Source organism: Elaeis guineensis, chromosome 7 (assembly GCF_000442705.2).
Source record: "Elaeis guineensis isolate ETL-2024a chromosome 7, EG11, whole genome shotgun sequence".
In the NCBI taxonomy this organism is placed as follows: domain Eukaryota; kingdom Viridiplantae; phylum Streptophyta; class Magnoliopsida; order Arecales; family Arecaceae; genus Elaeis; species Elaeis guineensis.
This window is the reverse complement of record NC_025999.2, coordinates 36,287,389-36,359,477: the sequence shown is the minus strand read 5'-3', so window position 1 is coordinate 36,359,477 and position 72,089 is coordinate 36,287,389.

Here is a 72,089-nt window from a genome sequence, read left to right as displayed (position 1 = left end):
GGGTGACAGAGGGCTGAGGGAGTTGAGCAGGAGAGGACTCATCTCTGATCTGGAGGATGATGCTATAGGGGAGATCTGTGAGCCTTGCCAGATGGGAAAGCAGAGAAGAGTTCAGTTCACCATCAGTACAGCCCGGAGTGCAGCCCCTTTGGAGTTAGTACATACGGATGTGTGGGGACCAGCCCCAGTTTTAGCTAGGAATGGGGCCAGATACTTCATGACCCTAATTGATGATTTCTCAAGGAAGCTCTGGATTTACTTCATGAGAGAGAAGTCAGAGGTCTTCACCAAGTTCAAGATCTGGAGAGTTGAGGTGGAGAAGGAGCAGGAGAGGAGCGTGAAGTGTCTGAGGTCAGATAATGATGGGGAGTACACCAGCAGAGAGTTCCAGGACTACTATGAGGAGTGTGGGATCAGGAGACACCTCTCAGTTAGGGGGACTCCACAGCAGAATGGGGTGGCCGAGAGGATGAACAAAACACTTTTGGAAAAGGCACGATGCATGATGCTGCAGGCAGGGCTTCCAAAGGAGTTCTGGGTTGACACAGTTGACGCAGCGGGTTACTTGGTCAATCGATCACCTCACATCAGGTTGGATGGCAGGCTTCCAGAGGAGGTGTGGTCTGGGAGGATAGTTGGGCTGGGCCATCTACGGGTATTTGGGTGCACGGCCTATGTGCACATTGGAGCTGGTGAGCGGAGCAAGCTAGACGTCAGATCATGCATGACGGTGTTTCTAGGCTATCCGCGAGGAGTCAAGGGATACAGGCTGTGAGATCCCTTGGAAAAGAAGGTCATCATTAGTCAGGATGTGACTTTTGATGAGGAGTCAGTCCTATGGAGGTGAGCAGGCATGGAGGAGCAGCAGGAGCAGGAGGAGGTCCAACAGGGTGCTGCTGGACAGCTTACCTCTTTGATTTTGCCTCTTGCAGGTACTACTGGAGGATATGACATTCAGGTGGAGCACCTACCTAAGGTGTCTCCACAGGTGGAGAGGACTCGGATGGATGATCGAGGTGGAGAGGTCCAGCAGGAGCGAGCTGGATCGAGGACTGATATCGGTGTTGCCCTACACAAGCCCAAGAGGACCATCAGGCAACCGGACCGATATGGCTTCGAGGAGATGCTGTCATATGCCCTGGTGACAGTGAATGGAGACCCATATACATATCAGGAGGCTATTGAGAGCTAGGATAGAGAGCGGTGGGTCCAGGTGATATCCGAGGAGATGCAGTCTCTCCACCAGAACCAGACGTGGCGATTGGTGCAGTTGCCACAGGGGAAGAGGTCCACTGGCTGCAAATGGGTCTACAGTCGCAAGGACAAAGTGGAGCTGGTTGAGGCCTTGGGACACCAAGGTGGAGATTGTTATGATCCAAGTGGTGTGCCCAAGGCCCAGAGAACCAAGGCTAAGGCCAAGGTCCATCATTAATGAGGGCTTCATGGAGGCTCTAGGGCTAGTTGGGCCCTAGGTTGAAAGGCTGTGGGCCTTTCGGATTCTTGAGGTCTAGGTTATGTGGGCCTCAAGGGACCAACTCTTTATGGGCCAGGTCTGGGCCCAGGATAGGTGAGATTAGATCGAGTCATGGGTGTACATGGGCTTGGGTTAACCTAATCTCCCATAGAGTTGGTCAAGGGAGTTTTGGGTTTGGGTCATTTGACCCGGTGTTTATATATACATGTACTTGTATAGGTTTGATTAAGCCAAGAAAATAGACAACTCTTTCTCCCAAGTCTCTCTCTCTCACTTCTTCCTCTCTCTCCAGCCATTCTCCATGCCCCAGGAGCAAGAAACCCTAGGGTTTTTTGCCGCCAGGTCCATAAAAGGAAAGAAAAGCAAGGAGGCGCTAGCCCCTTCCCCCTTGCAGCCGCCAACCAGATTGCTCCCCTCCTCTCTTGCAGCCACCCAAACATCAGGTCCAGGACCTGAATCTCTTGAGAAGAGATTGATATAAGTTCTCTCAGATCTAGAGTTGATCTGAGGTCGTTTGAGATGCGGGTGAGATCTCCATCAACAGATCTACAAAAAGGTTGTAGCAGGACAGATCTGCGAGGTCTATCGCCATCTATCTTCTTCCCCATCTAGAATATCCTGATTCAAGATCTACAAATTGGAGACCTCAGTCTAGGTCTGATCTGGTTGGGTACCAGATCTTGGATTTTTTAGAGGTGGTTTCAAAGGCGTTCTTCATCTAGAATGAAAGGCTGATGAAGAAGACAGCAACCAGGCTGATTTCGTCAAGGGCCTTGGATCGTGTCCAGAAGTCTCCAGATCTATTCATTGCTGGTTTCGCTGCACCAAAGGTCCATGGGAGGAGTCAGGATCGTGCTCCAACACTTACTTACTCTTCTTTTAAATTTTTGTATCCTCTTGCATTCTTGCATCCAACTTCTACACCTTGCATAAATTATACTCTCCATACTTATCTTGCTCATTGTTAAATAATCTTCATAGTTGTAAGTTAAGTTTAAATTTTTAAAAACCTAATTCACCCCCCCTCTTGGGTTGCATAGCTGGGCAACATAGAGCTTTTTAAAAAATTAATAACTTTGAATAGATCATTAAAAGCAAAGCATAAGATGCATTTAGTTCTTCAAGAAATCATTTCTTCCTTTTCTTAAGTAGTATCAATTAATTTGAAGCATAAAGGTATCAATCTTATAATTTATCTTGAGGTATAATGTCAAAGATATATTCAGGCAAAATAGATTATTCATAAAGATATTTCTTTCAAATAAATTATCTTTTCCTTTTCTTCAAAAGTATCACACATTTAAATTTTGAAAAGCTATGAAATTTTTTGAATTTATTTCAAATAATATCATCACAAGAATATATCTATGCAAAATAGATTTGAGATAATATATATATTTTTTTACTAAAAATAAAGCAATAGAGTGTATGGCAAGATTTAAAAGAATATCATCAAACTCTCCCCTTTTCAAATTTGACTTGGATCTAACTTTCAAATTTAAATTTTATATTTTCTTCCCCTTTAAAAAGTATGCAGCAAATTCAAATTGAATTTTGAAATAATATAGATTTAAAAATATATCTTCTTCTTTTTGGAATGATATAGATGAAATAAATGAGTTCTTAAATTCAGTTAGGGAATAGCTTTGAGCTTCAAAAAATATTAGAATTTCATGATTTCATGCATATAAAATTTTTTTAAAACAAGTATACAGTGAAAATTTAAAAATTCAGATTAAATCTAATTTAGTCTAAGCATGCATAAGATCAAATCTTAAAATCATAAACAGGATCAACATATGTAAGATAGGATTCAGATACAGAAATTAAATAAAGAAAAATAAATAAACTTTATACCTTGACACGAGTCGATCTTCACCACGAACTGATGATCATGGATGTCTTTCGAAGGTCTTTTGAAGCTGCACAAGTATTCGACCTCTATGGATATCCACACGAGACTTCGATCTAATTAGAAGCTTCTTGATCTCATTAGGGTATAGCTCCCTTGTAGTGATTGTATCTTGATGGTTGAAATTTTTTTTTCTCTCAAGACACTCTTAGAGAAGAAGAAAAAAGAGGATGATGATCTCTACACTAGAGATCATGAGAAGAATCCTTTCTTCTCTTTTCTTCCTAAAATTCATGCACCAAATTTTCATGCTACAGATGTAGAAATTTTGTCCAACTCTTGGACAAAAAGAAGAAAAAAAATCTATGTCCAAACATAGACAAAAGAGAGAGAAGATGGTCCAAACAACCAACCTTTGATTGTTGGTAAGAAAGAAGGGATTGAAGCAAACATACCTCATGCCTTCACCCATCATGCTGTGCCTCTCTCTTTTTGGTTTTTCACGCACACCTCTCATCTGATTTTTGGCATCTAAACCTGATCTCTTCTCAGCTGTCTAATGTCCCAAAAGATGCATGGTTTAAATAGGAAGAGAGGATAAGGAGATAAGAGTCCAAACCTCTTAGGACTCTAACATATAATGCTGCCCACCTCCTTAATTTTGTGGGCCCTCATATCTCATAGGAGAAAGGAGTTTTAGGAGCTTCTTACACACTAAAAACCTCATGCAAAAAGGAGTGGGATGAGGCATCCAAAAATCTGGTTAGCGTATGACTTGGTTGGAACATGAAAGGAGGAGTTTTAAGATTTTAGGACTCTTCTTTAGGTGGCTGATTTAAATTAATTTAAACTCTAACCAATTCTAATCATATTAGAAATTGATTAGATCCAAATAGATTGAATCCAAATCTAATTAGGAGCTCAAACTATTTAGATTAGATGTCACCTAATTAGAGAAGGAGTCTTAGTCCTTTTAGACTCTCTCTTGGTGTTTGAGTTAAACTTAATTTAATCCTAATATAATTAAGATTTAGTGCACCCATGAAGAGAAAAATTTCTAATCCAAATAGGAACCCAAACACTCTTAATTAGATTCTAGTCTAATTCAAAATTAAGTCAACCTCAAATCCTAATCAAACAAGAAATTATTCTCCCATGCAATTTGGTTATCTCATAACCTAATTAGGCTTGATCAAATCAAACCCATATCAAGATAAATTAAATCTAATTTAATTAGACTTGATGCAAGCCTCATAGCTCAATTAAATTGAAGCAATTAGCAATTCAATTACCAATTAATCTTCTTATAACTCACTAACTCTTTAGCGAGTTACTTTATTCCAACTTTTGCATTGGATTAATCATCAATCAAATTGATAATCAAATTCTATTATGATTCATAATCGTAATTCAACTATCTGATGAGTCAAAAGCCTCTTTGTGTGTGATCCCATAGATTCTATTCTATTAGATAGTGAGATATATTATGATCTGTATCATAATATCATCAAAACTCCTTTCAATGGTTGGAACCATTCCAACTCTGTCCATCAAAGATCATCGATCATCAAGATGATTCTTGTGGGTCTCACAATCCACCAGTGACACCTAGCAATATGTAGTGACAATCCAGCAGAATAAAATGTGATGAACCTCTAAGTGTAGTTAACGTATGATACAGTCTCTCTATCGTGAGTTTCGATTAGATGGCAGGTCATGGATGAATCGTCAAATCTCATCATTGATCATTTGATAGATTCAATCAGCTCGAGTCCATGCATGATTTTTATAAATATTTTTTTCATTAATCACACTGCTATGACTATAGACTTAAAGACTCAGCTTCTTAAATCTCATAGGACTACTCCTTTCTGCTAGGATTGATAGATCTCATTTAGGTGCACACCCTACTCCTACAATGGACCAACTGTCGTCAACATCCATTACAAGGACTCATTAAGTCAATGTTTATATGTAGTCTATTGGGTATAAAATACCCCCAGCCAAAGTTGTAAAAGGCCGACCCTTTCAGGGCTCTTCCGCTTCTGACCTTGTGTGGCGTCTTTCTGAACTTTCTCGATCGTCCGAGCTTCCATAATATCATCTGGACTTCTCCGATAATGAGCTCTTCCATTCATCTACCGGACTGACTCCAAACACTCTCTGAGCTCCACCATCAGTCGATTTTTTACAGTGATCGACTATTCTCCGAATCTCTTTCAAACTTCAACCGGCCACGAACGACCTTACTCCGAACTTCTTTCGAACTTCATCAATGTCCGAGCTTCTCCAACAGCAGGACTTCTACAGTAACCAGACTCCATCCAAGTTTCTACGACGGTCGATTGCCTTCCGGATTTCATCCGAGCTACTACGAGAGTCGGATCCCAGCTGAACTTCTACAGCGGATGGATTCCAGATGAATTCCTACAACGGACGGGCTCCACCAGCTGGATCTCTACTCCGAACTTCTATTGCAAGTGGACTTCATCCGAGCTCCTACAAGAGCCGGGCTCCGTCTGAACTTCTACAGTGGATGGATCACAGACGAGCTTCTACAACAAACAGGCTCCACCAGCAGGATTTCTATTCCGAACTTCTTTCGGACTTCATTAATGATCGAGCTTCTCCAGCAGTGGGACTTCTATAATAAGAAGTCTCCATCCGTTCTTTCACGACAACTGATCTTCATCCAAGCTTCTACAATAAGCGGCCTCCTTTCAAACTCCTACAAAAGCTGGACTCCATCCGAACTTCTACAGCAGAATTGAATCTCGGACTCCTCTAATGTTCGACCTTCCACAGTGTCCTCAAGACTCCTCCAGTGGACAAACCTCCACAATGCCATCTGAACTCTACTGTCGGATGATCCCCTATCAGATTCCTCATGAAACTGGACCTCTTCGATGGATAATCTTCAGATGAGCTTCCACATCAGGCAAATCCCAGACGGACTTCTCGGACAATCAGACTTCTACTAGACTTCACCAATAGAAAGTCCCCATCCGAGCTTTTATAGCAGATGACTCCCGCCTGTAGCATCAGCACCCAAGGCATTCGACAACAGTAGACTCATCAGCAACCTCGAAAACATCCGAGTTTCTCTTGGATTGCTGAGCCAGAGAGCCATTCCGCTCTGTCAGACATCCCAACCGAGCTTCAGCCGTCAGGCCCGAACTCTCTGGCAAGTCATGACAATGGCCATTACCCTACTCCACTCTTTGTAACAAATTTCACATGGCCCCACAACTCTCTGGCAAGTTGCGACAATGGACACCACTCCACTCTCCATAACAAACTCCACGTGGCCCTGAACGGCCCCCTGATGCCATTACTCTCCGTAACAAACTCCATGTGGCCCCGAACGGCCCACTACTAGGCAGTTACAAACATCGCTGTCAATCAGTTACGCCCTCCATCTATAAAAAGGGACCCCCAGATACATTCTTCTCTAAGCTCTAAACTCTATCTCAAAACTCTGCTAAAATCTCATTCGAGTGCTCTATTTCTGTTGAGGCAGAGTACTGACTTGAGTGTCGGAGGGTCTTATCGGAGCACCCCCAACTCCGGTTTAGACTTTCCTTGTAGGTCCCGATGGCGGACGTGATTCCCTCGACTCCAGCTTCTCCAACATCGGCAAAATTTTGCACCAACAGAATTAGCGCTAGAGGAAGGATCTGTGTCTTCGCAGTATCCTTGTTCTTAAAGGAGTACTCAATGGGACTGTCTTTGGTCATGTTCTTCGACACTTTCTCCTTCTTCTCCTGCCAGATCTCCACCCGATGCCTCCCTGAAAGGCATCCACCAGGCGATCCATGACCTCTGCGGCCAGATCTCAGCGAGCCCTGCAAGCTCCGGCCTCGTCTCTAATTTTTCAGGCTCCTCCTCCGACAACGGCAGTCGGCATGGAGTAGTTTGACTTGCTGGTTCAGCAGGTCAGGGGCCTTACCGAAGCAGTTCAGGCCATGCAGCAGTAGCCGCAGCAGCCACAAGCATTAGTGCGGCTGGAAAGAGCATCATCAGAGTTTCAAAATCTGACGATCGGGCGGGCCACTTGGGCCAGTCACCCTGTCTTCCCCGGAAAGGGGAAATAGAAGGCGGAGAGCCCTCCATCCAATCATAATTCCACCCCCAGAGGGTCTCTACCACCGTTCCACCAGAAGACCCTCAAGACTAGCAGTCGAGAGGACCTCCTAGATCAAAGATTTCAGGAGATGAACCGACGGATCGAAGAGCTCCGCCATGCTCCCACTGCTTATGGTGAGGACATCTGCACTGACCCTCCTTTCTCTTAAATGATTATGCAGGAACCAATCCGCCGAACTTCAAGCTCTCCCAATTCGAGAGCTACGATGGGACCTTGGATCCAGTTGACCACCTGGAGGCCTTCCAGATAATGATGCTGCTCCATGGCGCACCAGACGCCATCCTGTGCCGAGCTTTCTCATCTACCTTGAAGAGAGTAGTAAGAAATTGGTACTCGACACTGAAGTCGGGTACTATCTTCTCCTTTAATCAGATGAGCCACTAGTTCGTTGCTCATTTCATCAGCAGTCGGCATCCCCAGAGAGGTTCGGAGTCCCTCATCAATATCAAGCAAAAGGAGGAAGAATCCATCCAAACTTATGTCAACCATTTTAATGCCGCCGCATTAGAGGTCCGAAACTTGGACCAATCGATTGCAATGGCCGCCCTGAAGAGCGGTCTTCAAAAGAATGATCTTTTGTTCTCCCTGGAAAAGAAGTATCCCAGGGACTTCGCTGATCTGCTGGCTTGGGCCGAAGGATATGCCCGAGCAGAGGAAGCCTTCAAGCTGAAGGACAAGGAGGCCGCAAAGGAGCGGCAGGCGGTGACTCCAGCAAGCTCGCAGTTGAAAAAGGATCGAGTGAAGCTCGACCACATTCTCGAACTCTCTCCGGACACAAGCGTGTCCGCACTCCTCTCCGAGCTCGTAGGCAGAAAAGCCCAGACCGCAGGATTTGACAGAGCTCTCCCCCAGGAAGATTCCACAGCTACACCCCCCTCAATGCTCCAAAAGCTCAAGTGCTGATGGAGGTCAGGGAGTAGCTGCCAAGGCCGAAAAGGATGCGCACACATCCCGAGAAGTGCAACCCTAACAAGTTCTGCCTCTATCATCATGACCACGGCCACGACACGGAGGAGTGCATTCAGCTCCGAGATGAGATCGAGGAGCTCATTAGACGAGGTCAGCTCGACAGATTCATTTGACGCTGGCCTGAACGTAGGGAAGATCGACCGAGGGCCCTGCCACAATCGGAGCCGCCAAAGAGGGAGGAGCAGCCTGAAGATCAGCCTCCAATCAAGATCATCAACTCTATCTCTGGAGGACCCCGACGGGGAGCAGACCTTCCGCGACTATGGGATTCAAAAAATCTATGAATGTATTACCAATAACTTTGCCTTAAATAAAAGTTTCTTTCATATTTGCATATCTTTTCTTTTGGCATGAGCTTGTAACGACAGGGAGTAGCTCCTTCAGATAATCGAAACACAGCCATGTTAGGAATAGAAGGAGAACCTTGTCCTAACATGAGCAAAGTCGAAGGCCCGATTATTTAAGATCGGATGGAGGGAGAGGCTCTTGCAATAGCCCTTATGTGCCCCCACAGCCATGTTAGGAACAGGAGGAGAACCTCATCCTAACATGAGCAAAGTCGAAGGCCGATTATTTAGAGACCGGATGGGGGGAGAGGCTCTTGCAACGGCCCTTATGTGCCCCCACAGCCATGTTAGGAACAGGAGGAGAACCTCATCCTAACATGAGCAAAGTTGAAGGTCCGATTATTTAGAGATCGGATGTGAGGAGAGGCCCTTACAACGGCCCTTATATGTCCCCCCAGTCATGTTAGGAATAGGAAGAGAACCTCGTCCTGACATGAGCAAAGTCAAAGGTCCGGTTATTTAGAGATCGGATGGAAAGAAAGGCCCTTGCAACAGCCCTTATGTGCCCCCACAGCCATGTTAGGAACAGGAGGAGAACCTCATCCTAACATGAGCAAAGTCGAAGGTCCGATTATTTAGAGACCGGATGGAGGGAGAGGCTCTTGCAACGGCCCTTATGTGCCCCCACAGCCATGTTAGGAACAGGAGGAGAACCTCATTCTAACATGAGCAAGGTCGAAGGCCCAGATGGGGGGAGAGGCTCTTGCAACGGTCCTTATGTGCCCCCACAGTCCTGTTAAGAACAAAAGGAGAACCTCATCCTAACATGAGCTGAAATTGACTGTGTCAGGAACAGGAGGAGAACCTCATCCTGACACAAATGAAGCCCCAGTTGTTCAAGATCGGATGAGGAGGAAAACCTCCTCAATGGCTCCTCTACACTTCTACAACCCCGTTAAGAGCAAAGAGAAAATTCTCACTCAACTCGAACACAAAAAAAAAGGGGAGAGAAAAAGGGAAAGCGACGAGCCACACCAGTGATAAGGGAAAAATAAACTACATCAAAGACACAAGGAACCTCGTCTCAATGAGGAAGGAGACTCTTGTCAAAAACCCTCAGTCTCTAAGAGGGAACCCAACACTGGCAGGAGAAAATCGACTTCCTCAAGGTAACGAGAAGTTCAGGCCCCCAAGTTCAAGCATCGGGAGGAAGCATCAAACTCGAATGGCCCTGAAAAGACCTTCGATCATAAACAAAAAGGACAAATCAACATGGTGACGATCAGGAACCTTCAAACAATATCGACATCGAACAAGACAAAAGACAAAAGAAGTTCGATAAATGATAACTTAATGCAAGAATGGACAAGGTAATGAAAAATTTTCTTTTCATTTCATTAGTAAAGTGTGCATTACAAAGCCTTTGAAGGCCAAAAAAGAAAAATGACAAGAAAAGGAAAGAATACATAGAATAAAAGGTAAATAAGCTTTAAGGAAGCTCAGCTTCTTCAGACTTCGAACTCTTGGTTCTGGCCATCATCGAGGATTGCTTTAAGTTTTTGACTTCTTCTTTCAATTCCTTTTTCCTTAAAAGCATCTCCCGGTATATTTGGTGGAACCACCGGCTTTCGCCCTCCAACTCCCGAAGCCTCTTCCTCAGAACCTCAGACTCTGCCTCGACATCCTTGACCGCCTGCTGCTCGTAGGCCAGCTGAATCTTCAGTCATTGTAATTCGGCCTTCTCCTACCCAAGGACCATGGACAGTTCTTCCATGGTCCCCCTCAAGGAGCGGAGCTCATCAGAGCCTTATGTAGAGATGGTCTGGACTCTCTCAGACAACTGCCTTTGAAGGTGGGCAACCTCGTCGGTCACCGTCTTGAGCTTCCTACGGTAGTCGTCTACTTGCCCGCACCAGCCGACTCGGTAGGCATTGTAGTTTGCCTCAGCATTCTCCAGTTGCTTTTGAAGGTCGGAGAATTTTTTTGACCAGTCTCGGTCGTGGTTGGCCTGAGTTGTGAGCCAGGACGAGCTCCCTTCCAACTGGCCGATCTTCTCCCATGCAGCCGTCAGCTCGACCTCAAGGGAGTTGATCTTAGAAGCCTGAGTCTGAGATCGGTCGCTAGCACATTTTTGGAGTTCCTCAAGCTTTTCACAAAGTCAGCCTTCTTTCGGATGTAGTCCATGAAGCCTTTTTTATGGAGGTTTCGAAAGCAAGTAGCCTCCGTAGTGACTTTCGAATGGCTCTTCCTCAGTCGTTGAAGTTCGTCATCCAGCTTCTTTGATTTTTTTGTCAGGTGACAAACTTCCCTTCTGAGGTCCTAGACCATCGACTTCAAAGGAATCCCCTGTGGTAGGGGGAGAGCTTCGATGGGGCACTGTCGTTGGAAGACAAAAGAACCACAACACAAATCAGTGCTAGAAAACAAAAGAGAAGAAAAAGAATGCAGAGTAAAAAAGAGGAGCCCTCTGTAAAGAAAAATCTGATTTCATTGATTAAATAGTTCTTAAGTACAAGAGAACGAGAAAAAGTTACAACAAAGAAAAAAAAATAATATACTGACAGGGTTGAGAGGGCTTAGGCCGACGTTAAACAAGAGTTGTTCCTTCAGGAGGTTGGAGAGAAGAGGAGCTGGATAAGCCTCGAGTTTATTAGAGGCTTCAAGGTCATCCTGTCCCAGGTTAGTAGCCCAACGGACGGAATCCCTCGAGGAGCCCCATGGGGGCAACCCCAGCTCCAAGGTTGGGCATCGGACGTAGAAGTATCTCTCTTTCTAGTTGTGGATAGAAGAGGGGGCACCTTTCAGCAACCTCTTTCTACCAAACTGAGGAGAGAAGTACCATCAGTCCTTTACCGAGGGATGATGCTTGAAGGTATAAAAATTCCTAAACAAAGAAAAGGTCAGCCGAACTTCAGCTAAACTACAAAGGGAAAGAAATCTTATTAGAAACCTAAAGGAGTTCGGTGCTACAGAAACTAAAGAAATGTTTAAGAAGCGGATGAGAGCAATAACAAAAGGTGAAAGCGAAAGTCGAAGCCTAGCACGGAAAGCTTCTTGGCATAAACAGAAGCAGCCGGGGGGAGGAGTGCTAGCCCAGCCAGTCGGCCCGAGAAGCTCCAGCTCGTACTCCGGAGGAACCCCGTACTGAATCCTAATCAGTGAGAGTTCCTTCGGAGTTAGAGAGCTGGAGATGGTGTCTGGTATAAAGATCGGATGAGGTTCATCTACAGAACTAAGATTTTGAGGGGCTGGAAGGGATGAACTCCTAGAACTACTAGAGGAGAAAGTGCTGGAGGACATTTTGAATCGAGTGAAAACCCTAAAAATCCTGAAAAAATTAAGAAAAATAAGGAATGGGATGTTCGTGGAAAATCGAACAGGTGGAATGTAAAGGAAGAAAAATGGAAGAAGAACAACAAGAGAAAAAAAAGAGAGGAGTTTTGGAACTAACCTAGGCTGGTCTGAAGGATGCAGAGATGTAGAGATGGGACGACTCGAAGAACGTCTAAGGCCGAAAAGGATACTGGGGAAGAACAGAACTCTCAGGAAGAAGGGACCGAATAAACTTCCAGGCAAAGTGAAACCCCTAAAGGAGGGAGGCGGATTTAAATAGGCACGAGGTCTGACAGAATAATGATCACAGATCTCCTCTGGCCGATCTACAACCGCCACGTGTCCCACTCATCATGGCAGGCCGCTAAAAGCGGTCGATGACTGACAGAACTATTATTGCACCATACCTAGAGTAACGCTCCAGCGAGAATTTCAAAAATTTTTTTCGGATCGCCTCGATTTGAAAAGGCTCCAGCATCAGTGCGCCAAATACCAAAATATATGGAAACAACCGAGCACAAAAATTGAGGGAGGCAACTTCGGCTGTAAAATTTCTCTGTACTTCCTTCATTCGGAACCTGAACTCAAAAGTAGGGGGACTGGTGTGGGGTATAAAATACCCCCAGCTGAGGTTTGTAAAAGGCCAACTCTTCCAGGGCACTTCCGGCTTCCGACCTTGTGTGGCATCTTTCTGAACTTCTCCGATCATCCGAGCTTCCATAATACCATCCGAACTTCTCTGATAATGAGCTCCTCCATTCATCTACCGGACTGACTCCAAATACTCTCCGAGCTCCACTATCAGTCGATTTTCTACAGTGATCAACTATTCTCCGAATCTCTTTCGGACTTCTACCGGCCACGAACGACCTTACTCCGAACTTCTTCCAGACTTTGTCAATATCCAAGCTTCTCCAATAGCAGGATTTCTACAGTAACCAGACTCCATCCAAGTTTCTACGACGGTCGACCACCTTCCGGATTTCATTCAAGCTCCTACGAGAGCCGGATCCCAGTCGAACTTCTACAGTGGATGGATTCTAGACGAATTCCTACAACGGACGGGCTGCACCAGTCGGACCTCTACTCCAAACTTCTATTGCAAGTGGACTTCATCCGAGCTCCTATAAGAGTCGGGCTCCATCCAAACTTCTACAGTGGATGGATCACAGACGAGCTTCTACAACGAACAGGCTCCACCAGTAGAATTTCTATTCCAACTTCTTCCGGACTTCGTCAATGACCGAGCTTCTCCAGCAGCGAGACTTCTATAATAAGAAGTCTCCATCCGAGCTTCCATGATAACTGGTCTTCATCCGAGCTTCTACAATAAGCGGTCTCTTTTCAGACTCCTACAAAAGTCGGACTCCGTCCGAACTTCTACAGCAGAATTGAATCTCAAACTCCTCCAACGTTCGACCTTCCACAGTGTTCTCAAGACTCCTCCAGTGGACAAACCTCCACAATTCCATCTGAACTCCACTGTCGGATGACCCCCTGTCGGATTCCTCATGAAACTGGACCTCTCCGACGGACAATCTTCAGACGAGCTTCCACATCAGGCAAATCCCAGATGGACTTCTCGGGCAATCGGACTTCTACTGGATTTCACCAACAGAAAGTCTCCATCCGAGCTTCTACAGCAGATGACTCCCGCCTGTAGCATCAACACCCAAGGCATCCGACAACAGTAGACTCGTCAGCAACCTCGAAAATATTCGAGTTTCTCTTGGATTGTTGAGCCAGAGAGCCATTCCGCTCCATCAGACATCCCAGTCGAGCTTCAGCCATCAGGCCCGAACTCTCTGGCAAGTCACGACAATGGCCATTACCCTACTCCACTCTTGTTGCTCCTTAAATTGATTTTGATGATTACAAAGCATTTGAGGGGATTACTAATGATTTTAGCTTGAAAAAAGACTTATTGCATTTCAGGGGTAAAATCATAATTTCATCAATACTTGATTCAGAAGCCTCAAGAGCAAGAACAAAAGATGTGCAGTCTATTGGAGAAAATTTCAATATTTTTGAAAGTATATTTTGTAAGAAAACCAAGTTTTTACCTTTGAGTCGACCCCATGAGTCGACTCATGGCTTAAAGAGCTGAACGGCATGCTGAAATTTTGGCTGACATTCTTTGTGAGTCGATCCTATGAGTCGACCCCTTGGCATGAGTCGACCCTATGAGTCGACCTCTGCTACTTTGTAGGCCAAAATTACAGAACAGTCATTTTCTGTTATGTTCCACAGAGGTCGACCCTATGAGTCGACCCATGAGCATGAGTCGACCCTATGAGTCAACTCCTGTGACGGAAAAGTTTCACAACGACTAGTTTTTAACCTATTTCAATTGCATTTAATGCTCATTTAATGTACTCTAACGGCTCTATCTCAGTCTAGATTACTCTCCACCATTATTTGAAGATATATAAAGGGACTTAAAGGAGGGAATCAAGATATAGAAAATAGAGAGAGATTTTTGAAAGAGGTTCTTCAAGCATTCTTTTCAATCCTAAGCAAGAGCCCACTTAAAGTATTCAAGAAGCTTTTAATTCAAGTCCACCAACTCCTCAAGCACTCATTCAAGTCTCCAATCACCTTGAGAAAATTAGAAAGAGCTTTCTTCTATTTGAGTAAAGTATATTTAAAGCTTCATTCGCTCATTAAAGGAGCTTCCTCTGTATTTCTTTTGTGCAATTAATTGTAATACTTTCCTGAGTTGTTGTTTTTGTTTTGGAAGGGTTCCAAAATATGGGAAGATTGATCCGAACCATGAATCAAATTGTATTGGGTTGGTTTGTACCCGAGAAATAAGTGGACTAGCTTGGGATAGCTAGAGTCGGAGTTTTCGACGAGTGTATTCAAGTTGAATATAGTTTAGTGGATTGGAATTCCCAAGTAAGAGCTTGAGAGTGGATGTAGGTGCAAGGTTGGCACCAACCACTATAAATCCTCTTGTTTGTGTTGTGCTTAATTGCTCTCCTTTAGAACTTCTTTATTCTCTTGCATTCTTGCATTCAACCATTATCCTTGAATCAATTACACTCTCCTTACTTATCTTGCTATTGTTAAATAACCTTCATAAGTTGAAAGTTAAGTTTAAAATTTTTAGAAACCCAATTCACCCCCCCCTCTTGGGTTGCATAGCTGGGCAACAAGTGGTATCAGAGCCCGGTGCTCTAGCCCTACTTTGATTTAACCAATCAAAGAGCTAAAGATCTATGGCAACTCAAGTTGGCACTTCTCTAGCTAAGGGGCAGTCCACTAACCGACCTCCACTTTTCAATGGGTCCAACTATACCTATTAAAAAGCTCGGATGAAAATCTTCATTCAAGCACTTGACTATGATATGTGGAGTATCATAGTAAACGGCCCTCACACACCCACTAAAATTATTGATGGTGTGGAATCAACCAAATTTGAAAAAGAATGGGATGAGGTTGATAAGAAAATGGCCCAACTAAATGCTAAAGCTATGAATGTTTTGTATTGTGCATTAGATGCTAATGAATTCAATCATATTTTAACATGTATGACTGCTAAGAAAATATGGGATAGATTAGAAGTAACTCATGAAGGAACTAATCAAGTGAAAAATCCAAAATTAACATGCTCGTGCATAAATATAAACTTTTTAAAATGAAGCATGATGAATCTATAACTGAAATATTTATCCATTTTACTGATATTATAAATGATTTGAAAAGTCTTGGTAAGTCTTATTCTAACAGTGACCTCGTGAGGAAGATTCTTCGATTTTTACCAAGAACTTGGAAAGCCAAAGTGACCGCCATCCAAGAAGCCAAGGATCTGAATATTCTACCCTTGGAAGAGCTTCTAGGATCACTGATGACACATGAGTTGAGCATGAAACAACACCAAAAAGAAGAAGTTAAAAAGAAGAGGACAATCGCCCTTAAATCCATGGCTCAACTTGATGAAGAAACTGATGATACGAAAAATGAAGAGCAAGATGAAGAAATGACTCTCATTACTAGAAGATTTAAAAATTTTTGAAGAAAAGAAAACAAAGAATGAGGAAGAGACCACCCACAAAAGGAGAATATAGCAAAGAAAAGAATAAAGACCAACCCCTTATCTTCTATGAATGCAAAAAATGAGATATTTCAAGTCTGAATGCCCATAACTAAAGAAGGGTCCCAATAAGTACAAGAAGAAGGCCATGATGGCTACTTGGAGTGAAAGTGATGAGTCAAGCTCCGATGAAGAAGACTCAACTGAACAAGCCAACTTGTGCCTTATGACATATGAGAATGAGGTAAATTCTTCAACTCCTGTTGACTTTACCTTTGAAGAACTTCATGAAGCTTTTTATGATTTAATTGATGAACTAAAGAAGCTAGGGGTAAAGAATTAAGAGTTAAAATCAAAGAATCAATCTCTACTAAAGCAAAATGAGAGCATTTCAAATGAAAAATCTACCTTGCTTCAAGAAAATCTGAACTTAAAGAATGAAATTGCCAAGCTAAAACCAATAGTTGAAAAATTTACTTTAAGTTCTAATAAACTTAATATAATTCTTGAAAATCAAAAGGCTATTTATGATAAGGCTGGTCTTGGTTACAACCCCTTAAAGAAATAAAAGTTTCTAAAAAATATCTATGTAAACTCTTCAAACAATAAGTTTTTAAACATTACTTGCTTCAAATGCGATAAAGTAGGTCACAAGTCATACACTTGTCTTTTAACAATTTCTTAAATTCTAATACAAAGAAAATATGGGTTCCAAAAGAAACCATTGTGACTAACCAAAAAAGATCCAAGAAAGCTTGCGTACCTAAAGTAAAAACTTGACTTTTGCTTGCAGGTGTGTCTAGCATCCCAAGGAGCAAACCAAAAATAGTATCTTGATAGCGGATGCTCGAGACACATGACTGGTGATGAATCTCAATTCATCACATTTGATGCTAAGAATGGAGGGATGGTTACCTTTGGAGACAATGGTAAAGGAAAGATCATCGGTATAGGTAACATTGGTATCACTCCTTCCAAGTTTATTAAAAATATTCTATTAGTAGATGGTTTAAAACATAATTTATTAAGCATCAGTCAATTTTGTGATAAAAGATATAAAGTTATTTTTGAATCCTCTGTTTGTATTGTAACTAGTCCTATTAATGAAGGCATTAAATTTATTGGACATAGACATGGCAATGTTTATATGGTAGATTTGAATGATCTATCCAAAATAAACATGCAATGCCTAGTATCCTTGAATGCTAAGATTAATGAAACTAGTTGGCTTTGGCATCGTAGGCTTGCACATATTAGCATGCACTCACTTTCAAAACTTATTAAGAAGGAATTGGTTATTGGTTTACCCAAATTAAATTTTGAAAAGGATAGAATTTGTGATGCATGCCAACTGGGTAAACAAACAAGAGTTTCATTCAAATCTAAAAATATTGTTTCAACTTCTAGGCCATTAGAACTATTGCATATGGATTTATTTGGACCTACCAGAACTACTAGTCTAGGAGAAAATGATATGGTTTTGTAATTATTGATGATTTCTCTCGTTTTACATGGATTTTCTTTTTGGCACATAAGGATGAAACTTTTCAAGTTTTCTCTAAATTTTATCGAAAAGTCAGAAATGAGAAAGGATTTTCAATTCAAAATATTCGAAGTGATCATGGAACCGAATTTGAAAATCAAGATTTTGAGAAATTTTGTGATGAAAAAAGAATTGACCATAATTTTTCAGCACCTAAGACACCCCAACAAAATGGGGTAGTAGAAAGAAAAAATAGAACCCTTGAAGAAATGGCCCGTACCATACTATGTGAAAGCAACCTTTCAAGATACTTTTGGGCGGAAGCTATTAACACAGCATGTTACATATTAAATCATGCTTTAATTAGATAAATTTTAAAGAAAACTCCCTATGAGCTTTGGAAAGGAAGAAAACCAAATATTGTATATTTTCATATTTTTGGTTGTCGATGTTTTGTGTTAAATAATGGTAAAGAAAGATTAGAAAAATTTGATGCAAAATTTGATGAAGCAATTTTTCTTGGTTACTCCTCTTCTAGTAAAGCCTTTAGAGTTTTTAACAAAAGAACCTTAGTAGTAGAGGAGTCAATACATGTTGTCTTTGATGAAACTAACGATCTTCCTTCAAGGAAGAATGAAGATTTTGATGATGCAGATCCTCTTATAGAAGGGATGAAGGAGATCACTCTAAAAGATTCAACAATTCAAGATGATGAAAAACATGAAGACAAACAAGATGTGGAAGGTGAAGAACGACAAGAACAACCTCAAGGTATAAACAATCTATCCAAAGAATGGAGGTATGATCACAATCACCCCAAGGAACTAATCATTGGTGATCCTACACATAGGGTAAGAACTCGTTCTTCTCTTAAAGATGCATTCAATCATTGTGCTTTTGTCTCTCATCTTGAACCTAAAACTATAGACGAAGCTGAAAAAGATTATAATTGGATTAATGCAATGCAAGAAGAACTTAATCAATTTGAAAGAAATAAGTATGGACCTTAGTATCAAGACCTAAAAACTACTCAATAATTGACACAAAATGGGTATATAAGAATAAATTGGATAAACATGGAAATGTGATAAGAAATAAGGAAAGATTAGTTGCAAAAGATTATAATCAAGAAGAAGGAATTGATTTTGATGAGACCTTTGTACCTGTTGCTAGATTAGAGGCAATTAGACTTCTACTTGCATATGCTTGCTTTATGAAATTTAAATTATTTCAAATGGATGTCAAAAGTGCCTTTTTAAATGGATATATTACTGAAGAAGTTTATGTAGAAGAACCTCCAGGTTTTAAAAATCACGCTTTTCCTAATCATATTTTTAGATTAAATAAAGCTTTATATGATTTGAAACAAGCACCCAGGGCTTGGTATGAAAGGTTAAGCAAATTTTTACTTAATAATAGTTTTTCAAGAAGAAATGTAGACACAATCCTTTTTATTAAAAGAAATCAAGATGATATATTAGTTATACAAATATATGTTGATAATATTATTTTTGGATCTACTAATGAAACTCTTTGTCAAGATTTTGCAAAGCTCATGTAGGGGGAGTTCGAGATGAGCATGATGGGAGAACTTACATTCTTCCTCGGACTCCAAATCAAACAAACAAAGGAAGAAATCTCTATCACCCAAAGCAAGTACACAAGAGAATTACTTAAGAGATTTGGAATGGAGAACTCCAAACCAATTGGCACACCCATGAGCCCAACATGTAAGCTTGACAAGGACGAAAAAGGTAAGAGTGTAGACTTAAAATTTTATAGAGGCATGATTGGTTCTTTATTATATTTAACTACTAGTAGACCTGATATCATGTTTAGTGTTTGCCTATGTGCTCGATTTCAATCAAATCCAAAAGAATCACACTTGAATGCTATTAAAAGAATCTTAGATATTTAAATGGTACACAAACTCTAAGATTATAGTATTCTAAGGACTCATTAATTGACCTAATAGGATATTCAGATGCCGATTTTGCTGGATGTAAATTAGATAGAAAAAGTACTAATGGAACTTGCCAATTTCTTGGAGTAAACCTAATCTCTTGGTTTAGCAAGAAATAAAATTCGGTAGCACTGTCTACAGTCGAGGCCGAATACATTGTAGCTGGAAGTTGTTGTGCTCAAATCTTGTGGATTAAGCAACAACTCGAAGACTTTGGTATCAAACTTAATGAAACTCCCATAAGATGTGATAACACTAGTACTATAAATCTCACTAAAAATCCAATTCAATATTCTAGGTCAAAACATATTGAAATCAGGCATCATTTCATAAGAAAATATGTCCAAAATAAAGATATAATTCTTGACTATGTTTGTACTGAAAAATAATTAGCTGACATCTTTACCAAGGCCTTAAGTGAAGATAGATTTTATGAAATTAGGAGAGAACTAGGAATCCTTGATCCATCTGCTTAGGTGTCTCTCTGATTCGAAGATATCAATACCAAAAATTCTTTTAGCTTAATTCTCATCCTTTGAGCTCAATCGTCCAAAATAATCATTCTCATAATCAATTTTTGGGTATACATCCTTCTCATAATATTTTAATTTTTTTTGAAATTGTTTCACCATTTTTCTGAATTTCTCTGTGCCATGAGTCGACCCCCAAGGTCGACCCGTAAACTTGTAATTTTTGACCAAATCTTTCGGGTGCTTCCTTTTGTTGGAAAATCTCTCTTAAGCGACCCAACTTTTCGTCTTCCTCCTTCCACCAAGCTAAAAGACTCCTTCTCTTCTTCCTCAAGCCCAAGTTCTTCCCCAAAAAAACTCTTCTCCCACCGTCTCTCACCCTAAAATCACCCTCTTGGAACCCAGCTCCTCCCTTTTCTCCTTCTTCATTTGGAGCGAGTCGATCTTGCCCTAGACTCTACCCGTCTTCTTTAAATCGGCTCTCCTTTTTCTCCAAAATCCTTACCCTTCTCCTAAAAACCTTTTATCTCTCCCCACATTCGCTCTCCTAAGTTCCTTGCTAGCTCTGGTTGTGCAAATGGCTCTGAAAATGAAGCTTCCACAAAAGAGAAAATCAGTCTGCGAGTTGGAAGAGGGTGTGCGTCGGAAGAGACAGGCAACCGAGACCACGTCAGCTTCAATCCCTGCTCCTGCATCTGCTCCAGCTACATCTCGGTCTCCAATTAGTCCCAGTAAGATACCCCTCTCCGATAGGAAGGTAGAGCCCGACAAAAATATTGATTTCTGATTTTTTGAAAAGGAAAGGTTCTCTATCGGATCAAAAATCAAGGACCAAGGTTGGAAATTCTACTGCTCACTTAAAGAAAATACCTATGTGGATCTTGTTAGAGAATTTTATTTGAACTTGAGCTATAGCAATGAAACAGTAAAATCCACAGTAAAGGGTATAGAAATTAGCCTTGATCCTATGCTTTTGGGGGAAATTCTTCATTTACCCTGTGAGGGATACACAAACATGGAACTCCCAGTTAAGGAGGGAATAAATGTAATTCTAGGAAGAACCTTCATGGGAAGCCTAAACAAATTAGAAGCCAAGATCCTTTCCATTGAGATGAGGCTTCTACACCAGATGGTAACTAAGTTATTCTTCCCTAGAAGTGGTAGACATGATCTCCTCTCTGGCCGGGACATCTGCATTATGTATCATGTCATTACTCAAACCCCCCTGAACCTCCCGACATTGATGATTGAAGCTATGAGAGAAATCTTGAATAGGTCCAAGGCACATTTGCCTTTCGATATGGCTCTCACTTTAGTATTCAGGAGGTTTGGAGTTAGCTTTGAGGGGGAGGCAGTAGCTCAACTTTCTCACTCCGACACTATCAACCGCTATACTCTGCACCACATGGGATTTTCCAAGACTGATGGTGGTTGGACAAAAAATGTGGAAGAGAGAGTTGAGGACAGAGCAGAGGAGGAAAGACCATCATCATCTCTCCATGATCACAGGGCTGTATCTCCAGACATTCAGTTTGTTTCTGACCATGAGGCTGGGCCGTCAGAGTCTATGAGGAGGCACACTTCAGTCCAGCAGCCAGACAGCAGAGCACCTCCCTCAGAGATCAGATTGGCTGATGATCAGATAGAGATGATATCTCAGCACGTAGCTTCCATACTATCTCGTCAGATGGGTACTTCAGCTTTTGTTCAGGGATCGACATCTCACGATGTATCTGATCAGACACTAATCCCCCACATCTCCATGGTGTTCTAGATGATTTCTGATCAGTCAGTTCGCATTGAGCAGTTTGAGGGTTGTGTAGTGAGACTGACTGGCAGAGTATTCGACTTGCAGAGGCAAGTACTGGCTTTAGCCCATCCACAGCCACATGAGGACATCACTGAGGTCTCAGACCTATCTGCGGAGGCAGCCAGACTGCGAGGAGTCTTGAAGAGTGGGTTTGATTTTCTGAGGAGAGAGATCAGAGGCTCTAGTGAGCATGTTTCCACTCAGTTCACTGCACTGCTACAATCTGTTTCGAGAGCTTTAAACCTTCTGGACACCATCAGACTATCACTTGTAGCACAGTCCTTTGCTTCACAGTCTTCAGGATCCTCTCACCCCTCCACTCGTGCTGGCACCTCTACCCGTGGCAGAGGCAGACGCAGTCGAGGTCGAGCCCTTGGTCGTGATCCTTCATCTCCTCACCCCATTTCTGACTCATCAAACTCCGATCCATCCAGTCATGATCTCTACTAGATCCAGTGTAGTCAGTCTTTTCTTTAGTTTTTTTATCTAGGATCTATCTAGTAGGGCATGTAATGCAATGTTGACTGTTTGACTCTTGGATAGTTTCTATCTATGTCTTTTGTACTCTAAGTCAACACTTATGTATTAAAACATCTTTGTACTCAAAGATCTTTTGAATATATATATACACTTTGACTTTCAATGAATATCTCTGAATGTGATCAACTTGAATTACTTTTAAATTATGAAATACTTGAAAAGCAATATCTTTTCAATAACCAAATTGATATATCTTTTACGATTGCTATATTGAGGGGGAGTAAAACAATAAGCAATACAAAACAAGCAATTAAAGAAGGGAGCTAAAGAAGTTAAATTGATCCCATCAAAAGGAAGGGATAAAAAAAATATATTCAAAAAAGGAGGAGTAGAGAATCTCAATTGATGCTGTCAAAAAGGGAGAGATTTAGAGAATCAAGATTGATGAGATTGAGCAAAGCAATAAGAGCAGTAAAGATTGAACATTAAGATTAAGATTGAGCAATAATTCCAAAAATCAAAATCAAGATCGTGCAATAAGAGCAATACAGATTGAACTATAAGCAAATTTCAAATTTATAAGCAAATCTTAAATTTATAATCAAATTTCAAATTTATAGTAAATTTTAAATCTGTCTTAAAACTGCTTATGATGCATTTCGTTCCAATACTTGGCTATGATATTTAAGTGATGCATCTTTATAAATTTGAAATTTTTGATCAATGCTTTATATATGCTTTTGCTCAAGTATTTTGTCATCATCAAAAAGGGGAGATTGTTGCTCCTTAAATTGATTTTGATGATTAATAAGCATTTGAGGGGATTACTAATAATTTTGGTTTGGAAAAAGACTTATTGCATTTCAGGGGTAAAATCATAATTTCATCAATACCTGATTCAGAAGCCTCAAGAGCAAGAACAAAAGACGTGCAGTCTACTGAAAAAATTTCAATATTTTTGAAAGTATATTTTGCAAGAAAATTAGGTTTTTACCTTTGAGTCGACCCCATGAGTCGACTCATGGCTTAAAGAGCTGAACGACACGCTGAAATTATGGCTGGCACTCTTTGTGAGTCGACCCTATGAGTCGACCCCTTGGCATGAGTCGACCCTATGAGTCGATCTCTGCTACTTTGCAGGCCAAAATTACAGAACAATCATTTTCTGTTCTGTTCCACAGAGGTCGACCCTATGAGTCGACCCATGAGCATGAGTCGACCCTATGAGTCGACCCCTGTGACGGGAAAGTTTCGCAATGGCTAGTTTTTAACCCATTTCAATTGCATTTAATGCTCATTTAATGTGCTCTAACGGCTCTATTTCAGCCCAGATTACTCTTCACTATTATTTGAAGATATATAAAGAGACTTAAAGAGGGAATCAAGATATAGAAAATAGAGAGAGATTTTTGAAAGAGGTTCTTCAAGCATTCTTTTCAATCCTAAGCAAGAGCCCACTCAAAGTATTCAAGAAGCTTTTAATTCAAGTCCACCAACTCCTCAAGCGCTCATTCAAGTCTCCAATCACCTTGAGAAAATCAGAAAGAGCTTTCTTCTATTTGAGTAAAGTGTATTTAAAGCTTCATTTGCTCATTAAAAGAGCTTCCTCTGTATTTCTTTTGTGTAATTAATTGTAATACTTTCCTTGAGTTGTTGTTTTTGTTTTGGAAGGGTTCCAAAATGTGGAAAGGTTGATCCGAACCTTGAATCGGATTATATTGGATTGGCTTGTACCTGAGAAATAAGTGGACTAGCTTGGGATAACTAGAGTCGGAGTTTCCGACGAGTGTATTCAAGTTGAATACAGTTTGTGGATTGGAATTCCTAAGTAGGAGCTTGGGGAGTGGATGTAGGTGCAAGGTTGGCACTGAACCACTATAAATCCTCTTGTTTGTGTTGTGCTTAATTGCTCTCCTTTAGAACTTCTTTATTCTCTTGCATTCTTGCATTCAACCATTATCCTTGAATCAATTACACTCTCCTTACTTATCTTGCTATTGTTAAATAACCTTCATAAGTTGAAAGTTAAGTTTAAAAATTTTAGAAACCCAATTCACCCCCCCTCTTGGGTTGCATAGTTGGGCAACAACTCTTTATAACGGATTCCACATGGCCCCACCACTCTCTGACAAGTCACGACAATGGACACCACTCCACTCTCCATAACAAACTCCACGTGGCCCTGAACGGCCCCCTGACGCCACTACTCTCTGTAACAAATTTCATGTGGCCCCGAACGACCCACTACCAGGTGGCTACAGACATCGCTGTCAATCAGTTACTCTCTCCATCTATAAAAAGGGACCCCCAGATACGTTCTTCTCTAAGCTCTAAACTCTATCTCGAAACTCTACTAAAATCTCATTCAAGTGCTCCATTTCTGTTGAGGCAGAGTACTGACTTGAGCGTCAGAGGGTCTTGCCGGAGCACCCCCAACTCCGATTTAGACTTCCCTTGCAGGTCCCGATGATGGATGCAATCTCCTTGACTCCAGCTTCTCCGGTGTCGGTGAAATTCTATACTAACATAGTCAAACTCTAACAGCCTCACTGCGAGCAGCTATAGCACCACTGGTCAAAGGATCAGTCATATAACTGCAGCATCGAGAAAGTCACTAATGAGTGAGCAGACATCCATATGACTTCTCGTGTTGGTCACACTCAGTGCTAGTTGTTCTCTAATAACCACCTGCATTCTCGCTCCAATGTCATTATACCGCAGAGTCGAGCTCATCTGTCTGAAGAAAGTGATCTGTACATTGATCTATCTGGATCAATCACCATCCCCATGATGATCCTATGACCAAGAGTAATTTAGAAATTAACCATCAATGACACATATCTTAAATTCTCAACTCTTTGAGAATATGTGTCATCATCTTATTAATCCCTTGGATGATTTATGGATACATAAAATATGAATGGTAATATAAATACCCTTTAAGTATAAAATTATGTCCTAGTAATATGATATGCGTCAGCCAAGATTGGCTTCTAGGACATACATCCAACAATCTCTCACTTGCACTAAAGTCAATCTACCATATTGTAAGCTCCATCTTCTCAAGACAGGCTTTAGTCTTCAGCTAGCTAAGTGACTTATCAGTAGGTTATCTACATCTCATGTAGAGTTTCTCTTTGAACCTCTATGTATTTCTATTTGAGGTAGTCGCATGTTCTGCTGCTCTATGTGCTTGAATATCTGATGAGACCTGGGCTCCTTAGCAAGGACTATGGTGTCTTTATCTTTGCAGTATAGTGTCATGGCATCTGATGGCATGACATCCAATTCTGCAACTAACATTAGAATCAGAATACATCTTACACATCTACAGTGTACTCAATTTCTATCGATCGATTGCTTGGAATCCTTCCAAGATATTGACAATTACACCTATGATGTAGACATTCTACCATCAAGGATAGATATAAAATTTGAATTGATGTATCCCCCCGCTCCTAGTTTTGATCCTTCTCCAAATTAAGAATAAATCTTTAGTTCTTTTTAAGAGTTTAAAGATATTTTCACAGTAATCCAGCGCTCTCAGCCTGGATACAATTGATATCTACTCGTGACATTCATAGTATCAGTTCAAGTACATTATATGGCATACATCTATGCCCAAGAGGGTAGCAGATCCCTCTTCAAGATTTCTATGTCGAACCCTTTCAGCATTTACTCTCTATGCTTTATCTGTGAAAATACAAGTATCTAATAGCATCTATCTCTATAGATCTTTATATTCTCAGAATATAGGATGCTTGCTTTATGTCTTTTATGAAGAATTCTATATACAATCATATTTTATTTTAATCGATGTCAGTATGGAACACTCCCATTAATCCTTTTGAAAATACTTAATTCTTCATTTCTGATCAAACAATTTGATCATATCATCAAGATGAATGTTCTAACTCTAAGATTATTATAGATTTTTGTGATCTCTTATCATGAGAAGTGAAATCCATAAGCTCCTCCATATAAAAATCTTCAAAAGATATCCATTTAGGAAAGCTATTTCACATTCTTTTCTTGGAGTCGATGTCTGACATCACCGCGTTGTAGGTTTTAGGATCATCTCTATATTCCCTATCTCCCATGAGAAATAATTTTTCTCAACATCCTCTGTTAAGCATACCCAAGTACCTTTCGAGAGGATGGAAGATCCTATTATGTGTATGAGGTAGAGGAGGAATATATGTATACTGGCTCATGATGAATAGGTTCTTAAGGTCTCAAGGCTCGCTGCTCTTCAGAGACACTCTCTTCGAGCTTAATTTTTCTCCCACTGCTTCAGCTTGATTAAATAATTTTTTAAGAAGATAGCATGTCGGGTCACAATCATATTGTAACCCTTTCAAAAGAAAAGTAGTATCCCAAACTCTTTTAGGATAAGCTTTATAGATCTATCCTTTAACATATCCATCTGCTATCCTTGACACAGGCTGAATATCTTTGGATCTCAAATAATCAAGATTCAGTTCTCACCATCCCATATCTCATATGGTGTGGTAGGAATAGATTTGGAGAGAACCCAATTCCATAGAAATAAAGCATGTCTCTAAAGAAATAAAATAAATCAATGAATTCCATCATGGACCAGGCTATATCTCATATAGTCCCACATCTCTTCTTAATTATCTCATTGAGCTGAGATGTACTAAGAGAGATCCAATATGAAACTATACCATTTTATGAGATAATCAAAAAAATTTTTTTGGTATTGTATCCTCGATTCGATTGAAGTATTTTTAGAAATTTTTTGATTTATTTCTCTACTTACATTTCAATTCTTTGAACTTTTCAAAAATTTTAGATTTCTATCTCATATACTTATCCATACCATGACTGATCATCGATAAAAATAATAAAGTAGAGATAATTCTCTTTATTAGCACATCAAATGGGCTACACACATCAAATGTGTACAAAGATAAGCATCTCAGTGGTCTTTTTTCTCTTATCCCACAAGAGTAGCTTGATCATATTTTCTCAAAGAGATGATGCACAAACTAGATATGACTCAACAGTCAATGAGCCCAAAAGCTCATATTTCTCCAGTCTGTTAATCATTTCTTCTCCTACACGACCTAGCTTAAGGTTCCACATATACTTAAGGTTTATCTCAACTCTGGATCTCTCAGATTCAATGACATTCACTGCTTGCTCAATTAAGTTCATAGATGCATCACCATACAAATGATAGAGATTATTTTTAAGAACTAAATCTAAATGATAATCACAAAGAATAGATACCCATAGACATAGCAGCAACTCTTGCCCTATTGTCAATTTTAAGAGTTGCTTTCTCAGCTCTTTACCTTTCCATAGACTCTATACTAGAATCTAAACTCAATTAGGAGAAGAAAAAATCGTAAGAATAGTATTGAGCAATTTCGACATACCCACACAAGGCATATCTTTATTTGTTTAGGCTCTCCAGGTATATACCTCTGAACTTTTCAAAGTTCCTTAAATACCAATATTTTGACCAATTTAGATAAGATGCCAAGAATGTCATTTTTATGATAGTTTATCATAAACTATCCATATAAACTAAACAAGATCACAGGATCAAATCCACAAGCAATATGTATGATCATGTCGAGCCTTTTAAGCTCCTTAATATCCTTGATCATCATTAAATAATAATCATAGATAGAATGCCTATCACGCATCTCATACGTCATGCGACTCTGATCACCTCACAACACTTATAGATGAATCAATATGTCATTGGCAGTGGACATGTGCTCATGCATACGTTGGAGTTCATCTAACATAGATTTTAACATATAGCACTATATTTATTGTCATTGTCCATCCACTCATCAAGTATAGCTCGTTGACTTTGGGTTGGATAGGCTATTAACATCAGAATAACCTAATAGAGAATATTATTTAATTTTTTAAAATTAAGAATGATTCTTAGGTTTGTGAGCCGATCTTTGTAATTGATTTCGGTTAAATGGTTGATAACTAAGATTTGAGCTAGAGGGTTGGAGGTTGACACAATAAACAGCAGAGAGCAAAGATTTTAGTTAGATGTTTGTACTTATTCTACAATTTGTTTTAGAGACTTTTAGATGCAAAAAGACTATCACTATTTTATCAGATCTCCCACACTCTCAGGGTGGAGAAACGAAAACCCTAACACGACAACTGAGTTTCTAGTGGATGCTGCGGTTCCACCGATATCGTGCGCCTAACCTAATAGTTATTGGTAACATGAACATTGATGCATGGTCAATTCTTTGTTTAGATACTTCTCTAAGCATGTTGCAGCAACTTGGTCTCTAAGTTATATGGACTCACCTAACAGTTATTGCCCACACTCTTTAGTTAAGTCAGACCCACTATTCACAAGCAGGTGCAAAGCCATCATTGGGTCCCTCACCTAACAATTTTGGGCCCAACCCCATCTTTACCCTGGAGCAACTCTTTACTAAAAGAGTGGTTGCATGTTTTTGATGTAACTGAACCACTGTGATCAGTCGAGAACAATCAACATCAGTAGCACGCTTGTACATCTATAATGATGGAAGACCATTGGACTTAATATTTATGAAGAAATTTGGATTTAGATCTCATCTAATCAATCATCATATGACTGATCTAATTGGTATGGGCTAAATCAAATCATCAAGCAATCATATTTGAGACTCAATCTTCTAAATCGGTCAGATAAGTTAAGATTAGTGGGAGTTCTCCTGTTGCTTTCCTTAGACACCAATAAATTGATCAGGTCAGCAAATGAAATCAATTAAATAACCACCTTTCAATTACTTGTCTTAGACACCAATTGGTTAATTGATCCAAATAGGTTAGCTTAGGTGAATCAGATTCGAGCCATAGAGCCAAATTAGATCCTTAGGTTAATCGATTCTACATATGGGTGTCAATCGATTCGATCAACAATAATTGTATGATCTTAAGCTCTATTGATCCAATCCTAACCAACATTTGGCTTGGTTTGATCAACTACTAAATCGATTTAGACCCAATATGATCAAATCAGAAATTCTAGATGTAATCCAATTACATGACCTAATTTGATTTATCCATGACCAATCCCTTATGCATAAACACTAATTTTAGATCTTAAATCAAAATTTTTAGATCTAAATTCTTTACATAAAAAGTATGTTTCGATTTTTGAAATAATTTTCAGATCATACATATAAACATATATCATATACATGAATAAGTTAAGGTCATAGAAACAAATTTTAGCCCTAAACATGTTTTCATATATTATATATATGAATCAAAATAGATCTCGAAACTCTTTTTAGATCTAAACAATAAAACATATATCACATATATGCTGAAAAATTAGATCTAAAATTTTATTTTGATTAAAAATTTTAATATCATTCTAGGATGACCATACAGCATAACAAGTTATGCTAGGACAACCTTATGTTAGAACGACATCAAAAATTTTTAGATCTAAAATTTTTCTCTACATATTTCAGAACTAAATCCTAATCTCATGCATATGACATGGCTCTGATACCACTATTGGGATTTCATGGTTTCATGCATGCAAAAACTTTTTAAAATGAGTACGCAGTAAAAATTTAAAAATTCAGATTAAATCTAATTTAATCTAGACATGCATAAGATCAAATCTTAAAATCATAAACAGGATCGACATATGTGAGATAGAATTCAGATATAGAAATCAAATAGAGAAAAATAAATAAATTTCATACCTTGGCACGAGTCGATCTTCACCACGAACTGATGATCATGGATGTCTTTCGAAGGTTTCTTGAAGCCACACAAGCATCCGACCTCTATGGATATCCATACGAGACTTTGATCTGATCAGAAGCTTCTTATCTCACCGGAATGCTAACTCCCTTGTAGAGATTGTATCTGAAGTGAATTTTTAGTGCAAGGGTAAAATGGTAATTTAAAATTTTTTCAAAATCACTATTTTACATTGGAAATTATTAATTAATCTAATTAATTAACATATATTTACCCTACACTAGGATCTAAATATGATATATAGCATGCATGTATTTAAATTTAAAATTTAAATTTGAACAACAAATAATTTACTGTTATGTGTTCAGAACACATTACCTTTGTGCGGATAGTCGATCGTCGCAATCTGATCACCATCGGAAGGGTTTGATCATCGCAATGCAGCCACACAGTGTGTCTGGCCTCTGTGGATCATTCACACGAAGCTTCGATCTAATCGGCTCCTCACAAATGCTAGTTCGTGACTGCACCTTTTTGATGGCCGATGTTGATCGAACTCCTTCGATCGATGTATGCTGACTTCTTGGATGCTCTGGATTGTCAACAAAGATGTAGAGAGGTTGATAATTCTCTTCTTGAAGTTTGGTGGGCTCACGACACTCGTAGCTCACGTTCTCACTTCCCGAACCCTAAGCCAAAACCCTAGGGTACATAAGAAAAGAGTGCGCCCACTTCTCTCTCCTTTTTCTCTTCTTTTCTTTTCTTTTCTCACGTCAGAAACCTCTCTCATACCACCCTTTTTTCTCTGATCATCTATGCACATGCCATCTGTTATCTCCTTTTTAAAATGATGCAAGACCGCATCTTTGCAGCATTTTTACCGTGTGAGAGGATAAAGATAAGTGGTTGCTCATTTGAATTCAAATCGAATTTGAATTCAAATGCCAACCAACTCATTCCTATCCACTCTATGCATGAGAAGAGAGGAGGCGTGGCTTCTCTTGTGCATAGAGAAATGTCACGAGAAACTCTTTCTCGTGTATGATAAGTGGCGCACAAGATGGATAAGGCAAGAAGGTGCAAGGGATAAGTTATCCATTTAAATTCAAACACCCTTTGAATTTGAATGGCTAACATATCAAGTTTATCCAAAATTTGGCGCACAAGTGTGGGTGTGACATGCCTTCTACGTGGGAGAAAATTCACAAGAAGTTGCTTCTCGTGAATTCAAATGGGCGCTGAAGAAGTGAGGTGGCGCAGGGAGAAAAGTCAAGGTGGTTTGAACCTAATTGAGCCAACCTAATCAAAATAGGTTAAGCATAATTAGACTAAATTAAATCCAACTTAATTAGACTTAATTAGGCTCAATAAAATTCTAATCAAATCAAAAAATGACTAAGCCCAACCCCTGATCAAATCAGGGACCAAACCACTTCGACGATTAGGTCAACACTTAACCTAATCGGGTCAAACCCAACTGAATCCAATTCAATTGAACTTGATCCAAAAATAATTATTCAATCAAATTGAGTTAATTAGTGATCAAATCACTAATTAAACCTCTCATAAATACTAAGTTCAAATCCGATGGGCAATCGGATATCAAAGTCCATCGATATGAAACCTTGATCGAAGAGTCCCAAACCAGTGAGACTCTTGACATCGGTATCCAAAATGTGTGAAACTCATGATCAGGGAATCTTGATTCTCGATTATAGAGTTTCAGACATATAGGACTCATAGTCTACGAGCATTAAGACTCTTCATCAGCCATCAGATCAGATAGGAACCTCTAATGTGTGTGACCCGCAGGTTCAAACCTAAGCCGGTAGCACAAGAACCAATTCTTGTACTAATCGAAGTGACCATCTAGCAATGGTACCCAACATCCGGATAGGTCGAATAGTCATAATCGCAACACTCAGAACCTACGTGAATATGGTTACTGTATAATTCATCCCTTTTGACCCCTGTGTTTAGGATGACTCAGGGTTAAACTGTCAACCCTGATTAGATCATCCGAATCGTGCTCAACTCAATCAGTCCTATGACTCCTCACTAGGACTACCCTGGCCAAGATTTTGCTCAATTGAAATATGACTGTACACAGCTCCTGAACTGGAGTGGTCAATCCTATCTTGACACACGCACCGACAAGTCAAGTACTTGACTACACCCAGCAGCCTTCCGTCACTGAATTAGAAATTCATGTAGTCCAGTGCCTAAGTGCAGTGAGTTGCTTGCAAGTCACCGTGGCGGTCTCAGATCGGAGGGATAGTTATACCCATATCCCATCGAGCAAATCTTGACAGCAAAAATAGTTTCGGAGTCGGTCACGTTCAGTGCAGATGTACCCTTAAATCTCACCTGTATGCCATACCAGTGTCTCCACACTCTTTGGTTAAGAGGACAACCAACTTATATAGCACACAATGACCTATGCTTGATAAATTGTTGTCCTTGATAACAACGTATCATTTGGTTACAAACAGGTTTAGGGACTAAACGACAAATCCTCCTTTGTCGAGTCTAAATAGTCCTAAGGACTTCACTAGAACACAGGAGTTCATTAGAAGATGAAAATATCAAAATAACTTTTATTTATTTATAATTTATATATTAATATAAAAGAAGCACAACCGTCAACAGGCTGATGATTGACTTTGGGACACTATTCCCAACAATCTCCCACTTGGTCTAAAGCCAATCGGTGTAGTATCTAATACCCATCTTCGACTTGAAGTCGTCGAACTCCTTCACCGCAATGGCTTTAGTGAATGGGTCAGTCAGGTTCTCCTTCCCGTCGATCTTCTGAAGGTCGACGTCTCCTCGATCCACGATTTCTCGATGAGATGGTAGCGGCACAGAATATGCTTCATCCGCTGGTGTGCCTTCGGTTCCTTCGCCTGAGCAATGGCTCCAGAGCTGTCACAGTAGAGCAGAACTGGACCAACAATGGAGGGTGCCACTCTGAGCTCGGTGATAAATTTTCTCAGCCACACCACTTCTTTGGCAGTATCTGATGCAGCGACATACTCGCCTCGCAAACTGAATCAGCCACTGTGTGCTGCTTGAAACTTTTCCAGCAGATAGTCCCACCATTAAGGATAAAAATAAATCCCGACATACTCTTGCTGTCATCGTGATCAGACTAAAACTAGAGTCTGTAAACCCTATAAGTTTCAAGTTCAATTCACCATAAACAAGTCACTGGTCCTTAGTATTTCTTAAATACTTCAGGATAATTTTAACAACCTTCCAGTGATTCTCTCTTGGATCAGATTGGTATCTACTCACTACCCCTAGTGAGTATGCCACATTTGGTCGTGTACATGTCATGGCATACATGATAGATTCCACTATCGAAGCATATAAAATTCTATCCATACGCTCTCTCTCTTGAGGTGTTGTCGGACAATCCCTCTTTGAGAGAGAAATTCCATGGCCTATCGGTAGATAGCCTTTCTTGAAATTCTTCATGCTGAACCTCTTCAGCATAGTATCAATGTACGTAGACTGGGATAAGCCAAGCAACTTTTTAGATCTATCCCTATAGATCCTCATCCCTAGGATGTAGGAAGCTTCTCCCAGATCCTTCATGGAGAACTGTGACGATAGCCAAATCTTTATTCCCTATAATGCAGGGACATCATTCCCGATTAAGAGAATATCATCCACATACAATACAAGAAATACCACTACTGGACCATTAGCCCACTTATAAATGTAGGGCTCTTCTCCGTTCTTAATGAAGCCATACGTCTTGATCGTCCTATCAAAACATATGTTCCAACTCCGGGATGCCTGCTTAAGTCCATAAATGGACCCTGTAGCTTGCACACCTTAGACTCTTCTGTGGATGTGAACCCTTCAGGTTGTATCATATACACCTCTTCGTCTAGCTCTCCATTTAGGAAAGCTGTCTTCACAACCATCTGCCAGATTTCATAGTCTAGATGGGCAGCTATCGCAAGCATAATCCGAATGGATTTGAGCATTGCCATAGGAAAAAATGTCTCATCATAGTCTATACCATAACGTTGATGATATCCCTTGGCAACCAGACAGGCTTTATAGGTCTCCACCTTTCCGTCTGCACCCCTCTTCCTCTTGAAGACCCACTTACACCCTATGGGTTTTACTCCTTCGGGTGGGTCAACCAATGTCCATACGTCGTTGACCTTCATGGACTCCATTTTGGATTTCATGGCTTCTAGCCATTTCTCAAGTCAGGTCTCTGCATTGCATCCATATAGGTGATCGGATCCTCATTGTTTTCATCAAGTTCGACAGGATCACCATCCCGGACCAAGAAACCATAGTATCTGTCTGATTGACGTGGTATTCTACCAGACCGCCTTAAGGATGCAGGAACAATGGGCTCTGGATCTGATCTAACCAAATCTGGTTCAGGTTCAGCTACTTGTATCGATTTTTTTACCTACCGAACTTCCTCAAGTTTGACCTTAGAGGCAAAGTCCCTTCACCAAGGAACTCCTTTTCCAAAAAGATTGCCTTAAGGCTAACAAATATTTTTGCTCATCAGCTAGGTAGAAATAATATCCTTTAGTCTCTTTTGGGTACCCTATGAAATTACACTTATCAGATCTAGGTCCAAGCTTGTCCGTAATTAAACGTTTAACATAAGCCGGACACCCCCAAATCCTAAGGTGCGAGAGTACTGGCTTACGTCCTATCCATATCTCATATGGCATTTTGGTTACAGACTTTCTCGAAACCCTATTTAGAAGGTAACAAGCTGATTCGAGCGCATATCCCCAGAGAGAGATCGATAGACCAGCAAATCCCATCATGGATCGAACCATGTCCAACAAGGTCGATTCCTCCTTTCAGACACACCATTAAGCTGTGGTGTTCCAGAGATGTCCACTGAGAGAGAATCTTATTCTCTCCAAGATATGTTAGAAAATCATTGAAAAGGTATTCACCTCCTCGATCAGATTGAAGAGTTTTAATACACTTCTCAGTTTTTTTTCTACCTCATTTTGGAATAGTTTGAACATTTCAAATGACTCCGACTTATGCTTCATTAAGTAGACATACCCATATCTCGATAGGTCATCTGTGAAGGTTATGAAGTAGAAATATCCACCTCTTGCACTTGAGCTCATGTGTCCATATACATCAGAATGTACCAGACCCAAGAGTTCACTGGCTCTCTCACCTTTTTCAGTAAAAGGTGACTTGGTCATCTTCCCAAGAAGATAGAACTCACAGGTTGGAAGTGATTCACAATCACCAACTTCAAAAATTTCTTTTTGAGCCAACCTGTTTATCCTGTTCTTATTTATATGACCTAGCCTATAGTGCCAAAGGTAAACTTCTGACACATTATCTATTCTAGAGCGTTTACCAGAGGTTTGAACCACATTAACAGGCTGTGATAGTAAGTAAATTTTATTATTTAGTTGTCCAACAAATATTGTAACACCATTCAAAATGATATTGCAAACGTTTCTTTTTATTAAAAATTGATAACTGTTCATGGCCAAAAGGCCTACAGAAATAATATTTAATAAAAAACTTGGACAATAGTGACATTCACTCAGAATTACATTACGAGAATTGATTACAAAGTTCATGATTCCTAAAGCTAGAACTGGAACTTTACTTCCATCTCCAACATTCAGGAACCTCTCGCCGTCATTAAATCTCCTACTGACCTGCAGACCCTGCATCGAATTGCAAATATGATAAGGGCTTTCGGTATCTAATACCCAGGTAGTAGTTTCACAAATGGAAAAGTTGCAAGGTGTTATCATATAATTACCTTGCTTCTTCTTCGGCCTATTCGGGTCCAGGGAGGCAATGTATAGAGGACAGTTCCTCTTCCAGTGCTTCTACTTCTTGCAAAAGAAGCACTCTACCTGACTCTTGTCGGGCTTGCACTTCTTGGTCTGACCCTATGCAGACTTCCCAGCATGGGATTGCACCTTCTTATTCTTCTTCTTTTTGTTCTTCTTCCCTTTCTTAAAGGGTCGACGACCAGAAGAAGACCCTCCCACAATATTCACCAACTCCTTATGGAGCTGGTGGTCCTTCTCAAAGTTCTGCAGCAACCCCAACAAGCCGTGGTAGTTCACTACAGGCTTTGTCATTCGAAAATGAGTAAGGAAGGGGAGGAAGGACTTGGGCAAAGAATTAAGGATCGCTTCCTTACCGAGCTGCTCGTATAAGGGAAAGCCCAGTTTACTTAGGTGCTCAATCATTTTGATCATGTACAATACTGTTGGGAATAGTGTCCCAAAGCCAATCGTCAGCCTGTTGATGGTTGTGCTCATTTTTGTATATGTACATAAATTATAATTAATAAAAATTATTTTGGCATTTTTCATCACAAAATGTTTCATCTTCTAATGAACTCCTATATTGTGGTGAAGTCCTTAGGACTATTTAGACTCGACAAAGAAGGATTTATCATTTAGTCCTTAAATCTGTTTGCGATCAAATGATACGTTGTTACCAAGGATGATAATGTTTATCAAGCATAGGTTGTTGTGTGCCATATAGGTTGGTTGTCCTCTTAACCAATGAGTGTGGAGACACTGGTATAGCATACAGGTGAGATGTAAGGGTACATTTGCACTGAACGTGACCGACTCTGGAGCTATTTCTGCTATCAAGATTTGCTCTGATGGAATATGGATATAAATATCTCTCCAACCTGAGACCGCCATGGTAACTTGCAAGCAACTCACTGCACTTAGGCACTGGACTACCAAAATTTCTAATTTAGTGATGGAAGGCTGCTGGGTGTAGTCAAGTACTTGACTTGTCGGTGCGTGTGTCAAGATGGGATTGACCACTCCAGTTTAGGAGCTGTGTACAGTTATGTTACAATTTAGCAAAACCTTAGCCAGGGTAGTCTTTGTGAGGAGTCATAGGACTGTTTGAGTTGAGCACGATTCGGATGATCTAATCAGGGTAGATAGTTTAACCCTGAGTCGTCCTAAACACAGAGATCAAAAGGATGAATTATACAGTAACCATTTTTATGTGGGTTTTGAGTGTTGCGATTGTGACTATTCAATCTATCCAGTCATCGGGTACCATTACTAGATGGTCACTTCAATTAGTACAGGAATTGGTTCCTGTGCTACCGCTTAGGTTTGAACCTGCGGGGTCACACACATTAGAGGTTCCTATCTGATCTGATGGCTGATGAAGAGTCCTAATGCTCATGGACTATGAGTCCTACGTGTCTGAGACTCTGTGATCGAGAATCAAAATTCTCTGATCATGAGTCCCACACATTTTGGGAACCGGGGTCAAGAGTCCCACTGGTTTGGGACTCTTCGATCAGGGTTACATATCGATGAATTCTGATGCCCGATTACCCATCGAATTTGGACTCAATATTTATGAGAGGTTTAATTAGTAATTTGATCACTAATTAACTCAATTTGATTGAGTAATTATTTTTGGATCAAGTCCAATTGAATTGGATTCAGTTGGGTTTGACCCGATTAGGTTAAGAGTTGACCTAATCGTCGAGATGGTTTGGTCCCTGATTTGATCAGGGGTTGGGCTTAATTAATTTTTGATTTGATTAGGATTTTATTGAGCCTAATTAAGCCTAATTAAGTTGGGTTTAAATTAGTCTAATTGGGCCTAACTTATTTGGTTCAATTAGGTTGGTTTAAATAATGAAACCACCTTGACCCATTCTCCCTGCGCCACCTCACTTCCACTGCGTCCATTTGAATTCACGAGAAGGAAGTTCTCATGAATTTTTCCTCACGCAAAGCCCTCCTCATGCCCTACTTTAATGCACCAAATGAGTGGATAAGTATGATTGGTTGGCCATTCAAATTCAAAACAAAGTTTGAATTTGAATGAGCAACCAATCTTAGCACCTTGACCTTATCCTCTTTTAGCACCCCATTTATTACACGAGAAAATATTTCTCATGAAATCACTCATGCACAAATTAAGCCACGCCCTCCTCTTCTCATGCCCTTAGTGGATAGGGATAAATTAATTTTTATTTGAATTCAAAATTTGATTTGAATTCAAATGTGCAATTACTCATCTTTATCCTTTCACGTGGATAAGACATTTGACATTGTTTTAAATGGAGGAGAAGAGTGGGGCGTGTAAAAGAAAAATTTTGAATAGAAAATCTGGGCGTGAGGAATACTTGTGTGTAAGGTGAAGGTCTATATCCTTTCGAGAGAAAAAGAAAGAAAAGAAAGAAAAAGTGTGTGCAGGGTTTCAGTGAGTTCTTTAGGGTTTCAGCCTGGAGTTCGAGAAGTGAGAAGTTGAGCTACGAGTGTCGTGAGCCCACCAAATTTTAGAGAGATCTTCAACATCCTCTGAAGCACATCTGCTGATGATCCAAAGTATCCAAAGAATCGACAGACATCGATCGAAGGAGTTCAATCAGCATTGGCCATCGAAAGGGCTCTACAACGAGCTAGCACTCATGAGGAGTCGATCAGATCGAGAGCTTTGTGTGGATGATCCACAGATGTCAGACATACTGTGTGGCTGTATCGTGATGATCAGACTCTCCCGACGGTGATCAGATTGCGGCGATCTACTACTCGCACAAAGGTATTGTGTTCTGAACACATTACAGTAAAGTGTTTACTGTTCAAATTCGAATTTTAAATTTAAATGCATGCATGCTATATATCATATTTAGATCCTAATGTAGGATAAATTTTTATTAATTAATTAGATTAATTAATAATTTTCACTATAAAATAGTGATTTTGAAAAATTTTAAAATTACCATTTTACCCCTGCACTGAATTTTTCCCACAAATGATATCAGAGTGGGTTCTTAGATATGATATATATATTTGCATACATAGGTTAAGTTGTAATCTAAAAGTTTAAATTTAAAATTTAAAATTTAAAATTTGAAATTTGAATTTTGAAAGTTGTTCAAAATTCAAAATTTAAAAATTTGAAATTAAAATTTAAAATTTGAATTTTGAAATTTGAAATTTGAAATTTAAAATTCAAAAATTTAAAATTCAAAATTTAAAATTTAAAATTTAAAATTTGAAATTCAAAATTTGAAATTCAAAATTTTGAAATTTGAAATTTGTTTGAAATTTGAAAATTTGAAATTTAAAATTTAAATTTTGAAATTGGTATATTTAGATATACTTGATCCAAGTAGCAAGTAATCGAATTGGGTTGGTTGCCATGGCCATCCGGTCATAGGAGAAAAGTAGGGTTTAAAGGCCCTCTCTTCTCATTCGATGGGGTCTCCTATGGCGGTAGGGGTGCCGATGCGATTATATCCCATGTAGATAAAGCAGCGAAAGGAATATTCATGATTTATTTTGATTGAGTTATTTTTTGTTATGTAATTAGCAATAAGATTGCTATTTATGAAATGTGCTGATCTATTTGTGTAATAAGTCAACATATTTGGTGAACAGAAAATAAAACCTTTCAAATTTGAAAATTGTTTTCAAAATGCTAAACCCTGACCCATCAGCCCAAATACTTAATTAAAAGAATTAAGTGTTGTCTAGTAGGTCTAGAATTATGAATTAAGACCTAAGATAATTGCATAAACTTGTGGGTCAATGGGTTAGATGGATTAGGTTCATAATTGGGTTAGACCTAAGGTTAGCTTAAAGAAATAGACTAAATTAGAGTAATTGGTCAAATCTAATCAAAAGTTGAATTAGATTAGGTCAAGGATACTCTAGACTCAACTCCAATAGTTGTAGTTGAATGGGTCCATGTCTTTAACTAGACCAAGATGGACTTAATTCATGGCTATGCGGTGGAACCCTATTTACTAAGTTGATCAAATTAAAACTAATGAACCAGTTGGTGTCTAAGGTAAGTTTGGCAGTTTGACCAGTGATTTTTAAGTGGGAGCTACTCGCAGTGATTCGATCTCTGACGAGTTAATGGCTTATCCCCACCACTGATCTCACTTACCTGGCCAACCTGATGAATTAGGTTTTGATTAGATCACTTGGTGATTAGGGCTCATCCATGTCATTAGGTAAATCAGTTTGACTGATTTAGGTACTCCTAATGCCAGCTTTAAGTAAATCCTTTTTAATCTGACTTGATGAAGTCAGTGGGAGGATTGAAATTGACTGGATATTTTTTTCTCATCTATTCTTTAATAGAATCCTAAAAAAAAAATTATTAGGTCCTAAAAATGATTAAGTTATATTGATAACTAAGTCATAGCCTCCCATTAAGTGAGTGATAATGAGTCCATTAGTTTAATAATCATTGGAGGCCCAAAGGCCTAGAGCTTATTGACTAATAGAATTATCATTCATAGTATGATAATTTGGTTTGAGTCTTTCTGATGGTGGTTAGGTTGGCCGACCAAAGTCGGGCTTGATCATTTATTGGTCCGATTCATCAAATCAAATCATGTTAATGGTTGGACCTAACTAGATTTTTTCAGTGGAGGCCAAAGCCTACTGATTAGGTTCTGGGGCAAAATTAATTACTAGAAGTTGTTTAGAGAAATAACTGGTTATGAACCTACCCATAGATGCACATGGGTTGACCAACCAAAGTTGGGCTCGTGTGTAGTCTGTGTGGATTCTAGTACTCACTAAGGAATTAAAGTAATTCCTTGAATTGGAGGTTGAGGCTACCAATTTATAAAAATACTGGAAAAACTTTATACTAAAGTCTAAGTCTTTAGTATTAATAATTTATGTACTAATATAGGTCTGATTTTCTTTTATGCAGCTATGGCCACTACCCTGTCGCTCCGATCATTATTAGATAATGACAAGCTCATGGGACCTAATTTCGATAGCTGGTATCGAAAATTAAAAATCATCCTTGAGCATGAGCGGATCCTTTATGTAGTAACAGATCCGGTACCTGAAGAGCCAGTCTTGAATGCTAGAGGGACGGTCCGAGACACTTACCAGAAGTGGCTCAACGACCGCACCACCATCCGGTTGATAATGCTGGCGGCAATGAATGATGAGTTCAGCCGTAGGTTCGAGAATGCCCAGCCATAGGAGATGCTTCAAATGTTGAACGACTCTTTTGGCATGCCTGACGATGTTGAAAGGCACAAAACTAGTTGTGCCATTTTCAATGCTCGGATGAGGGATGGAGCCTCAGTCACTGATCATGTACTGTACATGATCAAAATGATTGAGCGCCTAAGTAAACTGAGTTTTCCCCTGCACGAGCAGCTCGGTAAGGATGCGATCCTTAATTCTCTGCCCAAGTCCTTCCTTCCCTTCCTTACTCATTTTTGAATGACAAAGCCTGCAGTGAACTACCACGGCTTGTTGGGGTTACTGCAGAACTTTGAGAAGGACCACCAGCTCCATAAGGAGTCAGTGAATGTTGTGGGAGGGTCTTCTTTTGGTCGTCGATCCTTTAAGAAAGGGAAGAAGAACAAGAAGAAGAAGAATAAGAAGGTGCAGCTGCATGCCGGGATGTTTGCACAGGGTCAGACCAAGAAGCGCAAGCCCGACTAGAGCCAGGCGGAGTGCTTTTTTTGCAAGAAGCAGGGGCACTGGAAGAGGAACTATCCTTTATACATTGCCTCACTGGATCCGAACAGGCCAAAGAAGATGCAAGGTACTTATATGATAATACCTTGCAACTTTTCTATTTGTGATACTATGTCTGGGTATTGGATATCGGAAGCCCTTATCATATTTGCAATTCGATGCAGGGTCTGCAGGTCAGTAGGAGATTTGATGAAGGTGAGAGGTTCCTGAACGTAGAAAATGGAAGCAAAGTTTTAGTTCTAGCATTAAGAATCATGAACTTTGTAATCAATTCTCGAAATATAATTCTAAGTGAATGTCACTATTGTCCAAGCTTTTTATTAAATATTATTTCTGTAGGCCTTTTGGCCATGTACGGTTATCAATTTTTAATAAAAGAAAATGTTTGCAATATCATTTTGAATGGTGTTACAATATTTGTTGGACAACTTAATAATAGAATTTACTTTCTATCACAACCTGTTAATATGGTTCAAACCTTCGGTAAATATCCTAGAATAGATAATATGTCAGAAGTCTACCTTTGGCACTGTAGGCTGGGTCATATCAATAAGAACAGGATAAACAGGTTGGCTCAAGAAGGAATTCTTGAAGTAGGTGATTGTGAATCACTTCCAACCTGTGAGTCCTGTCTTCTTGATAAAATGACCAAGTAACCTTTTACTGGAAAAGGTGAGCGAGCCAGTGAACTCTTGGCTCTGGTACATTCTGATCTATGTGGACCCATGAGCTCAAGTGCAAGAGGTGGATATTTCTACTTCATAACCTTCACAGATGATCTATCGAGGTATGGGTATGTCTATTTAATGAAGCATAAGTCGGAGTCATTTGAAATGTTCAAACTATTCCGAAATGAGGTAGAAAAATAAACTAGAAAGTGTATTAAAACTCTTCAATCTGATCGAGGAGGTGAATACCTTTCCAATGCGTTTCTGACATATCTTGGGGAGAATAAGATTCTCTCTCAATGGACTCCTCCTGGAACACCACAGCATAATGGTGTATCTGAAAGGAGGAATCGAACCTTGTTGGATATGGTTCAATCCATGATGGAGTTTGCTGGTCTGCCGATCTTCCTCTGGGGATATGCGCTCGAATCGATTGTTACCTTCTAAATAGAGTTTCGAGTAAGTCTGTAACCAAAACACCATATGAGATATGGATAGGATGTAAGCCAGTACTCTCGCACCTTAGGGTTTGGGGGTGTCCGGCTTATGTTAAACATGCTAGGACTTAGGTCTGACAAGTGTAATTTTATAGGATACCCAAAAGAGACCAAAGGATATTATTTCTACCTGGCTGATGAGCAAAAGGTGTTTGTCAGTCTTAAGGCAATCTTTTGGGAAAAAGAGTTCCTTGGTGAAGGGACTGTTGCCTCTAAGGTCGAACTTGACGAAGTTCGACAGGTGGAAAAATCAACACAAATTGCTGAACCTGAACTGGATTTGATTAGATCAGATCTGGAGCTCATTGTTCAAGCACCCTTAAGGCGATCTGGTAGAGTACCACGTCAACAGGACAGATACTATGGTTTCTTGGTCCGGGATAACGATCCTATCAAACTTGATGAAAACGATGAGGATCCGATCACCTACATGGATGCAATGCAGAGACCCGACTCTGAAAATGGCTAGAGGCCATGAAATTCAAAATGGATCCATGAAGGTCAACGATGTGTGGACATTGGTTGACCCATCCGAAAGAGTAAAACCCATAGGGTGTAAGTGGGTCTTCAAGAGGAAGAGGGGCGCAGACGAAAAGGTGAAAACCTATAAAGCCCGTCTGGTTGCCAAGGGATATCGTCAACGTTATGGTATAGACTATGATGAGATATTTTCTCCTGTGGCAATGCTCAAATTCATTCGGATTATGCTTGCGATAGTTGCCCATCTGGACTATGAAATCTGGCAGATGGATGTGAAGACAGCTTTCCTAAATGGAGAGCTGGATGAAGAGGTGTATATGATACAACCTGAAGGATTCACATCCACTGATGAGTCTAAGGTGTGCAGACTACAGAGGTCCATTTATGGACTTAAGCAGGCATCCTAGAGTTGGAACATACATTTTGATAGGACGATCAAGACGTATGGCTTCGTTAAGAATGGAGAAGAGCCCTGCATTTATAAGTGGGCTAATGGTCCAGTAGTGGTATTTCTTGTATTATATGTGGATGATATTCTCTTAATCGAGAATGATGTCCCTGCATTACAGAGAATAAAGATTTGACTGTCGTCACAGTTCTCCATGAAGGATCTGGGAAAAGCTTCCTACATCCTTGGGATGAGGATCTATAGAGATAGATCTAAAAGGTTGCTTGGTTTATCCCAGTCTACGTACATAGATACTATGCTGAAGAGGTTCAACATGGAGAATTCAAGAAAGGCTATCTACCGATAGGCCATAGAATTTTTCTCTCGAAGAGGGATTGTCCGACAACACCTCAAGAGAGAGAGCGTATGGGTAGGATTCTATATGCTTCGACAGTGGGATCTATCATGTACGCCATGACATATACACGACCAGATGTGACATACTCACTAGGGGTAGTGAGTAGATATCAATCTGATCCAGGGGAGAATCACTGGAAGGTTGTTAAAACCATCCTGAAGTATTTAAGAAATACTAAGGACCAGTGGCTTGTTTATGGTGAATCGGACTTGAGACTTATAGGGTTTACAGACTCTAGTTTTCAGTCTGATCATGATGATAGCAAAAGTGTGTCAGGATTTATTTTTACCTTTAATGGTGGGGCTATCTGCTGGAAGAGTTCCAAGCAACATACAGTGGCTGATTCAGTTTGTGAGGCGGAGTATGTCGCTGCATCAGATGCTGCCAAAGAAGCGGTGTGGCTGAGAAATTCATCATCGAGCTCGGAGTAGCACCCTCTCTTGTTAGTCTAGTTCTGCTCTACTGTGACAGCTTTGGAGCCATTGCTCAGGCGAAGAAACCCAAGGCACACCAGCGGACGAAGCATATTCTACGCCACTACCATCTCATCCGAAAAATTATGGATCGAGGTGACGTCGACCTTCTGAAGATTGATGGAAAGAAAAACCTGGCCGACCCATTCACTAAAGCCATTGCGGTGAAGGAGTTCGACGACTACAAGTCGAAGATGGGTATTTAATACTGCACCGATTGGCTTTAGTCCAAGTGAGAGATTGTTGGAAATAGTATCCCAAAGTCAATCGTCAGTCTGTTGACGGTTGTGCTTATTTTTATATATGTACATGAATTATGAATTAATAAAAATTATTTTGATATTTTTCATCACAAAATATTTCATCTTCTAATGAACTCCTATGTTGTGGTGAAGTCCTTAGGACTATTTAGACTCGACAAAGGAGGATTTATCGTTTAGTCCTTAAATCTGTTCGTGACCAAATGATACGTTGTTACCAAGGACGATAATGTTTATCAAGCATAGGTCATTGTGTGTCATATAGGTTGGTTGTCCTCTTAACCAATGAGTGTGGAGACACTGGTATGGCATACAGGTGAGATGTAAGGGTATATCTGCACTGAACGTGACCGACTCCGGAGCTATTTCTGTTGTCAAGATTTGCTCCGATGGAATATGGGTATAAATATCCCTCCAACCTGAGACCGCCACAGTGACTTGCAAGCAACTCACTACACTTAGGCACTGGACTACCTGAATTTCTAATTCAGTGACGGAAGGCTACTGGGTGTAGTTAAGTACTTGACTTGTCGGTGCGTGTGTCAAGATGGGATTGACCACTCCAGTTTAGGAGCTATGTACAGTCATGTTTCAATTTAGCAAAACCTTGGCCAGGGTAGTCTTTGTGAGGAGTCACAAGACTGTTTGAGTTGAGCATGATTCGGATGATCTAATCAGGGTAGACAGTTTAACCCTGAGTCGTCCTAAACACAGAGGTCAAAAGGATGAATTATACAGTAACCATATTCACGTAGGTTCTGAGTGTTACGATTGTGACTATTTGACCTATCCGATCATCGAGTATCATTGCTAGATGGTCACTTCGATTAGTACAGGAATTGGTTCCTGTGCTACCGGCTTAGGTTCGAACCTACGGGGTCACACACATTAGAGGTTCCTTTCTGATCTGATGGCTGATGAAGAGTCCTAATGCTCATGGACTATGAGTCTATGTGTCTGAGACTCTGTGATCGAGAATCAGGATTCTCTGATCATGAGTCCCATACATTTTGGGTACCGGGGTCAAGAGTCCCACTGGTTTGGGACTCTTCGATCAAGGTTACATATCGATGAATTCTGATGTCTGATTACCCATCAGATTTAGACTCAATATTTATGAGAGATTTAATTAGTGATTTGATCACTAATTAACTCAATTTGATTGAGTAATTATTTTTGGATCAAGTCCAATTGAATTGGATTCAGTTGGGTTTGACCCGATTAGGTTAAGAGTTGTCCTAATCGTCGAGATGGTTTGGTCTCTGATTTGATCAGAGGTTGGGCTTAATCAATTCTTGATTTGATTAGGATTTTATTGAGCCTAATTAAGCCTAATTAAGTTGGATTTAAATTATTCTAATTGGGCCTAACTTATTTGGTTCAATTAGGTTGGTTTAAATAATGAAACCACCTTGACCCATTCTCCCTGCGCCACCTCACTTCCACTGCGTCCATTTGAATTCATGAGAAGAAAGTTCTCATGAATTTTTCCTCATGCAAAGCCCTCCTCATGCCCTACTTTAATGCACCAAATGAGTGGATAAGTAGATTGGTTGGCCATTCAAATTCAAAACAAAGTTTGAATTTGAATGAGCAACCAATCTTAGCGCCTTGACCTTATCCTCTTTTAGCACCCCATTTATTACACGAGAAAATATTTCTCATGAAATCACTAATGCACAAATTAAGCCTTGCCCTCCTCTTCTCACACCCTTAGTGGATAGGGATAAATTGATTTCCATTTGAATTCAAAATTTGATTTGAATTCAAATGTGCAATTACTCATTTTATCCTCTCACGTGGATAAGATGTTTGACATTGTTTTAAAAGGAGGAGAAGAGTGGGGCGTGTAAAAGAAAAATTTTGGAGAGAAAATTTGGGCGTGAGGAATCCTTGTGTGCAAGGTGAAGGTCTATATCATTCTGAGAGAAAAAGAAAGAAAAGAAAGAAAAAGTATGCGCAGGGTTTCAGTTAGTTCTTCAGGGTTTCAGCTTGGAGTTCGAAGTGAGAAGGTGAGCTACGAGTGTCGTGAGCCCACCAAATTTTACAGAGATCTTCAACATCCTCTCAAGCACGTCTGCTGATGATCTAGAGCATCCAAAGAATCAACAAACATCGATCAAAGGAGTTCGATCAGCATCGGCCTTCGAAAGGGCTCTACAACGAGCTAGCACTCGTGAGGAGTCGATCAGATCGGAAGCTTCATGTGGACGATCCGCAGAGACCAGACACACTGTGTGACTATATCGTGATGATCAAACTCTCCCGACGGTGATCAGATTGTGACGATCTACTACCCGCACAAAGGTATTGTGTTCTGAACACATTACAGTAAAGTATTTACTGTTCAAATTCGAATTTCAAATTTAAATGCATGCATGCTATATATCATATTTAGATCCTAGTGTAGGATAAATTTTTATTAATTAATTAGATTAATTAATAATTTTCACTATAAAATAGTGATTTTAAAAAAATTTAAAATTACCATTTTACCCTTGCACTAAATTTTTCCCACAAATACATGATCGGTGACTGAGGCCCCATCCCTTATCCGAGCATTGAAAATGGCACAACTAGTTTTGTGCCTTTCAACGTCGTCAGGCATGCCAAAGGAGTCGTTCAACATTTGAAGCATCTCCTCCGGCTGGGCGTTCTCGAATCTATGACTGAACTCATCATTCATTGCTTCCAGCATTATGCATCAAATGGTGGTGCGATCGTTGAGCCACTTCTGATAAGTATCTCAGACCGTCCCTCTAGCGTTTGGGGCTGGCTCCTCGGGTGCCGGATCTGTTACAACATAAAGGATCCGCTCATGCTCAAGGATAATTTTTAATTTTTGATACTAGCTATCGAAATTAGGTCCCATGAGCTTGTCATTATCTAATAATGACCGGAGCGAAGGGTAGTGGCCATAGCTACATAAAGAAAACCAGACCTCTATTAGTATATAAATTATTAATACTAAAGACTTGGACTTTAGTCTAAAGTTTCTTCCAGTATTTTTACGAACTGGTAGCCTCAACCTCTAATTAGAGAAATTACTTTAATTCCTTAGTGGGTACTAGAATCCACACAAACTACACACGAGCCCAACTTTGGTTGGTCAACCCATGTGTATCCATGGGTAGGTTCATAACCAGTTGTTTCTCTAAACAACTTCTAGTAATTAATTTTGCCCCAGAACCTAATCAGTAGGCTTTGGCCTCCACTGAAAAGATCTGGTTAGGTCTAACCATTAACATGACTTTATTTGGTGAATCAGATCAATAAATGATCAGGCCCGACTTTGGTCGGCCAACCTGACCACCATCAGAAAGACTCAACCAAATTATCATACTATGAATGATAATTTCATTAGTCAATAAGCATCAGGCCTTTGGGCCTCCAATGATTATTAAACTAATGGACTCATTATCACTCACTTAATGGGAGGCTATGACTTAGTTATCACTATAACTTAATCATTTTAGGGACCTAATAATTTTTAAGGATTTTTATTAAAGGATAGAAGAGTAAAAATTAACCAGCCAATTTCAATCCTCCCACTAACTTTATCAAGTCAGATTAAAAAGGATTTAATTAAAGCCAGCATTAGGAGCACCTAAATCAGTCACACTGATTTACCTAATGACATGGGTGAGCCCTAGTCACCAAGTGATCTAATCAAAATCTAACTCACCAGGTTGGCAAGATAAGTGAGATCAGTGGTGGGGATATGCCATTAACTCGTCAGAGATCGAAATCAATGCGAGTAGCTCCCACTTAAGAACCACTGGTCAAACTGCCGAACTTACCTTAGACACCAATCAGTTCATTAGTTTTAATTTGATCAACTTAGTAAATAGGGTTCTACCGCGTAGCCATGAATTAAGTCTATCTTGGTCTAGTAAAAGACATGGACCCATTCAACTACAACTATTGGAGTTGAGTCTAGAGTGTCCTTGACCTAATCTAATTCAATTTTTGATTAGATTTGATCAATTACTCTAATTTAATCTATTTCTTTAAGCTAACCTTAGGTCGAACCCAATTATAGACCTAATCCATCTAACCCATTGATCCACAAGTTTATGCAATTGTCTTAGGTCTTAATTCATAATTCTAGACCAACTTGACAACACTTAATTCTTTTAATTAAGTATTTGGGCTGATGGGTCAGGGTTTGGCATTTCAAAAATAATTTTTAAATTTAAAAGATTTTATTTTCTGTTCACCAAATATGTTGACTCATTTCACAAATAGATCAGCACATTTCATAAATAGCAATCCTATTGCTAATTACATAACAGAAAATAACTCAATCAAAATAAATCATGAATATTCCTTTAGATCTAATCTAACACATTCATGATAAATTTTATAATTAAACTTTTACAATAAAATCTTTTTGCTGCTTCATCTACATGGGATATAATTGCAGCGGCACCCCTACCGCCATAGGAGAACCCCATCGAATGGAAGGAGAGGGCCTTTAAACCCTACTTTTCTCCTATGATCGGACGACCATGGCAACCAACCCAATTAGATTACTTGCTACTTGGATCAAGTATATCTAAATATACCAATTTCAAAATTTAAATTTTAAATTTCAAATTTTAAATTTCAAATTTTAAATTTTAAATTTTAAATTTCAAATTTTAAATTTTGAATTTCAAATTTCAAACAAATTTTAAATTTTAAATTTCAAATTTTTGAATTTTAAATTTCAAAATTTAAATTTTAATTTCAAATTTAAAATTTCAATCAAATTTCAAATTTTAAATTTTAAATTTTGAATTTCAAATTTTTGAATTTTGAATTTGAATTTAAATTTTAAAATTTAAATTTCAAATTTTGAATTTCAAATTTTTGAATTTTGAATTTCGAACAACTTTCAAAATTCAAATTTTAAATTTTTGAATTTTAAATTTTAAATTTAAATTTTAGATTACAACTTAATCTATGCATGCAAATATATATATCATATCTTAGAACCTTCTCTGATACCATTTGAAGTGAATTTTTAGTGCAGAGGTAAAATGACAATTTTAAAACTTTTTCAAAATTATTATTTTACAGTAAAAATTATTAATTAATCTAATTAATTAACATATATTTACCCTACACTAGGATCTAAATATGATATATAGCATGCATGTATTTAAATTTGAAATTCAAATTTGAACAGTAAATAATTTACTGTTATGTGTTCAGAACACATTATCTTTGTGTGGGTAGTCAATCGCCGCAATCTGATCACCATCGAAAGAGTCTGATCATCGCAATACAGCCACACAGCATGTCTGACCTCTGCGGATCATCCACACGAAGCTCTTGATCTGATCGGCTCCTCACGAATGCTAGTTCGTGACTGCACCTTTTTGATGGTCGATGTTGATCGAACTCCTTCGATCGATGTCTGTCGACTTCTCAGATACTCCAAATCATCAGCAAAGATGGTAGAGAGGTTGATGATGCTCTTCTTAAAGTTTGGTGGGCTCATGATACTCGTAGCTCACGTTCTCACTTCTTGAACCCTAAGCCAAAACCCTAGGGTACACAAGAAAAGAGTGCACCCACTTCTCTCTCCTTTTTCTCTTCTTTTCTTTTCTTTTCTCATGCCAGAAACCTCTCTCATGCCACTCTTTTTTCTCTGATCATCTGTGTGCATGCCCTCTCTTATCTCCTTTTTAAAATGATGCAAGATCGCATCTTTGCATCATTTTTACCACGTGAGAGGATAAAGATAAGTGGTTGCTCATTTGAATTCAAATCGAATTTGAATTCAAATGCCAACCAACTCATTCCTATCCACTCTACGCATGAGAAGAGAGGAGGTGTGGCTTCTCTTGTGCATGTTGAAATATCACAAAAAACTCTTTCTCGTGTATGATAAGTGGCGCACAAGATTGATAAGGCAAGAAGGTGCAAGGGATAAGTTATCCATTTAAATTCAAACACCCTTTGACTTTGAATGGCTAACATATCAAGTTTATCCAAATTTTGGTGCACAAGTGTGGGTGTGAGATGCCTTCTGTGTGGGAGAAAATTCATGAGAAGTTGCTTCTCATGAATTCAAATGGGTGCTGAAGAAGTGAGGCGGTGCAGGGAGAAAAGTCAAGGTGGTTTGAACCTAATTGAGCCAACCTAATCAAAATAGGTTAAGCACAATTAGACTAAATTAAACCTAACTTAATTAGACTTAATTAGGCTCAATAAAATCTTAATCAAATCAGAAATTGACTAAGCCCAACCCCTGATCAAATCAGGGACCAAACCACTTCGACGATTAGGTCAACACTTAACCTAATCGGGTCAAACCCAACTGAATCCAATTCAATTGGACTTGATCCAAAAATAATTACTCAATTAAATGGAGTTAATTAGTGATCAAATTATTAATTAAATCTCTCATAAATACTGAGTCCAAATTCAATGGGCAATCGGGTATCAAAGTCCATCGATATGAAACCTTGATCGAAGAGTCCTAAACCAGTGGGACTCTTGACCCCGATACCCAAAATGTGTGGAACTCATGATTAGAGAATCTTGATTCTCGATCATAAAGTCTTAGACACATAGGACTCATAGTCCATGAGCATTAGGACTCTTCATCAGCCATCAGATCAGATAGGAACCTCTAATGTGTGTGACCCCATAGGTTCGAACCTAAGCCGGTAGCATAGGAATCAATTCCTGTACTATCGAAGTGACCATCTAGTAATGGTACCCGACATCGAATAAGTTGAATAGTTACAATCGCAACACTCAGAACCTACATGAATATGGTCATTGTATAATTCATCCCTTTTGACCCTGTGTTTAGGACGACTCAGGGTTAAACTGTCAACCCTGATTAGATCATTCGAATCGTGCTCAACTCAATCAATCCTGTGACTCCTCACTAGGACTACCCTGATCAAGATTTTGCTAAATTAAAACACGACTGTACACAGCTCCTGAACTGGAGTGGTCAATCCCATCTTGACACACGCACCGACAAGTCAAGTACTTGACTACACCCAACAGCCTTCCGTCACTGAATTGGAAATTCAGGTAGTCCAGTGCCTAAGTATAGTGAGTTGCTTGCAAGTCACCGTGGCGGTCTCAGGTTGGAGGGACAGTTATACCCATATCCCATCAGAGCAAATCTTGACAGCAGAAATAGTTTCAGAGTCGGTCACGTTGAGTGCAGATGTACCCTTACATCTCACCTGTATGCCATACCAGTATCTTCACACTCCTTGGTTAAGAGGACAACCAATCTATATGGCACACAACGACCTATGCTTGATAAACATTATCGTCCTTGGTAACAACGTATCATTTGGTCGCGAACAGATTTAAGGACTAAACGACAAATCCTCCTTTGTCGAGTCTAAATAGTCCTAAGGACTTCACCACAACACAGGAGTTCATTAAAAGATGAAACAATTTGTGATGAAAATCAAAATAACTTTTATTTATTTATAATTTATATACTAATACAAAAGAAGCACAACCGTCAACAGGCTGACGATTGGCTTTGGGATACTATTTCCAACAGATCTTGACAGTTGAAAATTTTCTTTTCTCTCAAGACACTTTTAGAGAAGAAGAAGAAAAAGGAGGATGATGATCTCTACGCTAGAGATCATGAGAAGAATCTTTTCTTCTCTTTTCTTCCTAAAATCTATACAACAAATCTCTATGCTAGAGATGTAAAAATTTTGTCTAACTCTTAGACAAAAAGGAGAAGAAAAAACCATATCCAAACATGGACAAAAGAGAGAGAAGATGGTCCAAACAACCTACCTTTGGTTGTTGGTAAGAAAGAAGGGATTGAAGCAAACATACCTCATGCCTTCACCCATCACGCCGTGCCTCTCTCTTTTTGGTTTCTCACACACACCTCTTATCTGATTTTTGGCATCTAAACCTAATCTCTTCTCAGCCATCTAATGTTCCAAAAGATTCTTGGTTTAAATAGGAAGAGAGGATAAGGAGATAAGAGTCTAAACCTCTTAGGACTCTAACATATAATGCTGCCCACCTCCTTAATTTTGTGCGCCCTCATATCTCATGGGAGAAAGGAGTTTTAGGAGCTTCTTACATGCTAAAAAACTCATGCAAAAAGGAGTGAGATGAGGCATCCAAAAATCTAGTTGGCGTGGGACTTGGTTGGTGTATGAAAGGAGGAGTTTTAAGATTTTAGGACTCTTCTTTAGGTAGCTAATTTAAACCAATTTAAACTCTAACTAATTCTAATCATATTAAGTATTGATTAGACTCAAATAAATTAGAATCCAAATCTGATTAGGAGTCCAAACTATTTATATTAGATGTCACTTAATTAGAGAAGGAGTCCTAGTCCTTTTAGACTCTCTCATGGTGCTTGAGTCAAACTTAATTTAATCCTAATCTAATTAGAATTTGGTGCACCCATAAAAAGAAGAATTTTTAATCCAAATAGGAATCCAAACACTCTTAATTAGATCCTAATCTAATTAGAAATTAAGTCAAATCCAAATCCTAATTAAACAAGAAATTATTCTCCCATGCAATTTGATTATCTTATAATCTAATTAGGCTTGATCAAATCAAATCCATATTAAGTCAAATTAAATTTAATTTAATTAAACTTGATGCAAACCTCATAGCTCAATCAAATTGAGCCAATTAGTAATCCAATTATCAATTAATACTTCTATAATTCACTAACTCTTTAGCGAGTTACTTTATTACAATTTTTGCATTGGATTAATCATCAATCAAATTGATAATCAAATCCTATCATGATTCATAATCATAATTCAACCATCTGATCAATCAAAAGCCTCTTTGTGTGTGATCCCATAGGTTCTATTCTGTCTGGTAGTGAGATATATTGTGATCTCTATCACAATATTATCAAAACTTTTTTTAATGGGTTGAAACCATTCCAACTCTGTCCATCAAGGATCATCGATCATCAAGATGATGCTTATGGGTCTCACAATCTACTAGTAACACCTAGCAGTATGTAGTGGCAACTTAGTAGAATAAAAGTGATGAATCTTTAGTTGCAGTTAACGTATGATACAATCCCTCTATCATGAGTCCCAACCAGATGGCAGGTCATGGATGAATTGTCAAACTTCATCATCGATCATATGATAGATTCAATTAGCTCAAGTCCATACATGATTCTTATAGAAACTCTTTTTTATTAATCACACTACTATGGCCATAGACTTAAAGATTCAGCTTCTTAAATTCCATAGGAATACTCCCTTCTGCTAGGATTGATAGATCCCATCTAGGTGCACACCCTACTTCTACAGTGGACCAACTATCGCCAACATCCACTACAAAGACTCATTGAGTCAATGTTTATGTGGTGTCAAACTCCAGCAGCTTCACTGTGAGTAGCTGTAGCACCACAGGTCAAAGGACCAGTCATATAACTACAGTTTCGAGAAAGTCATAAACGAGTGAGTAAACATTTATGTGACTTCTCATGTTGGTCACGCTCAGTGCTAGTTATTCTCTAACAACCATCTGCACTCTCACTCTAGTGTCACTATACCATAGACTCGAGACTCATCTATCTGAAGGAAGCGATCCATGCACTGGTCTATTTAGATCAATCACCATCCCCATGATGATCCTATGACCAAGAGCAATTTAGAAATTAACCATCAATGATACATGTCTCAAATTTTTAACTCTTTGAGAACATGTGTCATCATCTTGTTAATCCCTTAGATGATTCATGAATACATAAAACATGAATCGTAATATAAATATCCTTTAAGTACAAAATTATGTCCTAGTAATATGATATGCATCAGCCAAGATTGGCTTCTAGGGCATACATCTAACAAAAAATTCAAAAGAGATGGAGCATTTAAAGAAATATGCATAAGACATGCTTAGTTTTTCAAATTTCATTACTTTCTTTCTTTGAAATGCATCAATCACTTAAGTTCAAAAAGGGTATCAATTTTTGTAGTTTGTTTCAAATAATATTATATTAAGAATGTATCAGAGCAAAATAGGCTTCAGATAAATATTTCTTTTCTTTTTGCCAAGAAATAAAGCAATGAAGCATAGGACAATAGTAAGTTGTTGGATACTAATTTTGAAAATAAACTCATTTAGATCAATTTTTGATACCAATTGTTTTGAAAATTAGCTCAAACAGTAAATAGTAACTTGTTTGAAAGGCTTTCTTGACACCAATTAAACTAAAATTCAGACCAAATAATATCTTCCTTGAAATTTTTTTTTGATACCATTTAAAGATACCACTTGAAGATTTAAGAAAAATAAGTTCTAAATTCATTTCTCAAAAATAAACTAATAAAGCAAAATACTTTTCAAATTTCAGCTTGAAAATTAATACATGTAAAGTATGAATCAAATCAAATAAACAAAACTACCGAAATGTTCAAATGAATCCATAAGATTCCATCAAGATAAGCAAGATATAAATATTCATAAAAAATTTCTATTTTTTAAAGTTAAAAAAAAGATTTCTTGAAAACAAATCTAATGAACACAATGACAACAATGCTCAAAGCCTCAAACAAATTCATGTGACTAAAGCAAGTCAAACCAAATACAAATGTTTATCAATAATCTCTCTTTTAAGTTTAAAAATGATTTCTTTTATAATATTCAAATAATATTTTCTCTCCTTATTTTTGATAATAAATGTCAGTAAATTTATTTTTCCTAATTTTTCCTCTTCTTCTTCCAAATTATGCATATTTCTCTCCCACTTTGTTTCATAAACAAAGTAGATTTTTTAATCAAGCAAATAAACATAAATATAAGCATAAAAAAGTTATATTTTCATTGATTGCCAAAAGATGATTATAGAAAATAATAAAGATATGAAAACATATAAGATGCATGAGAGCTAATTCCTATATAGATATCAGAAATAGATTGCTAGGGTCACTATGGTAATATAAAAGGAAAACTAGCATCCTAATCATGTATAGGTCAGGATAATCCTAAAATGATGGTTTAGACTGACTAGAAGGAGAGGGTGGTCTGATGTCTCCAAATGACTGGACTCGATCACGAATATCCTCCTTTGCTAAAGTAAGTGTTTGAATGAATTTTTCTGACTCCTCTCTAATCAATGAGAGAGCCTCCAACAAATCTCTCCTCATTTGTTGTGCCTCTGAAGTATACCTTTGAAACTCTGCACAAACTGAAATCAAGATCCTGATTGAAATTCTTTTAAGGAATGCATCCTCATTTAGTCTATCCAGTAATCATGAGCTGCTCTAGATGGCTGGTCTATGAAGGAGGAGTGGTCTCTATCTACCCTATTGGCTCCTCAGTCCAGACATCTATTGTAGCATGAGAACCGACATCCAAAGTGGAATCTTTCGAAGAATGTGAAACATAGTTGTGATGTCTTTGAAGAAAATAAGATCATTTCAGAATGGAATGCCAGGAAGCATCTAAAATTTTTTTATAATAAGTTAATAAAGTTTTCATCTTTTACTTGGTTCACAACAGAATAAGGATCAAATCTCTAAAGGATTCTGAATCCAAAGCCTCACAAAGGTTTGAACGAACAAACCCTTTACTTCATGTGCATGTCAGGCTTCCAAGGAAAGCAAGATGAAGTGTTGAATTATTGTACCTCCACAAAGTAGCAAGGAGGGGAGGGAGAGGATCCTTGGTGTGATGCCTCACACCCAAATGTGGGACGCCTAGGCCTCTTCACACCGTGGAGAAGGTGGATGCCCAAACACCATGCCAAGGAGAAGGTGGTGTGACGCCTCCTCTCTCTCTCTTTCTCACCTTAGCATATAATCTACTTGTTGTTCTTAAATGGTTAGAGATCTTCCCTATTTATAGATGATTCTCCATGACCCAATAGACTAGGAGTCCTAATTCAAATAAGCTTTGAATTAATCCTTCCCTTATCTAACTAGGAATCCTATTTGAGATAGGATAGGTGCCTAACTAGGTACTCTCATGCACCTACACCTACACCCAAGTGTGGGGCAGCAACAACCACCACCCCATCCTTTTTAGGTCAGCCATGAGGAGAGAGAGTTCCAGCAAAAGTGGACTCTAAGGATCCAATCCAAATATGGGTCAATTTGAATCCAATTCAAACCTGATTCAAACCAATTTCGAATTAGCTGTCAATCTCAAACCATTTAGGATTTAAAATAAAGTCTAACTTAGATTTTCAACTCAATTAAATCTAATTAAATTAGATCTAATTCAAAATTAATTAGCACTTAAATTCAATCTCTCATAGACTCCTTAGATCAAATCTTGTTCATCTCTGAAATTGAATTTGAACCTCATGTCTAGTGCTAGCTAGACATAGTCAACTATTTAATCTCATATAACCCATAACTTAATTCTCAATCAAGTTAATTTATTTATTCAATCAGGTCATATATTTCTAAATTGAACATATAGACTTAGATCCATTCTTTCCTATGTCATTTGACTTTGTGCATGACTCTATAGGTTCGAATACTAAGTCGGTAGTACAAAAATTATTTTCTGTACTAATCGAAGTTACCATCTAGCAATAGTTTTCGATGTTCGAATAGATCAAATATTTACAAGATAAAATTTAAGAACTTATGCATATGGTTATCACATAATTCATTTTTTTGATCCTGAATACTCTAGGATGTTCTGGGGTTGAACTATCAACCCTCATTATATTCCAACCTTTTAAATCCATCACATGGATTATCTTGACCAAGATTTTATTAAATTGAAATACAGTGATGCATCAGCTCTTATAATTTGAAGAGATCAATTTCATCTTGATCTACACACAAACTTTGTAAGTACTTGACTGTACCCAGTAGCCTTCCATTACTATATTATAATTACAGATAGTCCGACACCAAAGTACAGAAAGTTGCTTGCAAGTTACTATGATGATCTTAGATCTGAGGAATACTTATGCCCATACGCTTCATAAGTTGCTCTTGACAGCAGAGTGCTCAGTAGATGAGTCACTTATTCGGTGATGATGTACTCTTACATCTTACCTATATGCCATACCAGTATCTCTACACTCTTTGATTAAAAGGATAACCAACCTATATGGCACACAATGACCTTCACTCGATAAACATCATCATTATTTAATAATGTATCAATTAATTGCAAACATGTTTAAGAACTATATGATAAATCTTCCTTTATCGATTACTTTATAGTTCTAAAGACTTCATCATAACATAGGAGTTCTAACAAGGAAGATGTAACTTTGTGATGAAAGATGCCAAAATAACTTTTATTCATTGATAAATAATTCATATACACATTACAAGATGAGCACAATCGTCCAAACGATTGATTTTAGGACATATTTTTCAATAACTTTTACTTGAACTAAAGTCAATTGGGATAATATCTTATACCTATCTTCCACTTATGATCATCGAACTCTTTGATCCTGAGAGCTTTTATACCCATCTTCTACTTATGATCATCAAACTCTTTGATCCTGAGAGCTTTAGTGAAGGGGTCAGCTATGTTCTCCTTTTTGTCGATCTTCTGAAGCTCGAATCATCTCGATCCATGATCTCACATACAAAGTGATAGCGATACCAAATATGCTTGGTACACTAGTGTGACTTTGATTCTTTCTCTTGAGCTATGACTTCAGTGCTGTCGTAGTACAGTAGAATAGGGCCATCAACAAAGGGTATAACTCTAAGCTCGATGATGAATTTTTACCACCACACTGCCTCTTTTGCAATATCAGATGTAGTAATGTATTCTGCTTTGCATATAAAATCGATCACAATATGTTGCTTGGAATTCTTCCAGCATATTGCTCCTCCATTTAAGGTAAATATGTAGTCCAATATGCTTCTGCTGTCATCATGGTCTGATTAAAAATTAAAATTAATATATCCCATAAGTTTCAAGTCAGTGTCCCCATTAATAAGCCATTGGTCTTTAGTATTTCTCAAATATTTAAGGATTATCTTCACAACCTTCCAATGATTTTCATCCAAATCAGACTGATACCTACTCACTACCCCTAGTGAATAAGCTACATCTGATCTCATACACATCATGATGTATATGATAGATCTCATTACCGAAGCATATGGGATCTTAGTCATACACTCTTTCTCTTGAGGGATTGTCGGATAATCTTTCTTGGAGAGAATAATCCCATGGCCTATCAAAAGATAGCTTTTCTTGGAATTCTCCATATTGAACTGTTTCAACATGGTATCCATGTACGTGGATTGGGGTAATCCAAGCAATCTTCTAGATCTATCTCTATAGATCTTCATCTCTACGATGTAGGATGCTTCTCCCAAATTCTTCATGAAAAACTATGATGAGAGCCATAGCTTTATACTCTACAAAGCTGGGATGTCATTTCCTATTAACAGCATGTCATCTATATACAATACAAAAAAGATGACTATAGAATTATTAGTCCATTTGTAGATGCAAGGCTCTTCTCTATCTTAATGAAGTCATACATTTTGATCACCTTATCAAAATACATGTTCCAACTCCTAGATGCCTGTTTAAGTCCATAGATAGACCTATTTAGTTTGCACACCTTAGATTTGTCTGTGGATGTGAACCCTTCTGTTTGTATCATATACACTTTTTCTTCCAGCTTTTCATTAAGAAAAGTGATTTTGATATCCATTTGCTAGATTTTATAATCTAAGTGTGCTGTTATTGCAAGCATAATCTGGATAGACTTGAGCATTGCCATAGGTGAGAACGTCTCACCATAGTCAATACCATAATGTTGACAGTAATCTTTAGCAACTAAATGAGCTTTATAGATCTCCACCTTTCTATCCACTCTTTTTTTCTTTTAAAAATTCACTTGCACCCTATGGATTTTATTCTTTCAGGCAGATCAACTAGTGTCCATACACTATTATCTCCATCGACTCCATTTCGAATTTCATGGCCTCAAGCCACTTCTAGAAGTCGGGCCTTTGCATGGCTTCTATATAAGTGATTGGATCCTCATGGTTCTCATCTAGTTCGATAGAATCACCATCCCCAATCAAGAAACCATAGTATCTATCTGATTGATGCAGTATTCTATCGGATCTACTAAATGGTGCCTCTACAAGCTCTGGATGCGATTCTTCAATCAAATCTGATTTTGTGTATGCCAGTTCTTCTACCTCATGAACTTCATCAAGTTCAATTTTACTGGCATTAGTTTCTTCTCTAAGAAATTTTTTTTCCAAAAAGATTGTCCTGTTGCTGACGAACACCTTCTATTTTTTAACGAGATAGAAGTAGTACTTTTAGTTTCTTTTGGGTACCCTAAGAACAAGCATTTATCAATTTTGGTCTAAGCTTATCTATCTTTAAATGCTTGATATTAGTTAGACACCCTGAAACCTTAAGGTGTGGGAGCACCAGCCTTTGCCCCATCCATATATATAAAGTTTTATCGACTAACTTATTTGGAATCTTGTTAAGAATATATTAGGCAGTTTTATGAGCATATCTCCAAAAAGAGATTGGCAGATTTGCAAACCCCATCATGGATCAAACTATGTCTCACAGAGTTCGATTCCTCCTTTTAGATACCCTAATATGTTGTGGTGTTCCAAGAGGGATCCACTGTGAGAGAATCCCATTCTCCTCTAAATATATTAGAAAATCAATGGTGAGGTATTAACCTCCTCAATCTGATCGGAGAGTTTTAATATTCTTTTCAGTTTATTTTTTTACTTTACTATGAAATCATTTGAACATTTCAAATGATTCTGATTTGCACTTCATAAGGTAGACATACCCATACCTTGATAGATCGTCTGTAAATGTAATGAAGTAATAGTATCCTCCTCTAGTGCCTATGTTCATAGGTCTACATACATCACTATGTATTAAACCTAGAATATCAATGGCTCATTCACCTCTTCCTTTAAAAGGTGATTTGGTCAGTTTATCAAGTAGACAGGATTCATAGGTCAGTAATGATTCACAATCATTAATTTCAAGAACATCCTCCTTGATTAACCTATTTATCCTAGTCTTGTTCACATGACCTATCCTACAATGCCAAAGGTAGGAATCACTGACATTATCTATTCTATGACGTTTGTTTGATGTGTACATTACACCAACAGACTGTGATAATATATATTTCATATTTTAATTATCCACACATAATTATAGTATCATTCACAATTGTATCATAAAAATCATCTTTTATTAAAAACTTAAAATCAAGTTTGGCCAAAAGGCCTATAGAGATGACATTCATCAAAAAGAAAGGATAATAATGACACTCATCTAATGTGATACTATTAGACTCGAAAATAAGCTGCATAGTTTCTAAAGCTAGAACTGAAACAAGACTTCCATCTTTAACATTCAGGAACCGCTCGTCTTCTCTAAATTTTTTACTAGCTTGCAGTCCCTACAACGAATTGTAAATATTAATCGAACTTTTGGAGTCCAATACCCAGGTAGTAGTATCACAAATAGAGAAATTATAAGAGTTATCATATAAGTACCTTATGAAGCAACTGATTGCTTGTTTTTCTTGTTCTTTGCCCTATTTGGGTCAAGGGAAGCTATATATGCCAGACAATTTTTTTTTTCAATGACCCAGCTTCTTGCAAAAGAAGTATTCTGTTTGGTTCTTATCGACTTTTGACTTTTTGCTCTACTTTGGCTTGGGATCGGCAGTATGATTTTTCTGCACTTTCTTCTTCTTTTCTCTCTTAGAGAAATGATGACCTACAGATGAACCTCCCACTACATGCACTGACTCCTTCTGGAGCTGATGGTCCTTCTCGAATGTCTGCAGTAATCCTAGTAAAGTATGATAGTTCACTATACGCTTGGTCATTCTATAATGACTCAAGAAGGATAGGTAGGATTTTGTTAGTGAGTTTAATATAGCATCCTTGCCTAGTTGTTCATGTAATGAAAAGCCAAGTTTGTTTAAGCGTTCAATCTATTCGATCATATACAACACATGATTGGTGACTGATGCTCCCTCTTTCATACGGGCATTAAACATAGTGCAGGAGGTTTTATGTCTCTCCGCATCTTTAGGGATGCCGAAGGACTCATTCAACATTTGAATCATATCCTCTGGTTGCACATCCTCAAACTTATAGCTAAGTTCACATTCATAGCTGCCCTCATAATGCAATGCACTGTCGTGCGGTCACTGAGCCACTTTAAATAAGTATCTCTTGCAGCATGGGGTGCATTGGCAGCAGGTTCTTCAAGTAGTGGATCTGCAAGCACGTACAGAATCTTCTCATGCTCCAAAACAATCTTTAACTTTCGATACCAACTATCGAAGTTGGATCCGATAAGCTTGTCACTGTCCAACAATGAATGAAGTAATAGTGTGTTGGCTATAACTGAAAAAGAAGAAACATAAATCTATTAGTATATAAATTATTTTAATCCTAAAGATATAGACTTTAGTCTAAAATTTTTTTCACTAATTTATACGAATTGACAGCCTCTTCCTCCAATTTGAGAAATTTCATTAATTTTTTAGCAGATACTAGAATCCACACAAACTACATTCGGGCTCGAATGTGGCTCGACCAATGCTAATGCATCCATGAATAGGTTTATAACCAATTATTTCTCCAAACAACTTTCAACAATTAGATTTTGCCCCAGACATATATTCAGCAGGCATGTGGCACCTGTTGGAAAATGTATCTTAAAGCCAATCATCTAGGTTGTAGATGATTGTGCTCCATATAAGTAAATAAATTATAAAATGATAAATATTATCTGATAGATTCATCATAAGAAATACATCTTTCAAAATAGAACTCATATGTTATGATGAAGTTCTTAGAACTACTACCAAAATGATAAAGAAGGATTTATCATGTGGTTCTTAAATTTTGCTCATAATCAAATGATACAATTATTATAAGGATGATAATTGTATCGAGTGTAGATCATTGTGTGCCATATTAGTTGGTTGTCCTTTTAACCAAGACATGTGGTGACACGGGTATGGCATGTGGGTGATATGTAGGAGTATATTTTACTGAGTGTGACCATTTTTGGAGCACTCTACTATCAAGGACTGCTCTGATGGGATATGGATATAAGTGTCCCTCAGATCTGAGACTGTCTTGGTGACTTGCAAGTAACTCACTGTGCTTTAGTATCAGACTATTCGAATTTCTAATTCGGTGATGGAAGATTTTTGGGTACAGTCAAGTACTTATGAAGTCTGAGTGCGAGTCAAGATGAGATTGACCGCTCCAAGTAAAATTAGAGATGATGCATCATTGTGTTTCAATTTAACAAAATTTTGATCAAAGTAATTCTAATGAGGAGTCACAGGATTTTTAGGATTGAGACATAATGTGGACCACTCTTCTTGGGTTGACAGTTTAACCCTTCATCGTCCTTGAGCATCAAGTGTCAAAGGGATGAATTATACGGTAACTATATCTATATGGGTTCTAGAGTATTGTTGGATATACTTCAGTCTATCTGGACATCGGGTCCTATTGCTAGATAGTTACATCGATTAGTACAAGAATTGTTCTTATGCTACCGATTTAGGTTTGAACTTATGAGATCACACACATAGAAGTACCTGTCTGATCAAATGGTTAGTAAATTATTAATTTAATTGATGATTAATCCTATGCAAATATTGTAATAAATTATTTACTAATGGTTAGTAAATTAAAAAAATAATTAATTAATAATATAATTATTAATTGACTCAATTTGATTGAGCCATAGGGATAGGATTAGATCTAATTGAATTGGATTTAATTAGACTGATTTTGAATTGATTGGATGCATCCCTATTAAATAATAAGATTTATTTCAATTGATCTCAGAGATGCATGAATATGATTCAATTATTTTTATATAGGCTTTGGATTGATTGGATGCAGCCCTATTGTATAATAGAGCTTGTTTCAATTGATCTCAAGGATCCAAAATCAAGTTAACGGGATTAATTTGATATAGACTTTGATTGGATCAAATCCTATTAGATAATAGACTTGATTGGATCAAATCCTATTATTAAATAGCATCTCTGATCTCTATTAAGAACCAATCCATAGATCAATGAAGTTTTAATCTAACTAATTACAAATTCAATTGGAGCCTAATAATTGGGCTAGGATCTAATTAGTTAGTTTGTTATAACTAATTCTTAAATTAGTTAGGATTGGATCCAAGAATTAGTTAGAATTTAACCAACATCTTGAATCTTATTTGGAATAGGACTTAACCAACTTGGAACCAACCCATGTGCTATATAATTTTCACGCCCCACCTCTCTTCACCATGAGAATTCCTCACACCCAAAAGAAGGTGCGCCCCCTCTCTTCTTACTTCTCTCTTATGTGAAGAAAAGGAGGCATCCCTCCCCTTGTTATCGCCAAAACAAAAAAAAGTAGGGGGCGTCCAAGAGTTGGACGCCCCATACCTCATGCATCTTGTCTCTCCTCTTCTCCTGCCTTCTTGAAAAGATTTTATGAGAGTTTCTTACTAATTTTTGGGCATCAAAGGGAGGCTTCTCTGTTGGTTTTACAGTAGAAATTTGGAGAAGAAAAGTTCTTCCCAAAGAGAGATAGATAAAGGAAGAAAAGGGTTTTCTTTCTTATGCGCAGCCTTGAAGAAGGAATTTTTTTTTCATTTTTTTTAATTTTTTTTAAAATAAAAATTAGATTAGATCTGATTTTTAATATAAAAATTTAGAGAAGAAATATCAAAAAAATTGATTGGGCATTTGGAGCTTTCTAGAGTTCTAAATCAAGGAAAAGATGGATCTTCTTTCTTGTGCATAGCCTTGAATAAGGAGTTCTTCTTCCAGATTATTCTTTTATTTTTTTTTAAGATAAAAATTAGATTAGATCTAATTTTTTAACATGAGAATTTAGAGGAGAAATATCAAAAAAATTTGATTGGGCATAAGGGGCTTCTTGGAGTTCTAGATCAAGGAGAAAAAGGGAGAAGAAGAGAGAAGAACGGTTCTTCTCTTGGGTCTCTCCTTTGGATTCTTCTAGGGCTCAAAATCTCTTATAACTTTTAGCATGAAAAATCAGATTAGATCTAATTTTTATCATAAAAAATTAGAAAAAAAAAGTTCTTCTTAAGGGCATGAAAGGAAGAAAGAAATGTTCTCTCTTATGCATGAAAAATTAAGAAGAAAGGGTTCTTCTCTTGATCTCTATTGTAGAGATCAGATGCACGGATCCAGAAAGAAAAAGAGAGAGTTCTTTATTCTTCATCTTCATCATGTTCCTCTTAGATCAGCCAAAGGACTCTCGAGAAGATCGATCAGCACAAAGGCTTCGTATGGATACCTGTAGAGGCCGGACGTATGTGCGACTGTCAAGCATCATAAAGAATCATCTACTATAGATTTCAGATACGGTGATCTACTACCTATGCTCAGGTATAAGATTTTAATCTCAATTAATATTTAGATATGATCTAAATATAAAATAGATATGATCTATACTTGCTGAATTTTAGATTTTTGATGTGCATGCATGTATATTAGTTCATGTCATAGATCTTATATGGTGATTTTAGATTTGATCTATGTATGCATTGTAGATTAAATTATTTAATCTATGTATATTCTACCATAAAAAATTTAAAAATGTATGTGCATCACCCACCATGCTTCCCCACAAATGGTATCAGAGCACCAGGTTCATTATGACATGAACATATATACATGTAGTGTTAAAATTTAGTTTTAGCAATGCATGAGATGTGTTATGATCTAATTTTAAATATGATCTAATATAAAATTAGATCTGATATAATTTAGATTAGATCTAAATTTTTTGCATATATAATAGATGAATTAGATTAGATATTCTGAGTAGTAAAGTACTCTGATTGGATAATCACCAGGCCGTTCGATCATAAGAGCAAGTAGGATTACATGACCCTTTCTTGCCATTCAATGGGGTGCTCTTCATGACATGTAGGGGTGCCACTGTGAGGTCCTATGAAGAAGAAAGTGAAAGAAAAAAATTTACTTGCAAAATCCTAGATCTTGAAATCCTAGGTGTTGTTGTATATGATACAAGTTGCAAAGAAACTAGTTGCATCTAATCTTGATTAATCAAAATTATTTTGATTAAAAATTATAAAAAATTATATTTGATTAAAAAATTTTATAATTTAATGTAAAAGGTTTATATAAAAAATTATTTCATACCCTTAACCCATATTAATGCTATACTTATTAAGAATTAAAAAATATATTTTAGATCTAGAATTGTGATCAAAGATCTAATGACAATGCATAAAACATGGGGCATGGGATAGCTCAAATTAGATCCCTTCAATTAGGTTAGACCTAAGGTTAGAATCAAAGATTTAATGGACTAAAAAGAGTAGTTGATCAAATCTAACCAATAGTTGATTTAGATTGGATCAAAGATACTCTAGATCAAACATAATAGTTTAATTGATCAAGTTCATATCTTTGATCAAACCAAATGGATCTTGATTGAGGCTCAAAGGTTGAGCCCAAGTCATTAGGCTGATTAGATCGCTAGGTGACTTGAGTTGACCCATATTGTTAAGGTTAATCAGTATGACTGATTTATGTATCCTGGACCGACTTGTCTCTAATCCTTCTCATGACTTGATGAAGTCAGTGAGAGGATTTATGACTTGTAGGTCAACTAATATTTTATAAAATAAATTTATCAAATTTTTTAAATTATTAGGTCCATAAAATATGCTAGTTGTGGGGATAACTAGATCATAGCCTCCCATTAAGTGAATGGTAATTGATCCATTACTTTAAATTGATATTACAGGCACCATCCATCTAGTGTTCTTTTTGAATGATGAAATTATCATTCATCATATGATGACTCTATTGAACTATCTGATGGTGGTCAGGTTGATCGAGCCATCCTCGAGCTTGATCATTTGTTGGCTAGAATCACTGAGTAAGTTCATGTTAATGGTTGGACCTATTCAGGACTTTCAGTGGAGGTCCATTGCCTACTGAAATAAAATCTGGGGTAAAATTGAATACTAAAAGTTGTTTGAAAAAATAATTAGTTGAAAACCTACCCATGGATGCATATAGGTTGACCGAGCCATCCTCGACTTATATGCAGTCTGTGTGGATTCTAGTACCTGCTAAAGAATTAAGATAATTTCTCAAATTGGAGATAAAGGCTACCAATTTGTATAAAATAATGAGAGAACCTTTAGATTGAAGATCAAATTTTTAGGCTTAAAATAATTCATATACTAATAAATCAATTATTCTCTTTTCAGAAATGGATAGAATATATCGCTCTGTTCATTGTTAGACAGTGACAACAATATCAGACCTGATTTTGATAGTCAGTATCGAAAGTTGAATATAGTTTTTGAGAGAATTAATCAAGAAGTCTCAGGCTAACCCAAACAGGCTTAAAAGAGAAATCAACAAATCGTTGTTGGTCTAGATATTATGTGATAACTTCTTGAAATTTCTCCATTGGTAATACTGCTATCTGGATATAGGATACCGATAGTGTAAGTCATGTTTGCAAAATAGTTGCAAAAGACTTCAGGATAGTAGAAGGTTTGAAAATGACAAGAAATTCCTAAATGCAAGACATGGAAGTCTATTCCAGTCTTAACACTAGGAATCATCGAGCTTGTTCTCAATCCTGAAGATGTTATTTTAAGTGATTATCACTATTGTCCAATCTTACTGATGGTGTCAATAAATATGATTGTTGTAATATTATTGTGAATGATACTGCAATAATGAGTGGATAATTGAAAATGACAAAAACTCAGTACCATAGCCTATTAGTGTAAAGTACACATCTAACTAGCATCCTAAATTAGATAATGTCATTGAAGCCTGCTTTTGGTATAGTTAACTTATTCATCTTTTATTGAAAAAGATGAATGAGTCAGTGATATTCTGAGTTTGATACATATTGATGTATTTGCACTTATGAACATAAATGCCAGAAGAGAACTTTACTAGTTCATTAAAATCTCAGATGACCTATCTTGACATGGGTGCATTTTGCTTATGAAGCATAAATCTGAGTGGATTGAAATATTCAAATGATTCTGTAATGAGGTAGAAAAATAAACTGCAAAGAGTATTATAACTCATTAGTTAGACTGATGAAGTGAATACCTTTATAGTAAATTTTTGATATATCTTGAAGAGAATTAGATTCTCTCTCAATGGACCTCTCTTGAGACACCACTATTTAAAAGGAGGAATTGAACTTTGTAAGACATAGTTTGGTCCACTGTAGATTTGCTAGTCAGTTGGAGGTTATATTTTAGAAACTACTTGATATGTGCTCAAGAACATTTCTAGTAAATCAATTACCAAAACTCTATATAGGATATGGACTTGGGTAATTCGATACTTGATATGATCGTGATGTTGTCGTTAGGACACCATGATTATCAATCTAATTTTAATGTCAATAAAAATTAAAAATACATAAAAAGTAGTGAGTCGGGTCGAATTCACACAGAAGACAAAATTTTGATTTGAAATCTTTGATTTTAGAAAAAAAAAATAAAGTTTCGAAGAAAGTAATTTAAGTCGAAAAATAAAAATTAAAAGTATAAAAAATAAATCTGATACTAAGATCTACTATTTAGATCCTAGCTTCTACTTGAAATAAAAATAAATAATAAAAATTTGAAGTACATAAAATAAATTGGTACTAAGATCTACTAATTAGATCCTAGCATCTACTTGCAATAAAAATAAAAGACAGAAACTTAAAGTGCAAGAAAATAAATTTTTCATTAACTAGAATTAAAATTCAAGTACAAAAAATTTAAAAAAAAATAAAATAAAATAAAATAAAATTATAACAAAGATCTGAAGTTGATCGGTCCAGTCTCATCGGAAAGATGGTTGATGACCTCTTCTTCTTCCTTCATACTCTGTAGAGCGAACCGGCTTCTCTTCTTCTACACCTTGGGTCCCTAAAGCTCTTTTTTTTTATTTTTTATTTTTAACTTTCTACTGATTTTTTTTACTCTCTATACTTATTCCCAGACCTCTTATTTATAGATAAATTTTTTATCTTTTTCTGGTAGCAAAAGGAGTTCTAAAACTCTTAACAATCGTATAATACCCTTATCAATTTTTTCTGATCGTTGGATCTTCCTTGGACCACTTAGATTTGATCAAAAACCAGCTGTTTTCTCCTTATCAGGGTCGGATTCATTCTCAGCCATCTGATCGTGCTCCAGATTGAATTCTAGCCATTGAATGGTGCAAAATCTCTCCTTAAAAAGTCAGGACGAACAACAATAGTTAGATCGAGTGATGGATGGAATCTGGGCTGTCAGATCGTGCCCAAAAATCCTATTCAAAGTCGAAATGATACTGACCATCGGATTCCTGTCAGATTTGATCTAGACTATTGATTAGCATAAAAAACCTTCTGTCCGCCCATAGATCGCGTTGTGGACCGCAAACTGTTCCTTTGGACCGCGCCCTTAATTCTGTGGACCGAGCGGCTGGTCCACCGTGCACCGAAGATAATAAAAATTATTTTTTAAGAATTTTTGCTAATTTTTGCTTCAATTTTTATCTAAAAAATAAAAAAAATATACATTAAATTTTTCAAAAAAAATTTATTATTTTGGTGCTTAAATTGCTCAATTAAATTAATATCTATTTTTCTTAAATATGCTCTAATTTTATATTTTTTTAAAATTATTTATTTTTATAAAAAAAATTAATTTATTTATGAAATTAAGTTTTTTAGAAGATATTAGCACTATAAATTATCAAAAATACCTAAAATAAGTATAAAAATATGTCACTTATCACACCTCCCAACTTAAACTTTGCTCATTCTCAAGTAAAGAAAGAATTTAGAATTAAGTACCATTTAACTTAAAGTTTTGAATTTCATCAAATAATTTTCAAAAGGACCATTGATATTCAGTAGAGCTTGAGTGAGGTATGTCATTGGATTATTAATACTAATCAATGTGGGAGTTAAGCTAAGAATACTAAATCTTTTCTGATCTTTTTCTAAATTATCCCTACCTTTATCTCCAAATCATTAACCATCATATGGACAAGTGTATTGTTACATTCGTCCTTCATTTATTGATTTTTTTTAATATTGTACTGCTATTGAATGTCTTAACCCCTTAAGCTTTCTGTTTGACCCATGTAGCAAGTTTTCAGCCAATGACTCTCAAATCAGGTGGCTTTAGGGCACTAGATATAGAAAATCTCTCAGACCTACTTGCTCGGCTATGAGTTAAAACTAGCTTTACAAGAAGCTTCTTTATCCTTCATATCTTTTGACGTGAAACTCAATGCTTGCTTAGGTAAAGAGGCTCGATTACTCAGCATTAAGTACTTGAAAACTTTTTTTAGGTATAGAATACCCCTCGGACCTACTTGCTTGAATCAAACAGGCTACGAGTTAAAACTTGCTTTACAACAAGCTTCTTTATCCTTCATACCTATTGGGTATAAAATAACCCCAGTCGAAGTTTGTAAGAGGCCGACCCTCCCAGGGCTCTTCCGGCTTCTGACCTTGTGCGGTGTCTTTCTGAACTCCCCCGACTGTCCGAGCTTCCATATACCATCCGAACTTCTTCGATAATGAGCTACTTCACTCATCTACTGGACTGCTCCAAATGCTCTCTGGGCTTCACTATCAGTCAATTTTCTACAGTGATCGACTACTCTCCGAATCTCTTCCAGACTTCTTCCAGCCACGATCGATTTTACTCTGAACTTCTTTTGGACTTCGTTAATGGTCGAGCTTCTCCAGCAGCAGGACTTCTCCAGTAACCAGACTTCATCCAAGTTTCTACGGTGGTCGACCACATTTCGAATTTCATCCGAGCTCCTACAAGAGTCGGACTCCATTCGAACTTCTACAGCGGATGGATCCCAGACGAACTTTCACAACGAACGGGCTCCACCAGCCAGATCTTTACTCCGAACTTCTATTGCAAGCAAACTTCATCCGAGCTTCTACAATAAGAAGTCTCCATCCAAGCTTCCACGGCAATCGATCTTTGTCCGAGCTTCTACAGTAAGCGGCCTCCTTTCGGACTCCTACCAGAATCGGACTTCGTCCGAACTTCTACAACAGAATTGAATCCCAGACTCCTCCAGCGGTCGACCTTCCACAATGCTCTCAAGGCTCCTCCAGCGGACGAACTTCCACAACACCATCCGAACTCCACTATCGATCGACCTTCTATCGGATTTTTCATAAAATCGGACCTCTCCAGCGGACAGTCTTCAGATGAGCTTCTACATTAGATAAATTTCAGATGGACTTCTCTAGCAATCGGACTCCTGTCGGACTTCTCCAACAAAAAGTTTTTGTCCGAGCTTCTATAGCAGATGACTTTCGCCTGCAGCATCAGCACCTAAGGCACTTGACAACAGTGGACTCGTCAGCAACCTCGAAAATATTCGAGCCTCTCTTAGATTGCTGAGACAGAGAGCCATTCCACTCCACTAGACATCCCAGCCGAGCTTCAGCCATCCAGCCCGAACTCTCTGGCAAGTTGCGACAATGGACACCACTCCACTCTCTGTAACAGATTCCATGTGGCCCCACCACTCTCTGGCAAGTCGCGACGATGGACACCACTCCACTCTCTGTAATAGATTCTATGTGGCCCCACCACTCTCTGGCAAGTCATGATAATGGACACCACTCCACTTTCTGTAACAAACTCCACGTGGCCCTGGATGGCCCACTACCAGGTAGTTACGGACGTCGCTGTCAAGCGGTTACGCTCCCCGTCTATAAAAAAGACCCCCCAGATACGTTTTCCTCTAAGCTCTAAACTCTATCTTGAAACTCTGCTAAAATCCCATTCGAGTGCTCCATTTCTGTTGAAGCAGAGTACTGACTTGAGCATCAGAGGGTCTTGCCGGAGCACCCCTAACTTTGATTTAGACTTTTCTTGTGGGTCTCGATGGTGGTCGCAATCCTCTCAACTCCAGCTTCTCCGGTGTCAGCAAAATTCTGCACCAACAAAATTGGTGCTAGAGGAAGGGCCTGTGTCTTTGCAAGATCCTTGTTCTTAAAGGAGTACTCGATGAGACTGTCTCTGGTCATCTTCTTCCTCATCTTCTTCTTCTTCTCTTGCCAGATCCCCACCTGATGCCTCCCTGAAAGGCATCCACCAGGCGATCTACGGCCTCCATGGCCAGATCTCAGTGAGATCCGCAAGCTCCGCCCTCGTCTCCAATTTTCCAAGCTCCTCCTCCGACAACGGCAGTCAGCATGGAGTAGTTCGACCTGCTAGTTCAGCAGGTCAGGGGCCTCATGAAGCGGTGCAGGCCATGCAGCAGCAGCAGCAGCCGTAGGCATCTGTGTGGCTAGAAAGAGCATCGTCGGAGTTTTAGAATCCGATGATCGGGTGGGCCACTTGGGCCAGTCG